General features: G+C 40.3%; 1 non-coding gene across 1 annotated transcript; it reads right to left on the reverse strand.

The window, feature by feature from the left end:
* Positions 1-27,707: 27,707 nt before the first annotated feature.
* Positions 27,708-27,837, reverse strand: LOC120101330 (small nucleolar RNA SNORA17). The gene has a single exon (XR_015679479.1). It is a non-coding gene; the product is annotated as a small nucleolar RNA SNORA17 (small nucleolar RNA).
* Positions 27,838-72,089: the final 44,252 nt, after the last annotated feature.

Here is a 72,089-nt window from a genome sequence, read left to right on the forward strand (position 1 = left end):
GAAAACCCAGGAGTTCTTCACTGCAATGCTCCCTCTCTCTGCCCACTCATGCTCATTTAGACACTATTCATATGCAAAACTTCATTCATATATGTTTAAATTCATCTTTATTCATACTATAGTGAACACTGTCAATCATAAACTAATTATTCCATATTATATCTCTTCCACAGATCTGCGAATTTGCTAAGCAAGCTTTCTGCTTCTTGACTCATGAGTTCCATGAGTAGGAGATCTGTTAAATTCTTCTGGAGAACTTGAGGTCTGATTTATCATTTGTCCAAGTTATATCTCTCAAAACACTATGCGTTTTCCAATGAGTTCTATCCAAAGATTTTTCTGAAGTCCATGATATGCTGTTTATTCTCTTGTGCCAACTAGGTTTATGTTGACTTGACACACAAACTATAGTTATCTGAAAGGAGGAAACCTCAACTGAGGAAATTCCTCCATCAAGTTTTATTATATAGCTTTCTTAATTAGTGATTGATTGGGCAGGACCCAACTCATGGTGGGTGGCTCTATCCCTGAGCTGGTGGTCCTGGGTTTTAAAAGAAAGCAGGCTGAGCAAGCCATGAGGAGCAAGCCAGCAGGCAGCACCCGTCTATTGGCTCTATATCAGCTTCTGTCTCCAGGCTCCTGATCATTTGAGCTCCTTTCCCGACTTCCTTCCATAGTGAACAGCAAAATGGAAGTGTCAGCAAAATAAGCTTTTGCCTCCTCAGCGTGCTCTTTGGTCATGTTGTTCAGTCACAGCAAAAGAAACTCTAAGACAGCTCTCTTCTTAGCATTTCTCTGAAATCACTTGACTCTTGCCTTCATGGTGAAGAAGAACAGCAAATCCTAGGTGTGAGTAATAGAACAGATCCATTTTGTCACTAAAATGTGTAATGACAAACAGCTTTGGTGTTGTTATGTCTGTGTGAATGCCACTTTTATATACTCTCCACTACGGTAGCATCACCTGTACAAGGTCTTTAATCTCAATAATAAAATGACTACAACAGCCCCCAGTTCTGAAGCTCACATCATCCAGAAGGAAACATGCAGTGGAGCCCAGTTCCTTGAGAAAGTCTTGGATGCTCCCCAGCGCCAAGGAAAGCCAAACACTGCTTGTTTGGAATGATGCCACTTGAATTAAACAGTTCCTATGCACATAGGACTGTGAGTGGTGGCAGGGTCTATCTCTCTCAAAGCTCCTTGTAGGAGGGGAAATGTCCTCTATACTAAAGCAGACCTTAGTCTAAAAAATACAAGCACAAAGGGTCTATGGTCAGCAGAGACAGTCGTCGCACATTCAAGGTAATTCATCAAGGTAGTATGCATAGTCATGCATGGGTAGAATTTACAGTCTGCAAAGATTTTCTTATATGAGGCAAGAGATAAAACAGTCCAAAGGGGAGGGATGACACGGGGTCATTTTCACATTTTGTGGGCCAGTGTCTTGCAACTTTTTTTTGTCCAGCCTTCTTGATACAGTCCTATTTTTATAGTTTGTTGGAGAAAATGTATTGAAAAGTAGTGGATCTGTGACCATGTTTTCTTTTCTTTTACCATAAAAGCCCTCAGGGGCTGTATGTTTGTCTGAGCAAGCTGTCAGCCAATTAGAGTTTACTGCTGAGGAAGAAGCTGAGAAAGTTAATCCTGCTCCTTCAAGGCATAGTTAGAACGGAAATATGAATCTTAAGTAGTACACGTTATTTCATCAACTGAGAACCAAGAGATACTGACTAGGCAGGGAGAGGCAAGGACATTTTTAATGGGCTCATTTAAAGAGGAAACCACAGCATACCCAGAAGAAGTCATTCCTTCCTTTGGCCTGCGATGAAGGAAAAGAGAGAGCATCAATGAGTCGATACTGACATTTAAAACACCCTTCTTCAGTATGGTTCTACTGATAAGAATTGCTACAATTTAAAAATCAGTGCACCAGAAGCCAGGGACCCTCTATCCATATCCAATTCTGGTGACAATTCTCTTGCCTTGCCGGGTCTTCTGAACCTTCCTGTGTAGAGAGGTAATAATACCTACAGTAGGATGTTTAAAGTTGTGAGGATATATCTGCCGAGAAGGAAAATCGTTGGAAGCACAATAAGGCATCTTGCTCTAGTCCATGTGGTCCACTTCTGGGCCCTGGTCTTTAAGATGAGAAACCCAACACAAATGGTGGGGTTGATGGTGTTGTATGTGAACCCCACTGTATAAGTATTAGCCAAGGCAGTCTCCTTAGAGAGTACTCTTTAGTCTCCTTTTCCAGAACCTTCTGGTTTGCTTTGTCCAAGGTAGGAACAAATACATTAAAACAAACAAAAGAAAAATAAAACCACTACCCCCAAACAAACAAATAAGCAGATAACACCAACAACGAGCTCCCTAGATTATTTTGATAGTATTGATTGCATCCATTTGAAGCATTTTCAAGAAAGAAAACTGCTCTCGAGTGGAAGAAATGACTAAGTTTTGCCAACCAACCAGTCTTCTAGGTGCACATATTAGGCGCAGTCACAGAGTGAGAGGTTATAGAACTCTTATGTGAGGCTAATCTAATGCTGACACCTTTAAGAAAAAAAAAGTAAATTGTGTAAAGCCTCTTCTCTGGGATATGGCAGTCTAAGAAGAGTAGGTTAGTAATTCCTGGCGTATTTAAGACTGGGGAAATGATAAATGCTAAATGGTGTTAGTAGAAACCTATGTCTGCTGTGTAAGCATTCTATTAAAAACCGTGTCTTTATCAGAGAATAGGCCTCTCCAGACCTATCTTTTCTTTAGCCGCTCCTCTAAACAAATGAGAACCTCAGGACTGAATTTTTATTCTCTATTTTTCTTTTATTAAAAATAGATATTTTTCACATTTTATGATTATAGTTTTGCCTGCCCTGATTCCTCTGAGATTTGCTTTTATATCCCTTCTCCTCTGAATCCACACCCTTTCTATTTCTCCTCAGGAAAAAAAAAGAGGCATCTAAAAATAATAATAAAATAAGATAAAAGGAAAAGCAAGCAAATAGGAACAGGAAAAAAGTCAGAAGAAAAAAGACTCAAAGACTCAAAGAAAGGGCACAGGAAATAGATACACACACACACACAGAGAGAGAGAGAGAGAGAGAGAGAGAGAGAAAGAGAGAGAGAGAGAGAGAGAGAGAGAGAGAGAGAGAGAGAGAGTCATACACACAGGAATCCCATAAAATGAAAAACTAGAAGCCTTAATACCCATGAAAAGGACCTGGAATATTAAAAAATGTGCTGACAAGGCATTATTGTGTTGGCCATCTACTGCTAGGCCCAGGACCTGCCCTTAAGAGTGTCTCATATCTCCAGTGACGCTATATTGAAGAGCACTAATTTTTCATTTGCAAGTGGTCATCAATTAGAGCTATTGCCTAGGTTACAAATGGAAGTATGCGTCCGTATCGTATCACAACACTAGGACTCCACCTGGCACAGACCTGTGCAGGGATGTGTGGACTGTCACAGTTACCACCTGCCATGTGAATCAATCCTGCTATGTTCAGAAGCCTTCTTTTTGTTGGTGTTCTCCATCCCCTGTGGCTCTTACAACCTTTCTTCCTCTTCTTTGAAAGAGTTCTCTGAGTCCTGAGGGGAGGAATATGATGGAGACACTCCATTTAGGACTGAGTGTTCCAAGTTCTCTTGTTTTCTGCACACTGCACAGCTCTGGTTCTCTGTATGCTCTATATGCTACAGGAGGAAGCTTCTCTGATGATGGCCAAGCAATGCACTATTCTATAAATATATCAGAATATTGCTAGGAGTCATTTTATGGCTATGTACCATTTACATAACAGCAGGAGGTCACTGAACTATCTGGTATCAGGCTCTTGACCATTCAACAGAAGTGTTAAAGACGTTAAGGATAGTTTCCATCTCACAGAGTGGGCCTAGAATACAATCAGATACTAATTGTTTATCTTACAAACTTTTTGACACTATTGCACTAGCTCACCTTGCATGCAGATCATCATCATAGAACAGAGAATCTGTAGCTCGGTTGGTATTTATTGTTCTCCTTTGGCAATGGGCAGAATTCCTGCCTATAACGTGACCAGGAGTTCATAAGGGTGTAGGTCCAATAGCTCAATGAGATGTAACCAATTCCCTGAGGATTGGTTTGAAGGACTGCCATGCATGCTCTTCTGTCTATTCAGATTTTCAAAGCTGTATTCTATACAACTAAACATGTTCTAACTGTACTCTATGTTTTGTCTTCAAGTACAGCTTCACTTGATCATTTTACACCTTCCTGTGGCTATCCTTGGTTTAAAGGCCTGAGCAAAATTACTTTCAATTAATAAACAAACAAAGTCTTCTAGTAAAAAATCCTAATGTATTTCTAGTTGTTTTTAAGGAAGCTGAGCTGATGCTTTAGACTGAAGAGAACTGTTAAGTAGCTTACACTCCATGAGCCCAGGAAGATACAGATGGGAGATAGAGAGAAAGCCAGAAATTAGGAAAAACAATAAAATTATGTAATCTGATGAAACACTTGTAGCTTGTATCTTTAGAATTATGATGGCATGTTTGTATGTGGTTACATGTTTACAACTACAGGGTGATTCAACTCACTACTATCTTGTGGATTTTATGGTGAAATTGGGACAAAAAAAAAGAACCATAATCCATGCCTTTAAAAATATATTCAGACATTTTACACTCTAATTTAATTTATTGGGCTTACCAGTTTAATAATACTCAAATGTAGAATCACAAATCAAGGGGTAATTATACCGAAAAACAGGAATACCTAAATATGACTGGTTTGCAGAAACGGTAAATAAAGTTTCTGACAGTAACACATATCGAAAAGAGCTTAGTCACCACTCTCTCCCCTAATATGTGCCCTGTGTCTCAGGGAGCTGATCTCGTGCTTCTATCCTGAAATTCTTTCTTCCTATACCAGATAGGCAACAAGATTTTAAATAATAGGGAGAAAGTGAGGCCAGACAGTATCTGTTCCTTCCCCCTTTTCTGGCAACTCTAAGTAGGTCATGGCCTTTTACTGAAGACCACGTGGCCTGAGAACTGGTCTGTTCCTACAGCTCTGCACGTTCCTCTTGCTCTCAGCCCTTTTGGTTGGGGAATGGAAATGGTTCCTAGAGGCCTGTAGCCTGTATACAGCACAATGCCTGGCCACTTTCCCTAAACTGTCATTCGTTGTCATGTTACAAACATCCCCCTTTATAGCCTATTCCAACCATCCCCATCACAATGGAGCATGCACCATCAGACTTTCCCAGAAGTTGGTCATTTGGAGACTTTGAATAAAAGCTTAATTTCTTTACTAATGAACTTTGTCACCACTACTATGAAATAGCACCTGTCTAGTCTACTTTACAGACCTGTGAGAAGGTCTGATACATGTTAATTTTTATTCCTTACTCAAACCTTTGTACTTTTAGAAGGTGAGAGAATATTGTAATTGTGTGAAAACATTGTCTGGCCCTGTTACAGATAAGATGTTGTCTTTTTAGAACAGACTTCCTACACTGTACCCTTTGCAGTGGTCAAAAGTCAAGCAATATTCTAACATCAGTACAACTACTCTAAGAACAGTACTACTATGCATTGTGTACCTACTATGTGCACAATGAGGATTACATGCTCAGAGAAGCCAGGTCTCAGCATCAAGTATGAGAGATTTGTGAAACCTCAGACTTTTTCTTTCTAAATAACAGACAAAGCCCATCCTTCATGGCATCTCAGAATATCTGAACACAATAAGGAAAGCCCATTTATTCAAGTCAACAATGTAGGCGATAAGGCCTGTCTGGAACCTGGTACCTGCAAGCTCATTTGGCATAATAATGAATCTATGTGTGTACATTCAGTAAATTCTCGTTGGGTTTCCCTATAAGCTCGGACTAGGTACCTTACTATAGACTAGTCACTCACTGTGGAAACTGCAACTTGAAAACTAACAGGTTATTATCCTCACTAGTTAATCTGCTTTGCTCTTTGTTTTTTGAATCAATGTAAATCAGCAGGAGGGAGTCTTCATGTCCTTTCCTTACAAGAGAGAGAACACTTATAATTTCTGCTTCAAGACTCGTTTTGATGGTTTTCTCACACTCAAACAGAAAAAAGATGGGTAAGATAAAAGAGAAGAGTAAACTCCTAGTAGTTTATATTTCACATACTCTTTTATCTGTCTTTCTTTCTTTCTTTCTTTCTGTCTGTCTTTCTTTCTTTCTTTCTTTCTTTCTTTCTTTCTTTCTTTCTTTCTTTCTTTCTTTCTTTGGTTTTGTGGATAGCCACAAAGTTGCAGTCTACTCAAAAAAGGAATAGTCTTGCTTGTTGGCACATGGGCCATGAGAGTCTGCAACAGATGCCCAGGCCTCTTTCGGAAGGTTCTAGATTAACTCTTTTCAACAAAAGCATAAATTAATATAATCGATAAATTCAAACAACCTTGAGATTTAACTATCAATACCTAAGGTCAATCCACACAGAACATGACTGAACTACTGAGGAGCTTAGTAAGGAAATGCCAGGCACTACATGCACTGGTACCCAAGTGAGGCAGCATGAAATACAGACTTGTTACAAGGATACTTTGATTAGGATAGTAAGAATTCACCCAGTTTTACTAAGATTCTTTCAAGTTTGTTCCATCATTTGTTTTTATGTTTTATTAAGTGGAGTGTGGAAAGCCATGAATAAAATGTTATTATTTATGGCAAAAAAAAATGTTGTGTGTGGTCAATAAACTGAATCAGGGTTTCTCAGGCAGTGCCCCAGATTGAGTGAAATTCAATGATTTAATTGAGATCTTCAAATACAAACTAGAAATAGTATATAAAAAGGCTGTGGTCAAAAGCCTTATTAATCATAGAAGTGTTGACTTGCTGCAGGAATTAAATAAATTTGACTTTTATAGGGTGTCTCCCACAGCAATATCCTTCAAGGATAAAACATATTCCATGTTGTCTTAGCTCAGCCTGAGCCAACAAATGTGGTACAGATCAGCGCAGACTCAAGCTCTGCCTAAGACTAGCAACAGAGTGCGTATCCAAGTCACAGGTATTTAATATTAGCACAGCGATCAGCCGGGAGCACGCATTTCTGAACCTCCATCTCCAAAGCCATAAGCCTTGAACCTTCCTCCTCCCTGCAGAACCTGAGTGTCTGACATTTCTGTGATCAAACTGTAGATGAGGTCTCTGAATCGCATCATCACAGAGATAAGAAAATGGGAAGTTTAAGATTTTCAACCATGAATACATAGACTATAAATTATACATTATCTCCCTATTCTCCATCAGAGAAATGTGTTTGATTTTCTTCTAGCTCTCTCAGTTCTGTCTCATCAATGATAATGAAGAAATGTGGTAAAAGTTATAAAGTATGCATTTCAGCCTCTTGGAGAAACCGTCTACAGAAAACCAAACTAACTAGACCCCAAGTTCTTAGCACAATCATAGAAATTGATACATCAAAGATTATTGTTTGCCTCGTTTCCCGTTCTTCCTAATTGACAGGTGTAAGGGATGATTAGAAGAGAGGAGAAAGAACCTCTGTGCTTTTGGCCAAAGACTGTGGCAAAACCTTCTGAATATGTTCCCAAGAGTGTCTTATTCCACAAGACAGAGGCAATAGTCTTTGCCTTGTGGACCACATGAGGTTGTAATAAAATTCCAAAGAGATGCTCCTGTCGGTAAAAGTGCTTTGAATACTACAGAGGTTACACAAATGCCTCTTTTTATTTCTTCTTTATTATGTTGACAGCTGAAGTGCAGGTCACAGCAGGCACTGGGTAAAAGATGGACTGAAATGAAAGCTTATAGGAAGAAGGACCCTATGGTCACACGGTCCACACTTTCAGGTTCATATCTCTTTAAGTAGTGCACAAAATAGTCACATTATAAGACCTCTAGGACAGTGCATGATGTGGCACTGAATGTTCATCCTCAATTTGACTAGATTTAGAATCGCCCCAGGGACACATCTGTTAGTATGTCCATGAGATCATTTCCAGAAAGGATTCCCTGAGGAGGGAAGGAGTGCCCTGAATATGGGATGCGCTGCCTCCACCATGTATGTGGGTCCTAGAGAAAGGAGGCTGAGCTCCAACACCCATCCCCTTCAGCTTCCTGATTGCAAATGGAATGTGAGCAGGACCTTCGAAGTCACCAACTCCTCTACCGTGATAGAATGTCTTTGCACAAACCCTTCTTCTGTTCAGTCACTTGTCAAGCAGCGAAGAGTAGCTCACGCCCTGCAGCATAAGGAGGTAGCACTGGTCAGCTTATCTCTGTGCTGCCTCAGCCTTAGGGATTAATCCTCGCTTCTTTAGAGGGTCACAGAGTTCTGTGCTAACATCCGGACTCTGGAAATATCATTTTAAGACTGAGATGACGTTTAGAAAGTCTTCTCAGGACAAGACGGCAGAACTGAGCTTGGGAATCTGAGCTTAAACCCCAGTGATAGTGAAGACCGTGTGGAGTTCCTACACGTGGTCACTTTCAGCAATCCCTCTCTAAGAGCAGGCAATAATGGCTGAGGGCTAGGGTGTCATCAGAACATTACGTTTCCTTTAGTTGAACTATAAGGATATGGCCTGAACTGCATTCCTTTGGTCAGAAGTCATCTACTCAAGGGACACTGTGCTACAGACAGAGGATAATGAGGCAGACAGAGATCCTGCTCCTGTCAAATTTGTATTTTATGAAAGAAATTTGGAATATACGATATATCAGAGTTGAAGGGGCAGAGAATAATGGTATAGAGAGTGGAAAGGAAATTGTTGACAGACCATAACAGTTGGGTAGGGAGGCTACCTCTAAGGATGTCACTGTACACTGAGAAGGGGTTGGGCAAAATGGAGATCAGGGGAGAAATGTATCAAAAGATCGCAAAGATGTATGTGGAGCAGTCAGGAAAAAAAAATAGGAGAAAAAGCTGGCAAGCCCAGAGCCTCCTGACTGCAGATTTAGATATGAGGATTTATATTTGCCATCAACAAACGCCAGCATTTTGTGACTATTAGAGAGAGAGTTTCAGAAGGTCTATAAGATGGTTTTTATTGTTTGTTTGTTTGCTTTACCAAAACCGTTTGCAAAAGATTCGTGATTCATAGCTTTTGTTCCTTTGTGAGTGAAGCAGTATTGCCTGGTCTTAAGAGGCACCTGCCCCTGTTATGAGAACCAGTGCATGACCAGGAGATTTTGAAAGGAACTTGACTCCTAACCCACATGGCTCAGCATGAGGCACGCCTCACCTGGGGCTGTCAGCTCGGTTTGAAATGATGTGGATTTGAGTGTTTACTGATTGAGTTAGAAATAGTACTGGCCTTAAAAAGCAAATTGTGATACCACAATTCCTATCTGTTGTAATACAGGAAACTTGGATGTTTCCAAAGTAAACCCCGTCTTATTCTCATTACAGCAGGATGTCTGTGGGCATAAAGCGGTTCCATGACAGGTGGGAAGCTGTACATTTACTCGGGAAATTTTACAACAGCCTAAGAGGAGGTTCTGGGCATTGATTTGATATTTTTGTATGATTTAGAGGCCGCATAGAAACTAGAGGGCTAAAAAGAATAGTGTAATATTCACTTTACAGTCTAATAGACACCCAGTCAGCATACTGCCCTCTCTATACTGTCTGTCTGTCTTTGAGGGATTACTTCCTTGAGCCCTCAGGAAATGAGTGAGTTTGTTCCCTGAGTCTGTTTTATAGAAGGGATGTTGCAGCATGTTAAGACACGATCCACGTGAGATTGAATAAGTAAATACTGAAAATGTGTTAGTAAAAATTCTAAACGTGCACACATATTCATGCGAAGAACAAACAAAAAGGTTATAACATTTATGTTCTAAAATCCCCTAATGATGTTCCTTTATGAGAATGTATACATATAAAAATACGCTAACAAGAAAAACATGTAAGTGTGGATGTTGAAGAGGACTTGAACTGATAATTCACTGTGAAAATCAGCGTGAGTCTAATCTCTACTAATGACAAAAAGGATGGTTGAAAAATCTACTTTTGTATTTACAGCTAGAAATGTCTTCAGAGCGAAGAAACACAAATCCCATTGACTGAAATAGCAGAAAGAAATGTGAGTCAGGCAGCAGGTAAAGGCTTGAGCACGCTCCCTGAGGGCCCAGACACACAAGCCTCAGACACTAGCTGAACTTGGTAGGAGTTCTCTGGTAAATGGAGCAAGACCTGGTAGGAGCTGTTTTGTAATGAAGTAAGAGTGCAGAAGATTGGGAGGGGGCAAGTGTTAACATTTGTTTAGTGACCTTCAATTTAGGGAGAGTAACTCACATGCACATTAGTCATCTGGACCTGTGAATATTATGAGGAAAAAAAACAGAGAGAGAGAGAGAGAGAGAGAGAGAGAGAGAGAGAGAGAGAGAGAGAGAATACCAAAACGATGCCATGTGCTACAGAAAGAAGAAAACAAAGAAAAGTCCTGCTGATCCCCATCCACAACCCTGTCTGCTCTCACAAAGCCCACAGATGTTCTCCTTCTGAATTTCATCTTTACTTCCCTTGGTGACCCTTTCCCTCATACTGATTTTGTTTTTAACTTTCTTTGACTACCCGTCTCGGCCCTCTGACTTTCTTGTAACTAACACCACATCCCTGTCGTTGTGGCATCCACTTGAAGATTATTGCTTTGCACGGGCGTCTGAGAACTTCCTCTTTCCTGACCCTGACAGCTTCCACTCAGCACTGTATATTTAGAAAAGGGAGGAAGGGCAGAGGTGCCCACACAGAAACATCTGGCTGGTGCCCATTTCTCCACATTCACTTGGAATCATTTTCCTTGGACTGTCCTGGCTATTAGAGTGAGTCTAATGTTGCTCTTCAATGAAAACCATCTTTATATGTGGGGGGGGGATCACATTTATATTTACATAAAGCCTTCTTATCTGGGACCTGAATGTTTATGCCTAAGTAGCCAAGAAGTCATAGGGCAGGCAGAAGACAATTACCTACCCAGAGTGGAACTTGGGGCTGTAAGTCAATAGGGCTCCTTTTATAACACGGCACCACACCATGCTCCTATGAAGGGAGGAATTTTCTTTGGGTTGAGTGTCTGTTTCCTGTTCTGATAATTAGCACCTGCTCCAAATTTGGATGTGAATGCTGCGTGCAAGTCCAGCATCTGGCATCCCGAGTCAAAACGAGGCTAGAAGACTCCATATGTGATCAGAAACCCGGGAAACTTTCTGGCTGAGGTTTTCATTAGGCAAATGAAAGCTTTAGGGTTTCATCTTACTTCAAAGACAAGATCCTTCCAGCGGTATATCCTGTTGTGCTGGCCGTGAGGATATTATATTAACAGCCATGAGGCCCAGAGCTGCAGAATGGAATGGAAAGCATTGACTTCCTTGCCGTAGAATATGAATAGTAAGGCGGCCCTTGTGATTTTTTTTTATGAAATTTAAGAGATGATTAAAGTATTCTTAAAGTTCTCAGAAAGTTTTCCAAAATATGTTCCCAACTTTGTGATGGGGGTCGCTACTTCAGGACTCAGGGAGCCTGGGATCCAGGATTTAAGCAGAAGCACAGGTCGACTCATTTGCCTAAGCAGCTTCTCCATTACAATCCTTCCATCCTCTCTGTGCTCGTCCTGTGCCAGCTCCTCTCTCTCAAGCAGACTGGTGTGATGGAAGAATGTCACGTGTACCAAGTGCTTGCTAGTCCCAGGAAGCTAGATGAAGCCAGAGGCCCATGATGGACCGTCGCCCATTTTTCTAAGATTCTTCCCAAGCCTTTCTTGTTCTCTGCTGATTCCTGTGAATCCACATTCCCAAGCCTTCCTCCTCCGGATATCATTTAGATTTGGCCAGGCGAGGGTAATAGCACACCATTTGTCTTCTTGTAGTGTGTAGCAATCTCTGAGCCTTCTTTGTTGCTTGGAGTTTCAGGGACACTTTCTCAGTGTCAGTCACTCTCATACTTTCTGTTCCATGGGTTGTCCTTGACCTGAAGCTACAGTTAATCCAGTTTCTCTCTCTTTCAAAAATGTGGGTGAGTGTAGCTGGACCCACATCCAATGTTTTCTTTATCCTTCTATTTTCTTTATCCTTCCATTGGTTTCTCTGTTATCCTCTCATCTATGTGACAAGTTTCTTACTCTGAGTTGTTTTTTTTTTTTTCTGTTTTAACTCTCCAAACTGTCTTTTGCTTTCCTTTTTGAATATTGACTGTGGTAACAAGTGGCCTCCAACCCAAACTACAAAGTTAGGAAGGAGTCGCTATATCACAAAGTAATAACATGGGATTGCAAAGCCATGAAAAGTTAGAGGCGTGTATACAGCGCTGTATGTGTGTGTGCGCGCGCGTGTGTTTGTGTGTGTGTGTGCACGCGTGTGTTTGTGTGTGTGTGTGTGTGTGTGTGTGTGTTTCATAATTAAATAATAGAAAATAGTAAATTTTGGAGGTAAACTATGAGCTTTATATTTCTTTTTCTTGGAATTTATGTTTATTGTTTCTTCTGGTACACAAGCATTCACTTCCTTTGCCTATAGACACAGTTATTCATGATTGGAAAACTAAGTACAGTAGATTTTCCTTATCCTTTGTTAGACTCTATGACTAAGTATAATATATTCACTACCCAGGAATTTCTCACATTTCTCTTTCAGTTTCATGTCGTCTTCTACTAAGTACTTCTCCTCCTCCTCCTTCTCTCCCTCCTTTCTCTCTGTGAACCCCTGAGTCTTGTTGCTGCTACCTATACGTGCTCAGAAACACGATATCATCACATATTTCCAAAGTCACTATTCCTTCCTCCCTCACACCTCTTTTATTTTTATTACATAACAATATTGAATCTACATTTTCTCTCCAGCTACCCTGCCCAAGAGAAAGGAGTCCCCATTGAAAAGACATACGTAGACTGTCAGTTTTCCTCAACTATTGGCCTGCCTCCATTTCCAAAGAGTTGCTCGAGTCTATTCAAGATCAGCCTGTCATTTGTCCTGACTTTTGTCACCTCTTCAACTGTCAGCTCTCTCTCTTTCAACTTCAGACTCCTAAGAAGCGCACAAACCACCTAAGAATGTTCTCCCTGAGCCTGCCTCACACATCTCTGGTCATTCATGTCTCTAATCTTCCTAGCCTCCTCATCTCCCCTTCACTTCCTAGGCTGACCCAACCACACTTCTGCCTTTATCAGTCTACTTCCTTCCATCTGACTCCAGCCATCTCCTCATAGCTTCATTCCCTGACACGTACTGTTGGAGGACCCCTCCGCTGCGTCTCACATGGTTGTAGCTTCTTCCCCTAGGATGCTTCCATTGTCTGTTTATCTTTGGAGACCAAGTTTCTCTCTGTAACTCAGGATGGCCTCACACTTATAAACTGTCCCCTTCAGCATTTCAGCAGAACCACCATGCTTGGCTCTCCCATAGATTTAGCACCTCAGTGTTTTAAAAAGTTTCAACTTACAAATCTGGCTACTTATTGTCCTGTCTCCTCACAGGCACCAGCTTCTTGCCTTTTCCTTAAATGTTGCAGTTCATTAGGATTCTAACTTGGCCCCTTCCTATTATCACTGGACACATTCTCGCTGGAAAGATCTCATTTATCCTTCAAGCTTTCAAACACTACTTAAATGTTAATATTCCCAAATGTATATTTACAGCACAGACTCTCCAGATGTTTAGCATCATTATCATAAAGCCTGCTAGCCATCTCCAACACATTTCTAGAAAGAACTGACCTCATTGCTTTCCCTTCTAAAGTATCAACTTTGGAACATCTGAACCCCATGTATGTAGAAGATGAGAGTTTCCATAGTTCTTTTCCCTGATGGTTAATCTTCAGTATCAACCCAATGGAATTTGCAATCACCATGTAAATAAACCTCTAAGAACATGTATGAAGGATTATCTATATTAGATTAATCAAGGTGGAATGACTAATCCTACATGTGGGAAGTGAAATTCCAATGGCTGGAGTCACAGACTTAAGCTCCTGCCATCATCCCTTCCTCGCTATGACTCAAAGTAACTAGTACACTCTCCCTCCCCAATTCTCAAATATATCTATTCTGACGGCTCCATGTTCCTCATCTAAGGCATTTCCTCAGTTCGTACTGCACTCTGGTTCCACTCCACCAGTTCCGAGATTTCCCTTCTGTGCAGGGTCTTGTTTTAGTCTTAAGCTTCCTTTACTCTTGTTCTCTTTCTTTTTCCTTCTTCTTTCTTTCTCCATATTGTCTTCTAAGTATGTAGGTTCATATATATAGCATGCTTCTCATCACCAAAATCCTTGCATGACTATTCTATTTCTCTGACCTATTGTCTGTTCACTTATTAATACCCAGTTAACCTTTGGTTAATTTGATTAATTTGATTTCTACCACAACCTTTCCTCACAGTGCCACTGCTGCTTCATTATCTACCAATAGTATTTGTCTTGCTCTGATCATAGGCACTTGGCGGTGCTGCTCTATGAGCTAGTGAGTACAAGTCATTCTCCACTGAGTACACCATTTACAGCAAAGGTTTAGTATTTAGTCTTCACGGTAGAGAATGAGCACACATAAACGCTTGGAGGAAGAGCTGCTACAACGGAATCGGATGGATCATGGTGAACATGTCTTAGAAGATGAACACTGCAATTCCTGTCTGCTTGATTTTGTCATGAGGATCATCCAATGAGTTATACCTAAAAGGACTCGGAGGACTAGGGCATTTGGTAGAACGAGTAAAGTGCTCATTGAGCAAGTGTAAGGGCAAGATTTCAAACCCCAGAACCCACAAATAAGTGGTAGTACGCATATATAATCTTAGTGGAATGATGTCAATAATGGATGTGGAGACAGGAAAATGGCCAAGCGCAAGCTATAACTAGTGTGTGCAGCTGTGAACAACAAAGAATTCCTATTTCAGATAAGAATGTAAGGACAGAAGTTATCCCCTAATCTCCACATGCACACCATGGCATGCATGTGCCACACATATGTATGCATGTGCCTGTGCACACCAGAGACAGACAGACAGATAGACAGATAGGTGTACAAAAGAACAATAGGAAAGGCCTGCATAGGTGTTATTGTTTGCACCTCTAATGTGAGGATTTATTTTTCTGTGATACACTGATCTTGGCTTAAGATCCTCTCTGTTATATCTGGTTACTGTGAGGATGGTGTTTCTTCTCCATCACCTACAGATTTGTCAGTGTCTTTTCAAACATTTCTTCCTTTCTTCTTAGATGAGAGGCACCGGAAGAGGAGCAAGCGCACAAAACTGATCAGAACTGAAATGTGCATGATTACTCTGGGCCACGTAGAAGGTTAGGTTGTGTTTAGTTTCTAAACTAATGAAATTTCATCTACAGAGTTTCCTGGATAAATATACAAATCAAAGGTAAAAAGCAGACTATCTTTCAGTGTAATAGCTGTTTAGAACTGTGTTTTTCTTATCACCTGTCTCTTTGGTAGAAGACAGAAAGACAGAGCAACACTACAAACATAAGCCAGCACTTGGCGCTATCAGAGAACTTAGAAATGCCAATTTCAGGGGACAATAGACTGTCACATTGGTGGTTTTATATAAACTTCATACAGTTGGCAAATTTGACTATAGAGAGTCATTTAAAAGAAGATACAATGGAAAAGTCATTTTCAAAAGAAAACTATTGGCACAAACAGAAAGGCTCTTAACCAAAACAAAACCGCAGGTGATGCTGGGCTGGATAGCCACCACCAGGTTGGGTACTGGTCCTTCTACGGGCACTTTCCATTTGAAAGAGTTTTGCCACATATTAGCAACTGTTATTTCCTTTTCCTTTGTAGCTGGAGATCCACTGTCTCCTGCAAATGACAGTTATAAAGAAGCTATCAACACAGTGCAATCTGTCTAAATTGTTTTATCAAATGACCTCCCACTCTTTCCCAGAGTGACACTGTTTTAAAGCCTCTATAAATGCTTCTGCATTACATGGAGTTTTCTTTCTCATATTTGTGCTTATCTTTGTTGCACATAATAATGAAAATACCATAATACTGGTGTTCTGTGGCATATATTTATTTAAGTAGATACCTTTATACATGTATTTCTGTGTATTTATGTACGCATATGTAAGAGACAACTTCATAGCTGTTTTAATAATGAGATAGACTCTCAGATTTTCTTGGTACTACATGAAAGTGCTTCTGAAAAGTCAACCTTAGGAATGAATAACAGCCCAGAGGAGACCCTGGAGAAAAGGCCGTTATATTGTTGGGGCAGGAGCCTGTATAGGAGAAAAGAGATGCCGGGCCCCTCCCTCTCCTCCTGGAGACACAGATGAAGGAGGCCAGCCTCTGATCCACGGGGACAGACACTGAGTCAGATTCTTTAGTGATTAAAAGGCACAGGGTACAAAAAAGGACTAAGGTATGGGCTGAGAATCAAGACAGATTATAAAAGAATGCACAGAGAATAGGAGACTCTGCTAGCAAAGACGATGGAATTTTTTTTCCCCTCTTCTCTTGAAAAGGAGCCATAGAAAAAAACCAGAATAGAAGTGCTTTTATCTAAAAAGAAAGAAATGAATACAGGTAATTTCTGGGTCATCAGAATAACTCAGCAGCCAAACCCATCCCCACCCACCCTGAGAAACAGGAGCTAATGACCTTGAGAGTCTCCTTTTAATCCGCAGAAGGTGGAGAGGCCCCATCTGGACTGAGGATAAACGGGGGTCCCGTTCTCTTCAAAAGCATCCCTAACTTGAGAGTGGTCCTGAGAGCTCTAAGGATGGGCCAGTTTCCCTTCGGATCCTTGGGAGCCGCTTAAGGATTGCAACATGTTTTTGGAGTTTTGAAGGTGCAGGAGAAAGTCAGCCAAGCTTCTTGGGCTTGTGTTTCCTCACCTGCAATACAAATTAGGAAGCCTGTTGCTTTCACTGAAGATCTCAAAGGCTTTTCCAGCTGTTTTAACATATCGGAAACATCCTTTATAAATCCCGAAGGCCTCTGTTTAAAATAGAAGTTCTGACCTCAGATTCCTTTCTGTCAGTATCAAACTCAGCACTCTTACAAACAACTCCAAAAAAGAAATCTCCTCAGTAGGCCAAAAAACATGTGTCCAAGAGGTTAAATGGCAAACCGGGTGTGAATTATTTAGCTGTCTTATAAACAAACACTGGCTCGGACTGAACCCTGTACAGATTCCGGGGAGGCTTAAGTCTGATTTCCTGAGCCTTCTTAATGCTCTCTCTAGGACCCCCAGGGCTGAGTACTACAAAGGGATGGGGCTAAGTACCTCCCTTCCCCCCTCAATAGTCCTGACAGGAGGCCCTGCTCTTTGTCTGGATTTGACTGACTTTGAGTGACACTGGAATGCTGCGACTTGCCCAGCCTGAAGGGCAGTGCCACAAAGGCTAAAGGACAATAAAGATTTTTTTTTTGAAAGACGAAAATGGCCTGGGAAGAAAATAACCAAGTTCTCTTCCAACGCTGGAGAGTATTCTTCATGACAGCTAGCAAGAGGCAGAGCAATCAATCTCAGATGTTTTATGCATCTCCATACTCTTTCCAGCCATGAGACTCACCAAACCTATTGTTGTGCAAATCCATGGCTCAAACTGAGGTCCTCTCTATAAAGTTGTGTCTACTGAAGGCCAGGTCAAGGGAGAAATCCAAGCTCTGCACCCAGGAGGCATTAAGGGCACCCAAGGGTTCAGAGCAAGCTATTTCCTTTTGCCGCCTGTGTGCAGCAGATCCTCAGCAGACTTGGCTGTGATCTTTGCTTCTCTCCCACTTCGCCTTGGCCATCTGCCTGGTCCCCTGCTGCTCTCATCTGGAGGAACCACACAGCTCAGCAAGGAGCTCTTCTTCCTGTGCCCATCACAGCACTTTGAGAGGAAGAATACCAAGAAAAGAAAAGGAAGTCCTTGTCGCTGTGCCAAATCCATTCCAGTAAGGGCTTCTGACTTTTACGAAAGGAAATCCTGCCACCCAAATGAGAAGGGAAAGATATAAACACAGCCCACCCTCACACGGGCAGTGCCAGAGTCTTTACAGTACCTTGAAACCCCCTCCACTCCCAAAAAACCCACCATGGACCTGGCCTCTGACGGCTGCTGATTGGTTTTGCAGATACCAATTTGGAGCTGGTTCACTGTTTAGTGATTCATGGTGACTCCTTGTTGGATGTTACTTAGGGACATCCTCCTGCCAAGATGAAAATATTCAACCACGCAAGACTCTGTGTGACAGTTATTACTCATTCTGGAATTACTGTTCTATCTGATAATTATGTAACAGGATAAGATGTATGAAGACAGTGGTCCTGATGTGTAAACAGGTAGATCCTTCTGGTAATTATACCTGTTTATCAGAGACCTGCTGTTTTATTGATATTTATTCTTTGTAATTGGGTCAATATTTCTCGCTTGTGTTGAGAAACAAGCATCAAAATTCCACTCACCTGTGACACCATTTTGATGTGGAATGCAGCTATTGTTAATTAACTTTCAGGGACTCAAATAAAAAATATATTTGTGACAAATATGTTCTGTCACCTACAACCTAAGCCTCAAGAGCTCGAGAGTCCATTACACGCTGGCCTATTCTCAGCCAGTGCCCTATCAATGATAACTTTAATTATTATTATATATCAAGGTAGGCTTATCAAAGACCTATCAGAGGGAAAATGGAGGTTTTGTTGAAGTACAGATTCTTAGAATCTATACAAAGTAAACCCTGAGATGACCTGCTTCTGGAACCAACACTTTAAATCTATTTTGTAAGTATGTGAAGGTGAGACTTCATGCTTTAATGGAATAAATAAGTTTTACTCCTTTGGGAAATAAAGATAGCTACTTCCAAGTTTAGAGTCAATGCTCAATAAACACTGGTTGATTGGCTAAGTATTGACTAAAGAAAGTAAGGGCAAAGATTAGTTTATAACAGTGACTCATAATTCTTGGTTTGAGTCATTTATTAAATAATTTAAAATGTAGATACAGTATAGCAACTTTTGTGTGACTTTGGTCATTTTCTCCTTAGAATTTTTTTTATAGCTTTAGATTTTATGGTTAAAAAATAAGACATCATTTGCACCTGGAAAACAAAACGACTTCTCTTACTTTATTTAGACAGTAATGTGGTTAACTTGGCCATTAGTTCTTAGCACATCTACATCATATCTTGGGAATGCTTCAAAAATAAGGATGAATTGTAAATTAAAAGTCTGTAGAAATTTCCTTTCTGAGAAATTGGGGTCAGAAATACAAACCATCAAAAGTTGTAAGTGCTGGCAAAAAAACAAACAAACAAACAAACAAAAAAACAAATGTTTAAATTAAGGATTTTTCTATGTATTTCTATTTTGTCCCTGTCTCCAGTACTTGGCCAAACCTGTTATGATGCAACCCTTGAGATTCACAGTCAGGCAATTTCATAAAGTTCTTACCAATTTATAGAAAACCAGAATTTGACATTCAAAGACTGAAGGCATATATAGTCAACCCCTTCAAAACATAACTGTTCTTAAACATAGATGTTTATGACAGTCAAATCTGTATACTCCTGTACTCATGAACTACTTGGTGCTTATAAAGCCATCATGGTATAAGAGACACTAGACAACTGTATTTTAGTTTAAATTCTGTCCCAGCTGTGTATCTTTCATAAATTCATCCATCATTTGTCTAAATTCTTTTGTTCAGTACTTCTGAGGTGAATGAAGGTCTCCTTCAACCCAAATATCATCCACATGCTGAAACCTTTAGTGTGTGATTACTATGGCAATGTTGCATGTAAGTTAGGGTTTAATCTGTAACTATGAGTACCATTTTTAGATGTTGAGATGACATTCTGGTTCTTAATATTTCACAAGTAGGATATATGGAGTTTTTGACATGTGTGCTCCCAACTCCTAAATTATACCAAACTATAAGAGATTGAAGATATTTAATTTAATGAAACTATTAAAGATTGGGACTTTCAAACATTTCATTCCTTAGTGTGGGGTTTTGAGATGGGGCTTAACATCCCTTCAAAATTAAGAGAAAACAAGCAGAATTGAACAGAGAAATCACGAGCTACAATAAAGCCTCAACATCTAGTCTATCCTGTCTTAAAGGGCATTTTAAAGATGTAGGCAAGACTGGGAGTTGTGTTGAGTTCAATTAACAGAGTTTGAGTGTGTCTTTCTCTATTGATCTCTATTTGGATTCAAGAAAACCTAGGAAGTGTCAACTTGGGCAAGGCAGATCATCAGAGTCTATGCAAGCCCTGCCTAAGGCTATTACCTTGTGCCCCTCAACTGGGAGCCCTCTCTTTATTTGTGTGGGAACTCACTATAGCCCCAGGATGAATACTGGGCTGGGTATAAAAAAGAATTCCTATTGAAAGTAAAGCAGAATAGACAACAATTCTCAAGAGGCAGTTTGTGGTCAGGTTGTTCCTAAGAAAAGAAAGTCAGGAATTGAATTTTAGTTGCATAGTATGAGAAACTGGTTCTTCAAGATCACTTTCAATATATGTGTGTGTGTGTGTGTGTGTGTGTGTGTGTGTGTGTGTGTGTGTGTGTGTGTATTGGTCTGATCTTCTACATAGCATCTTCAGGATAGAGAGCATCTCAGGAGCTAAGTCCATGAACAGACAAGTATTTCACAGTGAGTCCTTTAGGCATTTACCTATTTATTTGTAAGTGTGAGTCCACAGAATCACCATTAGTTTTGGGATCAGAAATGGTTCAAAATCCCAGTTATGACCCCAAAGTGTGTACTGTGTGTGTATGTGTGTTGTGTGTGTATGTGAGTGTGTGTGTGTATGTGTATGTGTCTATATGTGTGTGTGTGAGTGTGTGTGTGTATGTGTATGTGTCTGTATGTGTGTGTGTGTCTGTATGTGTGTATGTGTCTGTGTGTGTGTGTGTGTGCGTGCACGCACGCGCATTCCCAAAGACATGGACATGTCCATATAACACAAACTTTATAAATAAGAATCTTGTAATTTATAAACTGTCTATAGAAATTAGAGAAAAATAATATCATTATAGAATAGAATGATATACAGTGGAAACAATACTTCCTTAGGAAATAAGTTTTTATTCCTTTTATAATACATTTCTTTTCATTTAATGAGTTCATGCATACATGCTGGCCTCTGTTAACTGAGAGACACCATATAGCCTAGTTTGAGAAGACCACACTTTGTAGAAGAAAATGTTTATATTCAATTTAGGAGTGTTTCATTACAGCATCACCTTTATGATGGTATGAAGGAAGTACCAAGGGAACAGGGAATAGTGAGAGTGTCTCTACCAATAAGCAAGACAGGTTTCCAATACCAATATCATCCTTGAGTTGATAATTCCAGGTGAAGAGAAGCATCAGTCAGAGGAGAAGTAATGATGGATTTTTTGCATATTGTGATGGTTTGAATGAGAATAGTCCTCATTGGCTCTTATGTTTGCATGCTTAGTCACCAGGGACTAGAACTGTTAGAGATTGAGAACTGTAGCTTTGTTGGAGAAGTGTGGACTTGCTGACAAAGGTATGAAAATGGTAGTGGGATTCAAGGTCTCAAAAGCTCAAGCCAGGCCCAGTCTCTTCTCTTCTCTTCTCTTCTCTTCTCTTCTCTTCTCTTCTCTTCTCTTCTCTTCTCTTCTCTTCTCTTCTCTTCTCTTCTCCTCTCCTCTCCTCTCCTCTCCTCTCTTCTCTTCTCTTCCTCTCTCTCTCTCTCTCTCTCTCTCTCTCTCTCTCTCTCTCTCTCTCTCTCTCTCCCTCTTCTCAACTACTGCTGCACTGCTGTATCACCCTGCCTGCCTACTTTCCACCATGATAATCATGAACTAACCCTTTGCTTCTGTAAACAAGCCCCAAATTAAATGCTTTTTTTATAACTTGTCTTGGTCACGGTGTCACTCACTGAAGTAGAATAGTGACGAAGACATAAGTCTCCTTGTGTCCTTGGCAGTTTGGGTTTGCTTATTAATAAAATCAACCAGTTGGCTTTTAGCCAATTCTTATATCTCATGCAGTTTACTAATATAATTTAGGCAAGTTAAGCAGATTTCTTTTTCTGATTCTTCTATGCGTCAATCAAAACACCACATTTTCGCTTCACAGTTTCCTCTCTATCTCTGCTGATAGATATTAATCTTTTCTTCTCTATTAACAACTGGAGTGCCAGAATGCTCCATTCTCCATTCAATATGACCTCACCTAAATGGATACTCATTCCCCAAGTAATATTTTGTTGAACCTTTTTTGCAAATAATATCTGTGTCCTTGGAAGTATAAAGTTCTTCCACTTTTAGAGATCTCTTCCAACATGAATAGGTTAACACCATCAGCTGAGTTTTTATATGATCTTACAGAATGGATTCCTGGGATGACCCTGACCTAACCTCAGTTCACAGATTCTAAACTTGGATTGCTGTCGCTACCTCTTTGCTTAGTTCTCGGTCCTCCCAGAAAATGCTAAATGGTCAGACTACCATCTGGACAGAGACTGGGGGAAAATGAGAGCAAGCTAGAATCTCCCAGCACCTCAGCACCTATGTGTCCCACTGGGGCGTTCATACACTCAAAACTGTTCTTTCGCTTGTACACTCCAAATCTCTCTTGCTTAGCTCACTTTGGCCAACCATAAAGGTACAGGGCTTCAGAAATGTGGTCGAATCTCACCCTATGGGTCCTCCAAAGAACACCACCCCAGCAACTGATGCACAAAGGTTCTTCACTCCCTGGTCCATGGTTACCTTCCTATGACTGAATTTAGAATAGAACAGAACGTGGCACATGACACTATTGGGAACTAGGATAAACACACTTAAAACCCTAATGCTGGCATTTGCAATATAAGAGAGAATAGAAGACTTGATCTTTCAAAGGTACCAACTACGAAATAGGCTTATGATGTAAACATCTCAGCAATCACACCAAAGATTAAATTATATAAGCTGTGTAAACACCAGATCCTAGTAAATACCCAAAACTGTTAGCTTACCTGAATACCTATGATTATGTTGAGTGAGTGTCATGCATTTAATAATGAAAGGTAAACAAAAGACCAAAATTGGAGATAAAATTACTGAGAGGTGAGAAAGAACTAGCAAAATATTTCATGAACTGAATGGTGAGTGCCCAGCTATGGTTTTCATGAAATAACTATAAACTTCCAAATGCCAATTCTAAAATGCCTGCCTTCAGGAAAGACTTTGGTGGCAACACGCTCAAAGAAATGGTGCAGGGCTCGTTAAAATATCAAACTTTCTCCCACGTGCTTCAGGTTCATGTGAGCTCTGTGGTATAAATATTCATCTCAGCAATGAAGACAATGAGCTCCTTCAAACCATAAGAAAACCATCGTCAGAAAACAAACCCTTTCAAGAGTGAAATATCACTGGTTTTGGAGTGGACTTGAGGCTTCATAGGAGACACCAAGGTTTGCTGAAGGCTAACCTAGGGAGATAGCTCAATCAATGAATGTGCTTATTGTAAGTAGGAGGATCTGAGGTTGCTCTTCAGAGTGCATTAAGAGAGGAAGAAAGAGAAAGAAAGAAAGAAAGAAAGAAAGAAAGAAAGAAAGAAAGAAAGGAAGAAAGGAAGAAAGAGAGAGAGGAATGGAGGGAGGGAGGGAGGGAGGGAGAGAGAGAGAGAGAGAGAGAGAGAGAGAGAGAGAGAGAGAGAGAGAGAGAAAGGTGAGGGAAGGGAAGGGAAGGGAAGAGAAGGAAGGAAGGAAGGAAGGAAGGAAGGAAGGAAGGAAGGAAGGAAGGAAGGAAAGCAAGCTGGACTGGATGATATGAACTTGTCATCTCAGCACCAGGAAGGTGAAGACAGGTAGGTCTTTGAGATTCACTGACCAACAATTTTAAACTATCTGGCCAGCTCCATGGCAGTGAGAGAGAAAAAATGAAAACTTAGGTGGTATCTAGTCTTCACATGCACTCAGAAATGACACACTTCATGACCACAGATACATATCTGGACTCAACTACACACACATTTATACAGACACATACTTAAGCACACACACCACACACACGTGTACAAACACAAAGAGAGAGAAAGAGTAAGAGAGAAAAGAAAGAGACAGAGATACAGAGACAGAGAAGTAATTGATAAGCACATGTTCATTGCAAGTGTTACCAAAGATTTTTCCAAAACAAATCAAACTGAGACATAGAACCACGTGACAAAATATAGGGGTGCACTCAGATTATAGGGGTGCAGAACTGGTTGTCTTCCTTTGTACTCTAAGAGCCTGGACTCACTCTCAAATTCCCGATACTTCAGGAATTACTCAACCAATGACTTGGAATGCACTAGTTGCTTCTGACATGTAATGGGCTCTTTGTCCCTTCCTAGCAACTTAACTCTGATTCCCCAGGAGGCATACTAGTCATGGTGTTCTACTAAGACAGCTACAGTGAGTTTTCTGTTCTTGACAGAACCTCTGAGGGTCAAGACAACAGAGGAGGTGAGGGTCCTCCTTCCTTCTCCTGGTCTCATGTTTTTCCACATCAGTATAAGCTGGGATAGCCCTCTGTGGCTGTCTCCAACTTGTATTGCTTATGGTACTAGACCTGTTCTGTATGTCCAATAGCATCTCTCCTAGGGGAAAGACAAGCTCTACTTTCCAATGTACATTTCATTTGTCTTTGTTTTCCACTTGATGCAAAGTATATGTTTCACTTTGGCCACTCCATGTCCTAAGTAAGAACTTGACATTAGGATGGAGATGAACCATTTCCATCTGACTTTCTCAGTAATAACCCCATGACAATTTGTCAGAAGTATTCTTTATGTTGCCATTGAGTGATTCGACTTGAGACTGAGATATCAAGGGCATTGCCAAATAACAGTGTGTGTGTGTGTGTGTGTGTGTGTGTGTGTGTGTGTGTATACATGTACACGTACACATGCACATGCACACACACGTGTATACACACACACACACACACACACACACACACACACACACACACACACAAGGGAAGAAATGGAAACATGAAAGAAGGGGAAAGAAAATATCAAAGGAAGACTAACATTAAAATTCCCTTCCCTCAGCAGGTCCTCTTATTTTAATTAAACCTAGTAAACTTCAGCCAATTCTAATAAACCTTCCTAAAAGCTTTCAACCTAACTGTGTCTATTGAAAAAATGGCTACATTCTATATTAAGGATGACACACAATGGAATCAGTATGTTCTCCAGGGTCAGAGAACTGACTTCCCAAGAGTTAGTAGAGGACTTAGAGAGTTTCAGACCATCTCCTGTGATGGAATTCAGCCTTTTATAACTAAAGTTACTTGTCCCTCAATAGCAAAAGAGTTACCACACATGCAAAAGATTAAAAGATATCTTGGTAGTTTCTGTCTAAATCCAGGGCTGCAAGGAGGCATGGGATGGGAGAGAAAGTGCATGGATCCATTCTGAAATGCAGTAAGTCACCTTTCCGTTTCATCAGCCCTCATCCTTAGACAAGCTCCCACCCTTGACTGTCCCTTAATTTAAAGCAAAACTTTACCATTGGAGTCCTTATTCCTTAAGAAAGTTTAGCCCAGTCAGCCTTTACATGTGTCAGAGCGCGCTTGAAGGTGTTATAGGTACATTGTCTCTGAGTACCATTACATTTCTCTCTCCGTGTTAACGGAACAAAGAGACTTCTGTGAGAATAGGATTCTACCTCAGCTATCTGTAGTATGTCTTCCGATATGATGTCAAATGAATGCTAAGCCAGCCTTGCCCATGTTCCTACTCGGTGTCACTGTGTCATCCAGTACTTGTCATCCTCTCATCTCAGAGAGCTTTACATGAACTAATTCAGACAGGAGACATGACTATGCTGTGAAAGGCTAAGGCTGTCAAAGAGCTAAACCTCCATAATATATGACCACCATTCACAAGACCATGCGATCGTGGCAACTGGTAAGCGTTAGCATCTGGAAGCCTAAACTGAACTATGTGCCCAATGAAAATTGCATTCATGACCAAATGGGCATTTTTATGTAATGTGATAAGCTTCTTTGAGTAAGACAGTAAAAATTAACTAATTCGTGTTGGCATGAATATTTGATTGTAATGTTTTCTTCTTCACTTTCTATTGGTGGATTTCATATCATTCACCCTAATCCCATTCATCTCCCCTCAAACTTGCCTTCCATATTTACATACCTTCTTTTGTGGAAGCTGTAATATGTCATGGTGTTTCTCACACTCTTTTGTTCAAATGTCTTTGCTAGCAAATGTTCATTGCAATGACTCATTGGTCTGTATGAGGACTCTGGCTTTTGCTACTCTGTCAGTACTGGAACCTCACTGGGATTCCTCTCCGACATCCTGTGGCTGTCCCATGTAGTTTTAAGTCTGTGGAATCAGCCCCTTCATGCTCTCTAGCAGTTCATCAATGGGGTAGATGTTTGGGATGTGATCATTCAAAGCCCTGGGCCTGGGCCTGGGCCAGGCACAGATCTCAGCTAATCAGCCCACAGTTCTCTTACTCTCATGCCCTTGGGGCCAGCTCACCAACAACCTCCACAACTAGGGCAAGCTCTTTACCCTGAGGCCTAGGTGAGGTGCAGGGTCCGCTCTCCTGGATACTAAGGTAGGTAAGGAAAAGAACCAATTCTCCCACTCTCACGACCCCAGAGCCAGCTTTCCCACTTGCCATCAGTGACAAGGGGCAAGGGTGGAGGATGATATCTTCAGTGCCCATGCTGCTCCAAGGTAGGCAGACAAGCTGTGGGGACACACAGCCTCTGGGCCCATTTACCTAAGTTTAACACCTCCCCCTCCCTGCCTCCACCATCAGGGTCCACTCTACTGTGATGCCTAGGTGAGGTGCAGGGCCTGCTCTCCCAAGTGCTTCAACAGATGAGGGGCAGGGCCAGCTCTCTTGCTATCATGACCCCTTTGAAGTTAACTGTCTAGCCTCCTGGTGGTAGCAAGAACAAAATGGAAGGGAAGGAATTTCTCCCTAGCCAATGACACTGCACAGCGGACAAGAGGCAGGGCTGGTTCTCCCACCATCCTCATATTCAGGGACAGCTCTACTATGCTGCCCAGTGAGGTACAGGGCCTGCTATCCTGAGTATTGGAGGAGGTGAGGGGCAGGGCCTGCTCTCTGGCCTGATGACTTTCATGGTCACTTCTCCTGCCTGCCCTAGGTGGCAAGGGTGAGCGGGGTCATCTCTCGCTAACCCACGTTAACGCATAGCAGACAATTATCAGGGCCAGCTCAGCAGCACCCCGGCACGAGAGTGAGCGCTAATGTGCTGCCCAGACAAGGTGCATGTCTGCTCTTCTGAGTGCTGCAGCTCCTGAGGAGGAGGCAGCTCTCCTGCTCTCGTGATCCCAGAGTCAGGTGGCCTGCCTGCTGCAGGGCCTGAAGGGTAAGGGGGGCATGGGAGGGTATCTCCCTCACGTGCACCACCACTAGGGAAATAAGTGGTAGGGCCGAGTTTCCCAGGATTGTACGTATCAGGCCTATGCAGTGCCAGACTGGTGGTCATCTCAGGCTAGTTCCCTGTTTGTGGGCCCATGGCATGAGTCTGGTGGTCACTTGCTTCTTGCCAGACTCACCCGTGTTTCCCCATGCCAGGGTTGTTTGTCTTGGGTTCACGCTCAGCTAGGCTTGTGTGAACCCAGATGAGGTTCTTTTGGTCTCCAGCTTATGCTCCATTGTGGAAACCTGTCTGGATCTGCTAGACTGGTGGTCATCTCAGGTTAGTTCCCTGTCTGAGAGCCCTAGCCCCAAATTGGTGGCCATCTCAGACTCCCATTTAGGCTGCTAATCATTCCTCTGTTTGCAGGTCAGAACATTGAACATAGACATAGCCTCTGTCCTTTCTGCCGCTTACTGACACGCATGGGAAAGAGCAGCCACACCTGCAATGCCTCTGTAGCAAATGGTTACAATCTTTGTGCTCAACTAAAATAGGATTGGTTCGGTTTTCTATTTAATTCCATTAAGTGAGCAGGATGAAGCTAAGTACTGTTTAGTTAATGTCTTTTTCCACATTAAAAAATAATCTGAGGCTACAGAAATGGCTCAGCCTTTAAGAGTGCTTGCTGCTCTTTCAGACTCTATGAGCTCTTTCCCCAGCACCCACCTCTAGTGGCTCACAAGCACCTGTAACTCCAGCTCCAAGACACTGAAAGCCCTTTTCTGGCCTCCCTCCACAGACACCTGTCTGTCAATGCGCGCGCACACACACACACACACACACACACACACACACACACACACTCACACACACACTTTCAATATATTTTATAATGTTTAAGTGGTAATACTGATATGTTTGAATATATATATGTATATATATATAAAATACTTCAAATTTTGAAATATATACTAGGTCTTACATTATTCTGTCATTCTTCCAATTTTGTTATAAAATTATGAACAAATACCCATTCGTTTTTAATGCCCTGTGTTCTAATTTTTAAATAAAGGCATTCAAGCAGATCACCTCTAACTTATTTTTACCTCATATTTTAGGATTAATATTTCTGAATTCAGTTTTAATAATCATTCATATAATTCTGAGAAAGAAATCGTTGCGTTAAACCCCCCTTGGAAAATTTAATTGAAATAGTGACTTAATTTTCACATTTCCAAGGACAATTTCCAGGTCTGAAACCAATGTTGTTTATTTTACTAATAAGAAATCTGATTGTTCTGTGTTATATTTTCAATTAACCACATAAGAAAGAATCTTATTTTTTATTTATTGATGGCTTGGTTCTTGTGGATCTCTCCCACCTAAGTTTCAACACAATAGGAGCCATTGCTGGTGGGACTGCAGCATACCAGCCCCTGCAGAACAGCACCAGCTGTTCACAAATGTCTATAAGGAGAGGGAACGGGTGAAATGTGTGAGTGAACAATCTGGAGTATCTTATATCTCAGTGTATGAAATCCAAACCCTATCTAACTCTTTATCCTTTTGTAAAGTTGTTAATTACAGAACTGATCCGAGAGAACTCTGAGTTTCAGTTATACAGATTTTGTTTCAAAATAACAAAATAACTGAGAGTCTCTGGGCTTGATGACTCTGTCATCAGCTTAGGCCTCCACACTTACTTTCATAGGTATACCCTGTGGCTACACAGATATGCATGTGTGTGTGTGTGTGTGTGTGTGTGTGTGTGTGTGTGTGTGTGTGTGTGCATGTGCACATATCACATACACATGTAGAGGAGGCAGATTCTAAAAAGGAAAAGGATTTTTTTTTTATTCGCAAAAGTCTTCACACATGTAGCCCTCAAACAGTTGGCTTACTGTCATTTTACAGAAACAGATCTTAATAGAACTCCAATATTAATACGTTTATATGTACACGAATTAAGATATGCATAATGCTTCGTCCTATTTAAATCTATGGTACATTTAAATAACAGTGGAGGCAATACCAATTTCTTAGATGAATTTGAAGGTTTATCTACAAAATGTAGTCCATTGAACTGGTTCTTTTAAAGGATATTAATGTGTGAAGTACCTTATTAAAGAATTCCTTTTTGATCCCATTCCTTTGAAGCCATTACAAAAGAAGCAGATCTTAGCAGCTGTTAGCCATTATCAAGTCAGTGGCTTTTCATGTCAGAGACGTAAACATTATTAAACATTAACCAGATCTTTGACAGTAGAACATGGCGATGTGCAACAATGCCATTGTCTCAATCTAGTTTCATAATAAATTAATGATAAGGTCTCATCATAACAGGGGAAACATTTAAGACCCCTCTGGTTTCTTACAGTTTTGGGGAGATGAATGAATCCTGCAACTCTCAAATGCTTGGCCACTCTTAGCACTGCCTGCATCAAGAATATTCGAAAGATGAGCTGTTAAACTATGATTTTTTTTTGACATGCTTAACGTACATGCACATGTGTAATGTGTGAGAAAACTCTCCTATAAAAATTGGCATCAGATTCTTTTATCCGGCTATTTTAAGTGATACACAATACACAAATAAGATCATCCAAATTGAAAGAAAGCAAAGATAAAATTCAAAATATAATCATTTAAAGCTAAAAAAAATGGGGGAAGAGAAATGGAAAATCCACTGAGTACATTTCCTGCTTTGTGAAGAGCTATCATCTTGTTTTCAAACACCCAACAAGCACCAGCTCTGTAAGCCTGTTCAACTGAAACCATCCTTTGTACTTGACTCTGTACAGTGTTTCCTTAGAATGTTATGGGCCAGGAACAATAAAGGACTTCATAGACATTTCCCCACCGCTATCTTTGCCCTGAATATTTTTATCTCTCCCAGCAACACGCCAAAGAGACTGCACATGGATATACTAACAAAGTTATGACCTTGCAGTTGTCTTCTGTGTGTAGCAGACTGTGTACTATGTGTCCAGATGTTTGGTGATCAAATTGCTTTGGAAATACAAGACCGTCCATACAGAAAGTGAACACTTACATATTACTGTGGGGTGGAATTGGTGATGATATTTTCCTCTGTCAGCTCCTCTACCAACAGTTTTAATTTTTCTGGTCAATTATGACAATAGATCCCCTACTCACCGCTTTTGCAGTTCTCTGGCAAGTTGGTGATGAAACCTTGTCAGACTCTGTCAGACTGTGGTGCTTGCTCTGTCAGTTACGAGGATTGGAGCAGACAGCTCAAACAAGGCTAAGTATACCTAGCAACCAGACCCTGACTTCTCTAATAAAAGAAACTAGGGCTCCCTTTGAACAGTGCTGATCCTTCAGGGTCACAGCTAGGGTAAGGCATATTCAAGACAGCCCTTAGCATATTGTAGGACAAGAAATAAGGAAGGACTCAAGAACTCACACATTTATGTACCCACATGCATACACATGCAGGTGAACACACACACTCACATACACACATATACACTCATACACATACATACACACACACTCACACACATACACACACACATACACACACATACCCATACACACACACTCACACACTCACATACCCACACACATACACATACACACACACTCACACACTCACATACACACATATACACACATATACACACACTCAAACAAATACACACACACTCACATACACACACACATACACACATACATACATACACACTCACACACTCACACACATACACACACACATACATACACACTCACATATATACACACACATATACACACACATACACACACATACGTACACACACACTCACACATACATACACATACACACACACTCATACACACATACACACACACTCACACACACATACACACACACTCACACACACACACACATACACACACTGGCAAGCCATAGCACATAACACTCAGTTATGTACAGTGATGAGAGTGTCAGAGGAACACATGGCCAACTAGAAGAGATTTCAATGTCAAAGCTAGAATTACGTGAGCAATAAGATCACCTAGTATTGGGTTGCAACATAAAAAGTTACTAAATACCCATAAACATAGGTCATTCCATAAGTGAATTAAACTTAAAAGAACTTCTCTGAAGAAGTCAACATAATTTACATATGTAATATCCTTTGTATGGACGGTGGCTCCCCGTCCCTAAGTAGGCTGCGAAATAGTCATTTTTTTTTTAACTGAAAGGCAAGATGACAAAGAGTGACTTTTTAGTGGTGAAATCTGAGCAGCACATCTCCAGTCTGTGGACGGAGATAGGACCCACAGCACCATACATCAACGGTAACTCGCAGTTTCGTGTGGCAAGCGCAGCCAAATAAGTCATTGGCGTACTCTAGATATGAGGAGAATCAGACCAGTGCATGAAGATGATGTCTTTATGCAGGAAGGCAGGTACAGGATAGAATGAGGCCTGTCATTGGTAGAGAAAAAAGGATGGGCGGGAACAAAGTTTTAGAAAGAGGAGAAGGATCTGGAGAGAGCAGAAGGAGCTGGGAGAACATGGCGGCAGATGTTAAGATTCTTCTCTGCTCATAGATACAGGTTGTTACGACTGTTTTTAAGGAATGAGTGTTTACAGGATTTTGTGCTGTCTAGATGGGCAGATTATATCTTATCAATTGGATCAGTTGGTTACTGTGTGGTGTGTTCTTTCACGTGGCAACTTAAATAAGTTCAAGAGAAGGTGTGGTGGCTGGAGGCAGCGTGGAGCTCCTGAGATAAAGATATCCCTCAGTACCATACAGCCCCACGAGTGCTGGTGTAGCACTGGATAAAAGGTTTAGCCACTTTTTAATATTTACCGCAGCACGTACAAATTGGTAGATGTTTTGTACCATAATGGACCAGGAGTCTCAATACCCACGGAAACGACATCCAAGGACCCTCTGGAAACACAGTGGCAGCATGAGGGAGGATGCTGTGCATCCGGACTTGAAACACAGAAAGGACAGGATGCTGAAACTACAGAAATACAAATAAAGTGGAAGTGTTATATGGCAGTAACTACTCAGTACTGAGTCATTACTTATGGTAAAATGTAGGAGTAATTGGGTAGATGAGAGATTAATAAAATGTACACTACATAGAGGCCTCTGCACTATTTGCATATATGTGCAAATATATACATATATATGCTATTTTATTTATTTACATTGCAAAATGTTAGCCCCTATCCCAGTTTCCCCTCAGCAAACCTCCTATTCCACTCCCCCTCCCCACTGCTTCTATGAGGGAGCTTCCCCAACCACCCACCCACCCACTCCCACCTCACTGCTCTAGAATTTCCCTATCTGGGGGCATAGAGCCTTTACAGGACCAAGGGTCTCCCCTCCCAGCGATGCTAGATAAGGCCATCATCTGCTACATAGGCAGCTGGAGCCATGGGTCCCCCCATGTGTACTCTTCGGTCACTGGGAGCTCTAGCGGTTCTGGCTGGTGGATCTTATTCTTCCTCCTATGGGGTTGCAAACCCCTTCAGCTCCTTCCGTCTTCACCTAAATCCTCCATTGGGGTCCCTGTGCTCAGTCTGATGGTTGGCATCCACATCTGGATCAATAAGGCTCTGGCACAGTCTCTCAGTAGACAGCCATACCAGGCTCCTGTCAGTAAGCGCTTCTTGGCATCAGCAATAGTGTCTGGGTTACTAAACAGTGTCTGCAGATGGTATGGCTGTGTAGGAGGGGCAGTCTCTGGATGGCCTTCCCTTCAGTCTCTGCTCCACTCTTTGTCCCTGCATTTTCTTTAGACAGGAGCAATTCTGGGTTCATTTTTTTTTTTGAGATGCCACCCACCCATCTCAAAAATATTAACCCAGAATTGTATAACAGTTTTAACTATTCTAAAAGTCTAAAACTATTCTAAGATTAAAGGTTCTTCATTCACACATTTAGTTATTTTGATACGGAATCTTACTACGTAGCCCCGGCCAGCTTGGACGTTGCTATGCAGACCAGGCTGTCTAAAATTGCAACGGTCCACCTGCCTCTGGCTCTTGAGCACTGAGATGAAAGACTACCCTGCCTGGCTGGATCACTGGAAAGTAACTTTACTTCACTCAAGTTCACATCCAGCTCAAAAGTTTATTTCAAAGTGGATCACGTGGATCTATGTTCTTGTTTAAAAGACTTCTAGCAATTTGACCAGCTCTCTGAGTAACAATTACAATCTTCACAGAGACGTCTTAGATCAGGATTCTACAGCCCAGGTCCCTATTCCCTGGACCCTCAAACCTTACCATGATGTTTTCCCTATTGCTTTTTGCTGCCCTGTCATACTGGCTTCCTTACTACTCCAGAAACCCAGCAGCTGTCTCCCTTCACTAGGCCCTTTCTTTGTTGATTCCTCTCTCTAGAGCACTCTCATCTCAGAAGAGGGCAAATCAAACTCCTTCACTCTCTGTAGGGTTTTACTCAGGAGCAAGCCTCAAGTGTCATTCCTGTGTGAGGCCATGCACAGGACACATGTGAGACTGTCTTGGTTTTCCCAGAACTCAAAACTGGATTCTTAATCTACCCCTCTGGTCTACCATGCCTATGATATTATAATTGCAGTCGCTTTGAAGTCAGCCAAGAACTGTGAACATGGTAATAATACAAAAGTCTTTGCTGGGTGCGATGGATAATAAAATGAAAATAAAATGAATAGGCAGAGTTCCAAAATCTTAAACTACTTTAGTGACTTCGAGCTTCTTAAAAATGTAATAAAAGAGATCCAGACCTAGAGCAGCGAGCTACTAATCTCAGCCGAGACCTAATCTCAGCTACTCCAGAAACGGGAACATGAGGATTGCAGGTTTAAGATGATCTTAGACATCTTAGGAAGACTCAGTCTATAATGAAAAACTAAACAGAGGAGGTCTGGAGACAATGCTTACTGGTAGACTGCTGCCTATCATGGGATAGCCCCAAAGTTCAGTTACTAAAAGCACGAAAAGGGAAAAGGAGAAGGCAAAGGATGGGGAACACAAAGAGGGAGAGGAGGAGGAAGTGAGGAGAATGCCTACAGGGTTAGCACTGCACAGAACTGAAGGGAAAGGAGTGATCAAGAACTACTCTTGGTGGCTTGTTTCAAGGTGGAGTGTAGGAAACTTTCCAGCAACATTTCCTTTGTGGGAAGAAGGTGATGGAGCTCTCCCCCAGGCGAGAATTAATCTAAAGCATTTTCTTTGGCTTAATAAACAACTTTCTGTCACTCTGCTTCCTGGTCTGGTAAGTAACCAACATCAGTAAAACTAATTACTACCATAATAAACAGCCAGCAATCATTGTCTGTAGTCTGGACGCCCGGCAACAGCACAAACACACGGAAGATTTTATGACACTGGTGCAAACAGTGCTTCAATCAAGCAAAACTAAAATCTACATGGAGGATGTCGGAAATCTCCTTTCAGAACCATCATTCTCTCTAGCTCACAAGAGGTAGCCACTTGCAATGTTAGCAAATCTAAATTCAAATCATTCCATAGAGGACCTGGCTTACAGGTAGATTCTCAAGATTGGTGACAACTGTAATTTGGTAAGAGTTTTCTGGGCACTAGTCATCCTAAGTACTTTATATATACATCCTTGTCCAATTTCAAGATGAATACAAATGTGTATGAGAAAGAAGGAGGGAAAGGAGGTGCAGGAAGTTAAGTCACTGAACCCAAACTGTGCAGCCTGGAAGGGGGGAGTGGGGTGGAGATACTCCATTTCATTTACTCTGGCTGTGGAGTCTACACCCTGTGTGAGCATATTGCTGACTCCTTATGCTTAGCGACTCAGAATGTCTGCCTCAGAATGTGTGTCTCTGTAAGATACTGAAATTCCCTAGGCAGTATTAATAAAGGGTGGTGCCTTCAGGAAGCAATTAGATGAAGGGGGTTTTACACCCATGAATGAGATTTGCACCTCTGCGACAGAGTCTCCCATGAACCGGTTTGTTCCACCCCATGTTGGATATGGTTAGAAAGAGTTTATCATGACGCAGACAATGAATCTGCCTGTGCCTTGACCATATAGTTCCCAGTGGCCAAAAGTGTGCATAGTAAATCTCTACTCTTTGTAAGTTACCTGGCCTATGATAACTAAAAGAGCAGCCCAAACAGTTTTCAAAAAGCAATCCTTTCTGAAGTCTACCGTGCATATCACCGATAGAATAGGCTGCCTAAGCAGCAAAATTTTATTCTCTTTGAGGTAGAAGAGTGAATCTTGGTGAACCGTTTAAAAGTTGTGCCCTGGGCACAGCACAGAAAGTTTCTAAGGCTCTTGTTCAGGTAAAATAATATCTATTTCTCAGAAACTGTCACCTAAGAAGAAAGCAACAGTTCATGGCACAGTACTTTGAACATTGTGGAGCATAAGACAAATATTAGTTTTTAACATGTCTTTATGATTTTACTGCTTGGATGAGTTTGTATGTGACTCTGATTGTTTTCTAAAATAGGGAAAGCAACAATGGGACTAGAACTTTACTGGTTCATATTTTCTTCACCCACACATATAGTTGGCATTTATGATCTGATCAGATAAGTGTGACTGCTATAAACTTTGATGTTTGAAAGGAGCCCGATGACGTCAATATGACAACTAGCGCCAGTGTTAGAAAAAGTTACTTCACACTGTTTGTGGACAGCAGGCCCAGTGAGACATAAGGAAAGTCAATAAAGCAAGGGATAAACACAATCCCAAGCCTTCAGAAACGAGGGAAAGAAAACGAGCCAGAGTGGCTTGTTTAATTAAACATTTCTGATACATAATTTAAACTCAAGCCGAGATCTTAATAAAATTATAAAAGGAAAGATTCTTTGAAATAGAAACAAAAGATAATTATAAGGTAGCTCAATGAAATGAAAGAAAATTAGCTGAATTATGGAACCCCAGGAAGGAGGCCAACAATTCCATAATATTAAATGTGGCAATATTAGGAACAAAGGCTTCCTGGTGCTTAGCAAGTGTGAGATCAGTCTGATCTCTCAGGCAACTTTGTGATGTGGATCAACGCCGTTTAGCAGTTGAAGCTTTCACCTATTTAGTTCATTTCTGATATCTTATCCTGATAAAAATTTCCTTTCTTTCAAATGTATAGAATAATTTTTACCAGATTATCCATTTGTTCAGTGAAATAGTATAATTTTATTTTTTTAAGTGGATCTTTTTTGTTTTTAAAGAGGACCCTAATATCTACATAGTTTTTCTGGGTATAAATGTAATTCTTTTCATTAAAAATGTGTTGGAAAAGTCCATCAAGCTATAAAAAGAAAGAAAAATCACTAGAAGGACACATATCAAAATGTTAAAGGTTACTAGGTCTGAGCATAAATATTGACAGGGAATTTACTTGTTGCTGTTAGTTTTAATATCAGAAAAGTAGTTGATTATTACAAAATATCCCATCTGTTCTTTCTGTGGCTTTTCAGAAGCTTCCTTCTCTGCAAAAAGTAACCTGAGCAACCCAAGTGTAATTAAGACATTTTCCTTCCAATTATAATTAAATAAATACATCGAGAAATCAATACCAAGTCTCTCTCTCTCACACACACACACACACACACACACACACACACACACACACACACACACACACACACACAGAGAAAGAGAGCGAGAGACAGAGACAGAGACAGAGAGACAGAGAGATAGACAGAGACAGAGACAGAGAGAAACCACTTAAATGCCCCCTTGTGACCCAGGTTACACAAGGACAGAATATAAAAGGCCCCGTGCTCTGATGGTAACAAAAGCACACAGTGCTCCCTCCCCCCAGTGACTCAGCTCTGGCATTAGTTGCTCTGTCTACCTCAGTTTCTTCTGTCAACTGAAGTTTATAATCTTGCCAACTGCCTCAGATTACAGGAAGCATCGAATGAGTCTGCGTATTTGAGATCTCAGAAACGCATGGTCGGTGAAGAGGCAAAAGGCATTAACAACTATTACAAAGTCCTAGTGTGTAATACACACACACACACACACACACACACACACACACACACACACACACACAGAGTTTTTTGTGTGTGAAATCTTATTTTGCAGTTTCTCGGTGGACTTTTAATCCTTACTTCACCATGGACTCCTTGAAGTGAAGTCATAACTCATGCTTACTTACGGCTTTTATATCACACCACACGGCCCTGCCAAGACAAGGACTTTGGTACAGTATTAATTGAATTCATCAGTAATCTCATGGAAGGTATAGGAAAGCCTTCAGCTCAGATATTTTACAGAGAAAACTGAAATAGATATCAAAACATGAGTCCTCACAGTAGAGTGCAGACTGTAGGTGTTGTCTAGAATTAGAAATAACAAAACACAGAGGTTATGGGGCAGAGTGGGGAGGGGCCGTCAAGTAGCCATGTTTTGGAAGCAGGACAATGCTGATCTCAGCTTCTACCCGTTTAGTAACAGATCGGGTTGCTATTTATTTATTATTTCCCTTTACAATTTGGTGTTTATTTTACCTAATTATGCTTTACGACATGGATTAAGAGCTTGAAATCTGTTCTAAACAAGTGTCTTGCGTTTGTGTATAAACAATCCTGCTTTGTTATCTCCCCTGGGGATTTCCCTGGGTCCAGTCCAAAAAGCCCTAAGTCCCTATCTGGAAGACCTCTTCTGTTCCCCACTTTTCCTGCCCAGTTTCTCTGTGATTTGGCCACACAGGGGAATGAGGCATTCAGAGAGCCTGAAGAGCTCAACAACAAACTTAGACCCACAAAAGCATTCTACTTACTGACTTAGTGTTACAAACACTGTCCTGAATTAATCTACACTTGAATCTCTCAACTTGCCACTGAATGATTCATGGTTATTTAATTTTATTCCTTATCAAAACATTTACAGGCATAATCTTTTAAGTATTGTGAGTATATCACTGGGCTTATTTAAAGCTCTTCAATTCTGTTCAGTTCATTCAACTTTGCCAACAAAAAGATTCACAAAAAAAAAAAAATTGATGTATTCTTCTCCAACTTGAGATTAGACAATCTGTGTAAATGAGAATGTCATCCGATATGACCAAATGGCTTCCTTGCTGCATTTGGTATTTGGGACTCAGAAATGTCCAAACAAGTTGGTTGAAATTTACTTTTATAAAGACAAAGGGGTCATGAGAGAGGCCTTGCTTTCCAGCTCTTGACTCTTGAATGGCAAAGTCTGAGGCAGGAAGTGTTCATTCTCTGCACCATGGTAACAGTGTCCTCCCATTTTAACATGGACGTTTATATGAACTGACAGCATTTGGAGATAGCTGAGAGAGGCTGACTTATCAGGATTTAAACTGTCCTTGTGTAGCCCGTAACCAAATAGAAGTAGAACCAGGAGATCCTAAAATTTCCATCTGTTCCACATGGACAGATTGTCAAAGGTAGTGCCGGCGCCAACAGCTACATTGCCATCCAGTTTCACAGAGGAAATTCCCTCATCCCATATGATATTTCTGAAAGTGATGTCATGGTAAAAGATACAGTTCCATCCCTAAAATGCAAATTTTCATACAAAGAAAAGCAAGGGCTTTCGCTGCGTCTTGAATCAAATCGTACACGATCCAACTCAAGTCGATCAAGGCGATGTTCAGGGAGCCAGCTTTGCTGATTTCCTTTCAGAAAGATGGACGTTGGAAGGGAGCATCTTTAACCTAAAGCACTAAGCAGTACCTTATTAATTTCTTTGAAATCCATGCCAGTCTTTTTTCATGACTTCTTGACTTACAGAAGAAAAAAGAAAATCCCAGCAATCTGGAGAACAGTTGTTCCTAAGGGAAAGGGACTCAGTGTTATGAGCATGTACAAAATAATAGTCTGCTTCAGCCATAGACAGCGGGGTTCTCCCTCCCTGGAAGAACGGTTTTACATTCATTTTTAAGTTATGTAAGTTTCACACATCTTTTTCTTTCCTTGTGTCTTTTTTTTTAACAGCAAAAACTGGTCAAACAAAGCAACAAAAATACATTTTCTTCCTGGAAAATATGAACAAATGTCAAAAAAAAAAAAAAAAAGGCAAGCACTTAAGTTACAAGGGCCCCCAGGCAAATGTAACTTCCTGCTGGGTTTATACTGCTATCATAAACACCACACCACGGGAGATCACTAACAGTACCCCTGACCAAGCCAATCGTGTCTTTCTGGAATTTAAGGCATAATTGCCTTAATGAACCCATCCAGCCCTGGAAAAGTTTCCAGTGCATCACCATGCGCCCAAGGAAATTGTGTCCCCATTATAATGGTATTCCGTATTGAGTCATGGGGTATTATGCATTGTTTTATCATTTTAAGGGGTAGCGAGCATCAGAAAATGATGGATTCTTGTAACTGAGCAGTTATCTGGACAGAACGTGAAGGTTGCTTTCCTATTTTTCTTAGGCCGTCAAATGAGTCCGGTAAAATAGTGTTGGTAACACCAGCTCAGGAATTAAGGATGCTGTTTGATGTGCTTAAATGTAGACAGGGAACTGGTCAACAAAGGAAGAAAGCTGCTAAGCAAATCTGTCCACATACACATGCCAGTGGGGAAAGGGCTTCCAAAAATCAACCTTCTAATATGTTGGCACTGTTGACTTTTCTAAGTCCCTGGCTAGTAAGCCTCCCTCTCTTGCTTTTTCTGCAACACTATTCCTGTAACCCAATATTTTCCTAGGTCAGGAAGTCCTTTAAATGCCCCTTTCTTAGTTTCCCTAGAATCCTGTACTCCAAGGGATACAGAAAGAGAATAATTAAGCAGTCATAAATCATTATGAATGTGCCAAATAAATGCTATCCAAATTCCTACAAGGGGAAACTTAGTTTCTTCTTTATGGTTTGTGCTGTTATTTTTTTTTCTCTTGATACACATTTGCAATAGCAATTTAAAGATGCAATTCCTCAAAGTTCTCATATGAGTAAGACTTATAATCGAAAGCCCTATGAGTATGACTATTAATTAAATGATCTGTATGTATATTTTGGGGTTGCATGTTAGTCCTTTGTAGATCTTGATTGATTTCATGCCTCTACCATGTACTGTGTTAGCTTTGGTTATTCATTAGAACAAAGGCTATTTCATAATACAAATCATTTAAGTGAGTAATATGACTAACTAACTTTATACTCAGGGATCAAACAGCTCTATTTGTGTGAGGTCAAGGTTTTCTTCCTCCATTTTAACCCCTTTGTCTTGACATATGATCTCAGCATTCAAGTTCAAAGGTCCTTGTCTGTGTGTAGCCTCTACTCCGTGGCAGAATGACTGACTGAATCACAAGCAATAAATAAATATATTAACTCACAATTCTGGGTCCTGGAAAGGTAGATCCAGCTTCTTAGGTCTCACTCTCCTTAGAGAGGATCTCCTCACATTCTTGTGTCATGAAAGAATCTAGCACTTGACTTTTTGAGAGACACATTCAAACTCTACCAGAGCCTAAATGGAAGAAATGTTCAACATGAGGTCAACAACTTCTATACATATTTAGGAACCCAATCTTCCTTAACGGATCAACCTGCCTCAATCAGATTCCGTCTTCGTACCCAATAGTCTCTTGACTTTTGCTCCTTGGAGGAAAGGTATTTTTCTCTACATAATTAGGAAACATTTCCTTCTGTCTCCCTAATGATAGATTTCTTCTTGAAGAGCTTTGCGTCTTTCAAGAGTTTACGCACCAGAATGGAAAGAAATGTCATTTTCACCCTGCTAGCTTCTTTCCTGGAGGTACCCTGCTTTGAGTCTGTGTTTGCTCCTACTTGAGAACTGTCTGGGTTCTCAACATCGGGAATCCCAGCAAGCGCTTGCCCCTACTTCACTTCTCACGCCCTCCATTTTCTTTATCACTCACTTAATGTATCAGAAAAGTTATTCCATTCTAAATGTGACTCCAACACCATTCACAACAATGTGTAAGATATTCAGCAAAACTATAATCTGAACTTGAAACAGATTAATAGTCACAAAAAAAGTTGCAAAGCAAGCAAGCTCCCAACCATGAAAGATAAACCATTTTAAAGCCAGAAAACAGCATTACACATTTTATTTTTTTTCTGTTGTGTGTATTTTATGTTTTATAGTTAGGATGGTTTGTGAAATTATTGCAGGTAGTGGGGAAGACAAATCGAAAAGCTAAATTATCATTATTTCTTTTCTTAAATCTCAAAAGACACCAAGTCACCATATTCCGTCGTCTTATTTAGCTTCTTCCATAAATGACCATTATGGTCTCGACATTATGGAAATCACCAAAATCAGTTTCAGTCACAGTTTTTTAAGCTTTTCCAACCAACACTCAGTTTTTGCCTGAGACATTTTTGAGCAATTTTCAGGATATAGGTAAATATGTAAAATAGTTACACAAATCAAATACTTATTAGTAATTAATAATTAAGAAATTAACTTTAAACAAAATATTTGATGTATATTTACTTTATCATTTACTAAAAATGGATACAAATACAAACACTGGTGACATATATATATATATATATATATGCTTGTTTATTTTTACATGAAGAATTTGATCTTAACTAAATATTTAATATCGTGGAACCTCGAATATCTTTAACACTTTCCAAATTCAGCCAAACTTTTGGTTTTATAGATGTCGATTCTGAGAACGTGGATCATTTTGTATGAACAAATAGTGCAGGATAGCAGATGTATTGTTGGAGACATTTCAGAAATTGCTGGAAGTTCTGGCTTGATCCCAAATCAAGATTCATTTAATAATTTTAATGACATTCAAGTCAGCAAATGCAAACAGCTATTTTTAGCATTAAATATTGTAACCTAGCCCACAGATATAATAATTTGGTACTTATAAACTGAGAATTGACAGTAGGAAAAACATTAAAAGTTTGTGTTTTTAATTAACCATTAAACATTTTATAAAATCAGAAAGATGTATGGAGAGTCAAAAACACTGCAATTCATAACACAGTCAGTGCTCGTCTGACTGAAGGGGTTTCAGACAGCATTCATTCTCTGGTGCTACAGAGAATGCATGGTACCAAGTATCACATTTTCGGAACCAAGGCCACAGGATAGCGCGCACCTCTGGCCCATTTTGCATTAAGTTCTGAATTAGCTCTTGGTAGTTGCTCGTTGAGGAAACACTTCCCACTGCCAAACCTTTCATGCCTTCCACATTCAGTTGCAATGTGCAGTTCAAGATGTTGGGGTTTACACTGTGGGTGGTGCAGGCTTGAAACCCTTGTCTTGAACATGAACACATTTTTGCTTAGCAGGCATTCCCCCTCCCCAGTTTTCTCCTGAGCACTGTTTCCCCATACTAAGAAGACACCAGTTTAAACCTGCTATTTGCTCCTCCTGACAAATGCTGATCAAGCAACATGACTGATTCCTGCCTTCTGAATGTCCCAATCCTACAGAAAAGGAAGCATTATCGCTTAAGGAATGGAAAGGCAGAGAAATCAAAACAGCGAATTGGTCTGTGAGATGAGACTCTGGAAGCCTTTCAGATAACCAGTCCCTCCATGCTGAAGGCATGAATATTCTCAGATAGAGATTAACAGGGTGATAAAATCCAGGCCTCAGCGATGGATCAGATACAGGCTCTATACTCTGTCACTGTACATCTACGTGATTCCTTAGCCCCATTCTGTTGAGAGATGTCTGTTACTTTTCAAATATTTATAAATGCCACTTGTTCTTACTAAAGTGAAATGACTTGCGACGCCTCATTTTAACTGTGGCAGATAACATCCATGTTCGTCATAGACAATAACTGGCCAGTAAAATGCAAAGCACTTTTGGACTAGTGTATGCAAATGGTAACATTGCTCTGTGTTCTAGCTTTGGGTATCGGAATTCTTGGAAATCACAAAGTTTCATTGGCAAACACAGGCCTGTATATTATGATTCAGAAAGTTCTGTGGAAAAATGCACCATTCCTGCCTCAAAAGAAAATTATGGACACAAAAGATAGCAAAACTTTGAGAGACAGAAGTAGTCTCTGCTATCCTGAGGTAAAGAAATAGAATCTACAATTCTCTGACCCGAATAATTGTGTGCTCTGTAGAAAATGCTGTAATTTTTCTCTGCTTATGATAATGATTTAAATAATTTTGGAAACATCATTGTCAGTTCATCTTTTAGAGGAAGGCTTTTCATATTGATTCTCTTAATTATTTTTCTCAAGCGTCACAACACAGCTAAATTAATGGTCTCTCAGGGAAATCTGATTGAGAATTTAGTAATTTTTAGATTGATTTGGAGATTCAAGGGATAATAGTTTTATCTGGCTTATTTAGTTAAACAGTCAATTAAAGGGAAAATGTCTCTAATAAATCTTTAAGTTTAGTCTGATGTACTATTTGATGTTTTGTTTTTTAAATTTATGAAATTAACTCACTGACCAACTGTGGTTAGTGAGAAGGGGTATTTCTTTTCTCTAATGCAAAAGTCTATTTTTCTCTTTAAACTACTTTCCTGCTATTCTAAGATGACCAAGATTTCCTTGAACTAAATATGTTTTCCTCATGCTAAAGTAATTCTGGTGTGTTTCAGCACTCTGTGTTTCAGAAAGATAAAAATCAATTGTTTTCATTCATCTTCAGGAGTCCATTGATTCAAATACTTGAATCAAACATCCTTTTATTTTGAATATCCTGACATTTCTATTAATAGCATAACTCTAAAATGTTAGAAGAGAAACAAAGAGTAAATAGGCCCAAACTTAAAATTCTTCTTTTTCATAATCATTTAAGTCATATTAGCCCAATATTAAGTTATCACAAACCTAACTTTATTTTGTTATTAATCAAATAAGAGGAAGTGAAAAGAGAGAGGGACTGGAGAGACAGGAGAGAGAGAGGACAAAGGACAGGGACACAGAGAAAGATAGACAGACAGACAGACAGACATGGTGAGACAGAGAGACAGAGAGTAAGAGACTATCATTTAGTCCAGATCTGACAATGTCTTCATCACAGAACCATAACATTATATATGAAGCTTAACTGTAATTCATGTTAGAACCAAAGATAAAATTATGTGGTACTAGGGAATACAAAGGAAAGAACCAATAAAACCAATCTAATGGGATAAAACATCATAAATATCCTAACACATTCCTTCATTAAACTGTTGAGTTACCTATGCCTACAGATTTCTTTGGTGAGGTCAACCTCACTATTTCTAAGGACACTTAGTTTTCTATGAGGTTTGTTCTCGCACATTTGTAATGGGTTGTCTGTAGCAGATTAATTCTCAGATAATACAAGTTCAGGACAGCCCAGGCAAAGATTTATTAAGCATTATAGACTGGTATGTACATGAACCAGAGTGGTGGTTGGAAATCTAGTGTGCAGTATAGCAGTATTTAGTGACTATAATAGGATTTGGGCAATAGGATATCATCATGATAGTTGCAAGGAAGGAACCATTACTGCCTGCATACATTATTTCTGAATTCAACTCTTATAATGCAAAACAGTGGTATTTGTTTCCTTGAGGATGAGTGAAAATTTTGGAATGAACCTTATGCCTTAGCCTCCTGCGTCCAATGCTGCAGAGGCAGACCTCTTAGATTCCTATCCTGAAATGTTTTCCCATTTCACACTGAGGCACCAAAAAGTAGGTGCTCTATTGTGTTCTATTACTGGAAAAACCTACAGGCATTCATCTTTGATTACAGAAGGTGATGTGTGAGAGTTTAGGGGGAACTGGTTTCTGAGAAATGAAACCAGCTTAGCCTTTGTAAGGTGGATGGCTCCCTACAGATAGCCTAGTGCATTATTTAGAGTTTCCAGCCTCTCTCTGCAGGTGACCATGCTTAAACTTGGGCAGGAAGATAAACCTAGCTGGCAGAAGTCAGGTTTCACAGACTGACCCCCTCTCTAGAGAAACAGATCGCACTACCTACAGACAAACCAAAATATTGTTGAACATTCCTATTTGGCATCTTAAAATTAGATTTTTAACTTCATAGATGAAACCGAAGAAACTTTATTTTTTCTGATCTGACCAAGTCTTTGGGGAAAGAAATCATGGCGTGCTGTGAGCTGTGCTGTACCATCAGAAACACACATTTCTACAACACCATGGATATCAGGTGGAGCTCAGGGACTGGTCAGAGTTTTCTTGTATCTTCAAATAGATTCTCTATTTCGGGATAAATTCAATGGCGATGGCAATCACCAGTTAAGCCAATAAACAGCCATTTTACACCATTTGAGGGTCTTGCGTCATAGCTTCTCTTTTCAGAAACCAAGCTCTAGTCAAGGGCAAAGTGGGGAACAAGAATGAGGACAATGATGCGTGGATATTTTAAAAAAATAATTTAAGGATTTATTTATTTTGCTTCATGTGTATGAAGGCATTGCCTGCATAAATGTTGTGTGCCACATGCCCACGAAAGTCAAAAGACATTACTGACTCTTCTGAAGCCTGAGTTCCAAATGGCTGTGACTCGCCATATTGATGCTGGGAACTGAATTCATGTTGTCTACAAGACCAACCAGGACTCTTAACCACTGAGCCATCTTTCTAGCCATCAAAAATGTTTGTATAAAGAATAATCATCTCAATTAGCAATATTGTTTCATATTGTCTCTCTTATAAAAATTTTTTCCATAGCTATATTGTAGTTCTTTTATATTTTTGAGGTAACCAACTATCCAGCAAAACCAAACTGGAGAAAGATGGCTGACTCTGACTCACAGTTTGAAGGAATAATCTATCGTGGTAAAGCCACGGTGAAAGGAAGGTGAAGTAGTTGATTACATTTCATCTTCGGTGAGAAATAACAGGGAAGAAAGAGAAACAGAGAGGGAATGAGAGAGAGAAAGAAAGAGAGGAAGAGGATGACACCCAGCTTGCCTTTCATTTAATCCAGAACCTCAGTTAATGAGATTTAGGGTGAATCACACCAGCTCCACTAACCCAGCTGAGAAAAATCTTTCACAGATATGCCCACGGTCTTCTCTCCTAGGTGCTTCTAGGTCACAATACATTTCAATTCAATTATGAGCAGTTACTTTGTCATCAACCAGAAATGATGCCTACCTTAACCACCTATATGCTGCTAGAGATCTCCAGATCAATAAAACCCAATCATATAAGGAATCTGTTCACATAATTCAGATAGCAAAAATTTAAATGAAAAAAAAAATGGCAAGTTAGAGACACCAAAGGAGTCTCTGATATGATTCCAGCCTAAGGGTGAAGGCTGAAAAACCAAGGGAGTCCATGAAGAATGAAACTGAAGGATGATGAACACAAGATGCATGGCCAGCTTTTTACTTCATTTTGACAGAAAAAAGAAATAATGTTTAACCAGATATCTGAGAAGCCCATGGTCTGGTCGGCTTAACATAAAATGTTGGTTATCATAAGTTCATACTTTACCGTCTTGACATCTGTACACAGTTTAAGTCATTTTCCAAATAAACCATATACCCAAATAAGACAAAAATCACTATCATAAATGCGCCTAACAGGATATATATTTTATATACACTGCATGCCCAAGGCACTGTAGCCCTGTACTCACATAGTAACTAATGTTCTGATTGTCAACCTTTAACCTCTGTAACTCCTCACTTAAGTACTAAGATGTAAAATCAACAATGCAGACACTGTGATTTAAAGTCACTGCATATTATATTATGTTGTTTGAAAGTAAGTCAGGAAAGAAAATGATGTTTTACACACACACACACACACACACACACACACACACACACACACACACATATATATATATATATATATATATTCAATATACATCCACAAAAACGATTCAAACACAAATGAGAAAATATTCTTGGTAATCATAGTTCTCAATTTGTGTAACTGGTCATGGGATCATAGCTGGCATTTATAACTACTTGTCTCTACTCATTCTATAATATTGTCATTTTGTCTTTAGCAATTATCTTAGCTGCTTGCAGGATTCTACCTGTCTAGGTGACCAACCTGTTTATTCCTGAAGCATCTTTATCATTTGTAGTTCTTATTTGTGTTGGGTTGTAATTTTCTCTAGACCTTAATTACTGGAGACAGTAATACCATGAGGTACTGGAAATGTCTATAGAGTAATTTTAATCCAGCAAAATGACTGCTCTAGCAAGAAATTACATCCAAAGATCTTCTAGGCCTCTGTGATCTGGCTGGAATACAGACAGGCCCTTAGCACACACCTTTAATCCCTCTGACTGGAATACAGACATCTTTAATCCCTTTGGCTGGAATGCAGACACATCCTTAGTACATACCTTTACTCCCAAACAATGGAGGTAAAGCTAGTTTGTAGAAGGAAGCAGCCATGTTTAAAAGTGATGTCTAATTGAGGAGCAGACAACTAGACTAATCAGAGAAAGATTTGACAGAGTGAATCAGAGATAGGACCCTCCCAACTCTCAGGAGAACAGCACAGGAAAGAGAGGCTCCTCAAGAGCAGTGCAAAGAGAAAGAGAAGAGAGTTGACTCGGTTCAATCAGTGGAGTGCAGTGCAATGAAGTTCAATTCACTCGAAGTAGTTGAGTTGAGTTCAGTCAGTCAATGCAGTGGAGTTGAATTCATTTGGTTCAATGCAGGTCAGCAGAGGCATCAGAAGCCACAGAATATGAAGGAGCCAAAGACTGGAACAAATTGCCAGAGTTAGTTTTGGGCCAAGAAGAACAATTCTGTGAGAGGCTGAGAGAGACCAGATTGAATCAGTCAGCTTGTAGAAGAATTTGAACAAGAACAACTGGTTGTTGAACCAGCAGCAAGAATACAGAAAAAAATAAAGGGGTTGGGGGTAAGCTTATTCAGAAGAAAACCTTCAAGATGAAAATCATATCTGAAGAATAAAATTTACATTTACAAATATCTTTTGTATTCTAGAAATACATCCTTACCTACACCGTGAAGTAGTGTCTACAGCTGTTCATTGGTACCCTGGGTTGATTATCCCAGTCAATACTGTGCTCCTTTCTTGACCTGTTGACTCAGAAATATGAAAAGTCCAAAGAGATCTTCCTTTGCAATCACAACCTCCAGGCTATTAGATTAAGGTCATGAAATATGCAAGAAAGGTTTTACAAATGGCCATTAGCATGCCACTCATTTATATTCTATATCTTGATTCCTAGATTAGTTAATTCTGACTATGACAGATAAGCATAAATATTTGTCAATATTCAGAATTATTTCCTTCTGGAGAATCTTACCTCAGATTTACAAGTTATGAGCAGTTAGCTTACTCGATATCTGAGTCTTGAAATAGTTATCATTTTTCTCACTGAGCTATCTAACTAAGAAGTAGTATAAATCACATGGTGGTATTTGTTACATGTGACAAAATCTTGATTAATGTTCCATTTGATTTTGTAACAACTCATATGACACATGAGCAGCTGTGTTCTGGCTATGAATTAGACATGATACATGTAACAAAGTTCCATGAATCTGATGGTTAGAAGAGAAAAACATTTTTCAGTGAAGAGTTTTAGAGAACTAATGGGTCGAAGTAAACTCATTTAATCTATAAAAAGAAGACTGTCTTTACTGTTTTGCTCTTTCAATATGAAGAAATATAAAAAGTTGATACTGGGAATCGGTTGCTAAAAATAAAGAAAAATCAGAAGATGTGCAAAGATTCTTGTTCTCTCTCTTTCTTTCCTAACATCTTCCTTCCTTTTATTCTTTTACTCTGCTTCCTGTTATCCTTCTCCTCTTCTCCCCCATTCTTTATTATATATAGAAGAAGAAGGCCTTGCACAAAAGCACAGTGAGATGACAGCCTTCTACAAGCAAAGGAAAAGGACCTCAGAATAAAACCTGCTTTCCTGACTCTTTGACTCTAATCTTCAGTATTAGTTGGCTACAGGGAATAAATTCTGAGTGTTAAATGCACTTTCTGTTTTGTTAAGGTAGTTGTTGTTGGCACACCAACATATCTCACATTTTTCAGCAATTATAAACTCCTCTTTCACATTAAATTTCTTTTCAAGATAGAATGAGAATCTAAGAATGAATCCCACAAACAGCAGGAATCTTCTAAATGGGAACCCTAGGCCAGGCAAATTAGATACACACATGTACAGTTATCAGAGTCCTAATTACTTCAAATAATTAATTATGCATAGTAATGTTGAGAACTATGCTAAGATGTGCAAGAGGTCAATGAATCACACATTGCCTTTTATTCATGACCCCGAATACCCTAGTGTGCCCTCCCCTTAGCAATTTGTGTTTCCAGTGGGCCTTCCATGTCATTAAATTGAATAATTAATTTCAAAAGCTCATTAAACTTTATCTGTCCACAACAATGTCACCTCACACTCCTTGACACTTTTACAAGCACAGTTCTGACTTGCGTAATACCAAATATCCTATCTTTCCTCCCTCTCCTTGTAGGACTTTCTATTGGATAATCTTCATCACATGAACCTAATTGCCGGAGTTCTTCTATCTACTTTTTTGGATTCTCTTCTCAAAGTTCCTCAAACAGTCTAAGCAACCATTAATAAGAAGATAACACATTGTTTCCTTTCCATCCACTCTGGTGTCTGAGAGCTCAGTTCATTTTCTATGTCTCTCCCATTTTTCTTCACAGTCATCTGATTCCAAACCCAATACTGTAAGCAGTACATGTGAAACTGTGCAAAAGAAGTTTTAGAATATTTTCCTCATCACAAGCTTTTACCTATGATTGTCCTCCTGGTGCTGCCCTTTATATATCTATTAATTCACTATGTTTTTCAGTAATCTTTCCTCACTAGATTTAATCTAGCATTACTGCTGGCCAGAAATAGTCTTGCAAGACTCAAGCAGCCTACTCAGTAAATCCCATCAGTTTAGCTCTATTCACTATAACCCATGTCTCTTCTGTAACTGGGGTAACTTTACAAAATGTCTATTTATATGCTCCTAATTCCTAAACTATTTTAAAATGTCCTTTCCATTTATTCTAAAGTAAAAATAATCTTAATTTTTTGACTTTCTTATTTTTATCCTCTCTATATGTATTTGTGCAATTTTCCATTTGTCTATCTTGCTAGGTAGATTTAAAATATATACTTCTGTGGTGTAGACTCAGAGCTACACTTTTGAGGTTTAATATGCCCCATAGTCCTGTGAGTTAAAAGGTTTGGTGGTAGGGGAGAAGCTTTGAAGACTTGGGACTAACAGAAAGTCCTTGGACCACCAGGCATTTACCTGTAATGGGATCATGGGTCTGTTGTGTCATTTCGTCTCTCTCTTCCTGGTTTTTGGAAAAGACTAGTTCCACCATAGACTTTTGCCAAATCCTACTTTCCAAAGCAATTAGAATTAAACAAACATGGCCTGTAATATTCAGATCTGTGAGCTAACATATTTTGGCCTATGAACTAAAAGTTTCTTTTTATAAGTTAACTGCTTCTGGTATGTTGTCAAGGAACTGCAGAGCTGACCATGGGAAACTGAGAAAGTTGACAGACACAAGCTCTGGGTCACTCTTATTATTATACATGAATATGTGGAGGAATCTTTAGAATTGATTAAGGTAGTTGTTCTCAACCTGTGGGTTGCGACCCCTTTGACAAACCTCTATATCTAGAAATATTTACATTACAATTCATAAAAGTAGCAACAAAAGGAGCCACAACATGAGGAACTGTATTAAAAGATCACAGTATTAGGAAAGTTGAGAGCCACTGGTTTAATGGAAGAGTGTCAAAGAGCTTGGTGGATGAGAATGGAGATATCTTAGATACTCTTCAGTGGGAACACCAGAATATTGGTGAAAATTTGGATACTACTATACTGATGAAATTGGTTTTCTGTTGAAAATTATATAAAACACCCCCCATAGATCCTGTCAAAGATTTTGACTACATTCAATCCATATCATGATACCCTATGAGTGGCTTTTTTTGTCAATATTCTTTTTTTATTAATCATATTTTTTGTTTTTTGGTTACCTCTCCACAACCAACCCCATCCCATTCCTCCTTTTCCCCCTCTCCTTTGCCTCTCTGAGGATGCACTCCTACCTCACCTCTCTAGCATCCCCCTATGCTGGGGTATCAAACCTCTACAGGACCAAGGTCCTCCCCTTCCTTTAATGTCAGATAAGTCCATTCTCTGCTACATATATATCTGGAACCATGGATCCTCCATGTACCCTCTTTGGTTGATGGTTTAGACTCTGGGAGCTCAGGGTAATCTGGTTAAGTTGATTTTGTTCTTAATATGGGGTTACGACCCCATTCAGCTCCTTCTATTCGGGTCCCCGGGTTCAGTCTGATGGTTGGCTATGAGTATCTGCATCTGTATTTGCCCAGTGATGATAGAACTCTCAGGGAATAACCTGTTCCCTGAGTGGCTAGTCTTAAAGAGAATGGACTAGTTTATCGGGAAGCTGACATTTCTAGTCTGTGAATCATTCAGGCTACAGCATGGATATTCCTGACTGCTTTTAGCAAATCTTACAATGAAAATCAGGAGTAGAAAAAAGTAGGCAGAAAATTTGGGGAAAAAATTTCAGCTTCAAGAGAAAAGGAGTATAAAAGCCTGTAAATATGACATCCATTGGACCAGTGATTCCCTCCCTGAGTCACTTGAAGTGATTATTGATATTACAAAGAGAAGCAAAACAATTTGACATCACACAGTAAGAAAGATGCCTCAAAATCATCTCAGCACTCCAATGTGATGTCCCCACAAGTTTATTGAAGTAAAAAATGCTCTGCCTATACCTAAGACTGTTGAGTCTTAGGTGGTAAATTGATCGCCTCAAGTATTCCATTTTATCCATGGGAAACACTCCTACCTTCTGCTCCTATATGTACTCCACATACATCGGTCTCATTTTGTTTCAGTGACTCACACTTTTCACATAGAATAGCTCTACTGTGAATCTAGACACTACTTCCAGGAAGCAGACCATTACAATCTCAGAAAGGATTTCCCTCATCACCGATACTTCACGTTGAAAGCATGGGACGCATGCTATATGTGTTCTCTCAGTTCAAGAGTCTCAACTGTCTTAGTTAAGGTTTCTATTACCGCGACAGAATACCCTGACTAAAAGGCAAGTTGGGGAGCCACTTCCACATTGCTGCTCATTATTGAAGGAAGTCAGGAAAGGAACTGAAATGGGGCAGAATCCTGGAGGCAGGAGCTGATGCAGAGGCCATGGAGGATGCTGCTTATGGCTCATTCCACATGGCTTGCTCAGCGTGCTTTCTTATAGAACCCAGGGCTACCAGCCCAGGGATGGCACACACACATGGGCTGGGCCCCAACCCCACCAACCTGTTGATCACTAATAGGGAAAATGCCTTACACCTGGATCTCATGGAGGCATTTTCTTAACTGAGCAAGATTTCTTTCCTCTCTAATGACTCTAGTTTGTGTCAAGTTCACACACAAAATCAGCCAATAAAACTGATTACTTGTAAACTTGACACATAAACACATTGTTATTGAGCCACAACCCTTCCTTTCTTACTCATCCCCAAGATTTTACATTAAAAAAAAATAACTTATATAACTTTGGAAGCCCCACAGTCTTTACAAATTTAAACACATTAAAATTTCAGTCCCTTTAAAATAGCCAATCTCTCTAAAAGTCCAAAATCTCTTTTAAAATGTCAATGTATTTCAACTGTGGGTGTCTGTTTTGTTCCAAATTAAGTTAAATATTTTCTTCAAGAAGGAAGAACCAAGGCACAGTGACAATCTGAAACAAGCAAAACTGAACGCTAACAGTGTAAGTAACCTAATTCTAATATCTGGGATTCGTACATACTCTTCTGGGCTCCTCCAAAGGGCTTGTTCCAGCTTTACTCTGTTGAACACACAGTATCTCTTCTAGTCTCCAGATGGGTCCATTCCATTGCTGCTTCTGTTTTTGGTGGTCATACAGTGGTACCCACATTTCAAAAATGATGGGGTGTCTGCTGTAACTGGGCTGCACTTTCACCAATAGCCTCTCATAGGCTCTCTCTTTAAGGTGTCAAGCCTCAAATTCTTTACATGACCCCTTCAGTCCTGGGCCTTGAACTGCCATTGAGGCTGCATTTTCACCAATGGCCTCTCACAGTATCAAGCCTCAGCTGCTCTCCATGATCCCTTTATGCCTTCAAAATCAGTACCACCTGGGTGAATCTTACACATCACCAAGTCCAGCCACAGCACCAGGTACAACCTTGGCTGCCGCTGGAACACAGCTTCTCTGTGCTCTCAGAAAACATTTCCCAGAAGACTTCACCTCAAAGATGCTGATCTCTTCTTAATCACTGATAATTTTTTTTTTAGCTCCAGCTGCCAAGCATCAATTGTCCCAGTAACACAAAGGTTTCACCTTGGCAGTTCTGGTATCTTGTTAGTCACAGCTGATTCTTCAGCTACAGCTAAAGAATCCTACATCAAAATAGCAAACAGCTCTTACAGAGTCTTTAAATTTCCCTCTGAAATTTCACAAGCCAGGCCTCCATTTTCTGCACTCCTCTTAATATTCTTTTCTTCCAAGCTCCTACCGAACATCCCATTTAGTTCTCAATGGTTCTCGCCCAAAGTTCCAAAGTCCTGTCAGAACAATACCCCCACTACATTGGTACCAATTTCTATCTTAGTTTCCATTGATGTGAAGAGACAGCATGACCAATGCAATTCTTATAAAGAAAAACATTTAAGTGGGGCTGGCTTGCAATTTCTGAGGTTTAGTCCATTATCAGCATGGTAGGAAGCATGGCAGAGCGCAGACAGACCTGGTGCTGGAGGAACTGAGAGTTCTACATTTGGGCCAAAGGCAGCCAGGAGGAGAATGAATTCCACACTAGGGAGAGCTTGAGTTTAGGAGACCTCGAAGCCTGTCCCAACAGTTCCTCCAACAATGCCACAACTACTCCAGAAAGTCCACACCTCCTTTTAGTGCTGTTCCCTATGGGACAAGCATTCAAACACATGAATCTATGGAGGCCATACCTATTGAAATCACCATACCACTCCTCCAAGCAAAATATAATCTTCACTAAAGAAAATATCGTCAGTAAATCAAGGATAGTACACTAAACAATACATGATAGAGCTAACTGAAGAAAAATAAATTAAGTGTTACTAGAGAGAGAGAGAGAGAGAGAGTGTGTGTATGTGTGTGCACGTGTGCACGTACGTGCATGCTTTGAATAACATCTACTGTTGGTTAAGACCAAGAACAGAAATATGATGGAGTCTTCCTGTCTTCAGAAGCTTAACCTTGAATTTGAGATGAGCATAAAAGAAAGCTAACATGGACGCAAGAAATGAACACCACACATTTGGCCATGAGACTGACTACATTGGGAATTTTAAAACATTTTATAAAACAATTCAAGTGTGATGGTTACAGCGTGAAAGACGTAGCAATGCCTGAAAAAGAAGCACCTTGATGAGCTGCTTGGCCAGCAAGGGAAGACGCTAAACAATTTAAATTAGTAAGTCCTAGGTTTCTAGAGGAAGTCTGTACTGAGCAATACTCCAGAGGCTGATGAGCTCTGGCGATTACGATCAGAGGCTATAATTTTGAAGCAGTCTTAATTGGGGAAAATGCATTATGGGAAAATTGAAATTTTAGTCACTGATTTCAATAAAAAGCCAGACTATTAAATGATGAGTACTAATAGTTGTAGATTTAAAATAAAAAAGCTGTATTCTGCAATGTGTAAGAAGATTCATGTGGACTGGGATATAGGGTGGAAGGTGTAAGAATTCAATGAACTAGTATAAAAATGTAAGCAGCTTACAATGTTGTAGTCTTGGACAGTTGCACAGCTCTCAGTGGGGTCTTTGGAATTACAAGCACATAAAACAGGATATGTGCTCTTCTCTTTAGTAATCTGAGCTGTTGTGTGGTTTCCAAATCCTACCTTTCATAGTTAGATTTTTCTACAAAAAGACAGATGATCACAATATGAATGCTTCACTCCTTCTTTAAAAGGGGAACAAGAATACCCTTGGCAGGGAATAAGGAGGCAAAGATTAAAACAGACACAGAAGGAACACCCATTCAGAGCCTGCCCCACATGTGGCCCATGCATATACAGCCATCCAATTAGATAAGATGGATGAAGCAAAGAAGGGCAGGCCAACAGGAGCCGGATGTAGATCTCTCCCAAGAGACACAGCCAGAATACAGCAAACACAGAGGCGTATGCCAGCAGCAAACCACTGAACTGAGAATGGGACCCCCGTTGAAGGAATCAGAGAAAGAACTGGAAGAGCTTGAAGGGGCTCGAGACCCCATATGTGCAACAATGCCAAGCAACCAGAGCTTCCAGGGACTAAGCCACTACCTAAAGACTATACATGGACTGACCCTGGACTCTGACCCCATAGGTAGCAATGAATATCCTAGTAAGAGCACCAGTGGAAGGGGAAAGCCCTGGGTCCTGCTAAGACTGAACCCCCAGTGAACTAGACTATGGGGGGAGGGCGGCAATGGGGGGAGGGTTGGGAGGGGAACACCCATAAGGAAGGGGAGGGGTGAGGGGGATGTTTGCCCGGAAACCGGGAAAGGGAATAACACTTGAAATGTATATAAGAAATACTCTTCAACTGGGAAGATGATTCAGTTCTAGAGTGCTTGCCTTAAATGGTAGAGAAATGAGTTTAAACTCTAAAACCTATGACTACAAAACATAGAATGACAGATATGGAAACAAGCAACCATAATCCTATCAGGAAATAGAAACAGATGATGGATCCCCGGGACTTCATGGTCAGCCCACCTCGGCTACTGGGCAGTCTACAAGTCACTGACTGAGAAACCCTTTGTCAATGCAAAAGTATTTTTGAATAATTACTGGGCCCTTTAGTTTGTCCCAGGAGTTTAGGACAAAGGTTGGCTGATTTTATCATAGAAGATTTTGCTGAAATGAGCAGATACAGTTATGAGAATCTGTACAGGAAGATATCGGGCTTCCAAAAGAAAGATTTTAGGCTGTAAACTGGAGTTAAGTCTTGACCAAAAGAAAATGGACCATCAAAGAGAGAGAGAGAGAGAGAGAGAGAGAGAGAGAGAGAGAGAGAGAGAGAGACAGAGAGAGCGATGGTTAATTTTCATTGCCAATTTATCTAGATTTAGGGTCACCATGGAAATTACTTCTAGGTATGACTATGGTTGTGTTTCCAGAAAACTTTAACTAAGTTAAAAATCTACCTTGAATATAGTCACTATCCATCAACCTATGGTCTAGAACTCTGGACTGAGTAAAAGGAGGAAAGAAAGTAAACACCAGCATTCATTCCTTCTGCTCTCTGAACTGTGCAAATTCCTTCCCCTATAATTCTGCAACTCAGCACAGAGGTTAATCCTGGAAGACTGAACCACAGCAGGAGCTAAAGTGACGAGATGGAGTTGGGACCTACCAGCCTTGAAGTCTCATAGAGACTTTGTTCATCAAAGACTAGTCCCAAGTGCTCTGCACATGGTGCCACTGACACTGAGGAGTACCAGTGTTGGAAACATGCTTACGTAGAGCATGTTGGTCTTCAGTAAAATGTCTCTTCATCTAGAGCTGTATCCCAAAATCTTTAAAGTAACTTATTGCCACAGAGATTACATCACTCAACAAGCTGTTAATGAGGAAACAAACTATTGAGATCTCTTTAAAAGCTATAGGATTTAACAGAATTAGAGAGTGTAGGTGTCTGGATATGCTAATGTTTTTACATGTCTTAAGAATTTAATTTTTTTAATGAATTCCTGGGAACTGCGTATGATCCCCAGATGCTATATTCATAGGTGCCAGCTCTAAATGAGTATTTCAAACAGAATCATGTATCTTTTGTTGCCAGAAATAATGTAGGATTGTTCTACAAACTACTCACTTTACTGGCAAATAAACAGAGACTTAGAAAACCTGTATATTATCTCAGAGTTGGCATTATCAAAATCTCCTAATCTCTTGAGAAATTTTATTTCCACCTTGACAATGCTTTTATTAAATTGTATTCACTAAAACTTGGATATCCCAAATCATAGTTTGAAAAAGCGTCAAAGTCTGAGGGTATGTTTAGTTTTCTGGACCCCTAAAACTATTTGACCATATATAATGGTAGCTACAGTACCTAGGAAAATTTCACAGAGCCCATGCAACACTTGGGTACATCATTTCTACCCTTTTTGCTATGATTTAAATACGGTGTGTCCTAGCACAAGGCATGTTGAGGTTTGATTCTCTAGAGAACCAAGAGCTTTGAAGTGGTTCGGTCAGTAAGAGGTGTTTTGAGTCTTCAGGAGGAATTGATGTATGGCTCATAAGACTATATTTTTCCCACGAGTCTACCACTAGGCCACTTTTACAGATCCTACAACACTGTTATTCACCCCCTCCCATCATTCCTCAGCCACAGAGCCTCTGTCAGATGCCTGTGGCATGTTGCTTGAAATTTCCAGCCACCAGAATTGTGAACCAAATAACCGTTTTTTTCCTTCACATTTGGGTATTTTGGTATAACAACCCCAAATGCGCTGAGACAGTGCTGTAGCTGGATTCTCACTGATTTCAACAGAACTGTCTTCATGGAACATGTGATGCTATAGAATGCTAACTTGGCTTGTCGTTCTTTTAGCTCCTAGTGGAGATCCGTATCTAAGACTTTGCTAGAAAACACGTAAGGTATTACATAGGAATTCTGAAGGTCTTATAGGGATCTGATCTGAAGAACTATAGCGAAACTCAAGTTCTTTGAAGGAATGCTTCTATGAATTTGATTCCGAGGCTGCTCGCAGCCACAGATCTTCAGGCTTGTGACATTCATGCGTGAGATCATGAGCGATGCAGTCACAGAATTGATCCATTTTGGAAATTCTTAACCTTGATCTGTACAGAATATTTCTCCACGTTTTTAAGCCATGCTATTATCACCCCATGTGCCCTATTTCTATTTCCACTTTAATGTGCCTTGAGCTCCTTAGATAAAAGGATTATCAGAAGTACAAAGTGTTGTATTATTACTAAAAGCACACGGCCTTATCTCTCAGTTCATCAGTGACGATTTGGTCCGGTGACTAACTGAGGTCTGATGTTTTTGAAGTGTGCTACCAATATGTTTCTGAGGACTTTCAGAAATGCTGGGCAACAAATACAGAGTTCCTTTCGGACTTTAAATGTCCAAGTGCTGTATACTAAAATTGTATGTTCTCCAAGGACCTTTTGAATGTACCCTTTACGCCTACGGGAAACTTTTATCCTGAGATGGCTAGAAAGAATGAAGTCCCTAGTAATCTTTCTTTGTAGTGGTGTAATAAAGAGAAGACACTGTTTACTCAAAGAGGTTGGTAATCTCATTCATTACTGCCATCAAGTAGTGTCACAAACTAAGAGAGTGGTTAAAAAAAATAGTTCATGAGCCTTTGATTATTTTTCTCCTTAAGTTTTCCTATCCTTATCAAGACCAAGTGGTAAGGGACGTTAGACTGATAGACTATCGGGGTGGGCTAGAGAGATTGCTCAGCGGTTAAGAGCAGCGGCTGATCTTCCAGGGGACCCAGGTTTTGTTCCTAGCACTCCGTGGTGGCTCACTACCACCCATAACTGCAGTTCTAGGGCATCAGAAGCCCTCTTCTGGCCCTTGGAGGCACTACCGACACATTATTTGCATACATACGTGTGGCAAAATAGCTCTCTATACAAAGTAAAATTGTTTTAAATGATAAAGTCTTAAAAATCCACTTGGTGACTTGATTCATTTTTGTTGGCCTCATAATGCTGCCCAAAATAAATTCACTAGGGATACCAGAATGCCCTTGGCTTCCAACTTCGTAGATTTAAACTTGACTCAGAATTTCTGTATTCATGTTCTCTTTCAGGTACCACGGAAGTTCAAACCTCCCACATATGGTCTTCCCTTTGTGCTGCGACCATCAAATAAACCTCAGTCTCTGATCAATCTTGCCCTTACCCCACAGACGCGCTCATATGACCCAGGCATTTTATAACTGGTTTATTGTAGACGCCCTGTCTGTAAGTTCGTCCAAGGCTATTCTGACTTTGTGTAGGTAAATACAGCCCTGGGGAAGCTGCCAGCACTCAGTAAAACTTGAGATTTGGATCACAGGCCCTGAGAACTAGCTCAGCCAGTGCACTGGCGAATTGGACATAGTCTTCGTCCCTATCACACAAATTCTCAACATCCCAAGATAAGTTCCATCACCCGTCATCTGATCTGAGAAAACCTGGCAGCCACACAGATGCTGGAGCCTAGGGTTAATGTACTCGGAGGTGGCAGAAGCATCCATGGGTTTCAGTAATCCTGCTGTCTTCCTCTCTGCTGTGCTATTTTCGACCTTGAAAACTGTCTCAACTCACAGCCATGTTTCATTAGAGAAGACCTCGCCTGTAAAAGAAAGAAAAATGTCAGGAGATCTCAGTTCAGATGTTGACCCTGATTTCCTTTTCCTGGGGTTCAGAGCACAGACTTTCATGCACTCTCTGGCCCTCTCAGGGACAGTATCATTCTAAGCCATCAGGGTGGTCAGGGGACAGAGGACAGTATCCTGCCCCTGCACTGTTGTGTGATGCAGCAGATGGGGTCAGGTGACCCCACTTGAGGCTAAGGCTGCAAAAGATAATAGAAGGAGACACGAGCAAGCAAGAAGATAACATTTCAAATAAAATTTACCATCGCATTATACTCTCACGCTGTACCAAAGGCTAGAGGCTGGAATTCCACCGCCTAAGTCTAGCAGGTATGATGTGTGGTCCTGTGCCAGTGCTCCACTCTGATCCTGAGTCTTACCTCTGCCATCAGTGGTGTTCCTGACACTTACCTGAGAGGAAAGAAGTGAGGTACATGAAAGATAGATTCCTACCCTAGAATGAGCTTTTCATCAACCAGCAGATAAGTGGTCTAATTATTTTGTCATGCACGGCAAATTGTCCTGCAATAGAAACATTTTAAGAAATTGAATGTCCCAAGATGTGGAACAAACAATGCTTCAGATATAGTGTCTTGGTCATGTGAGGAATGACAGCTTCTGGCTCAGCTGCAGCTGCCGGAGCCAAAGGAAAGCTACAGACCTGGGATCCTGAGACCAATCCAGCCAGTGTCTCCCGGGTCTGCCTTTTCTTCCAGGAGCAGCAATCCTCGGCTCTGATAAGTCAAGGCCTGACAAGGGCAACACCACACTGATCAAAAGAAAAAGTACGGTGAAGGCAGCAGACAACTGAGGAAAAACACGCCAATGATTATTATGGGGTAGCATGTAGATAGAATCCAGAAACACATGCAGGCTCTAGAAAATGTCGGACATAAGCAAAGTGCTCACCCCAAAGGTGCTGAGAGCCAAGAGAGTCCCAACACAGAGGGGTTTGTTACTCAAAGAGAGGGCTTGGTGCCCCTCAGCCTGACCTGCTACCCCAAGGACTGGCTGTGGTAAAGGAAATCTTTTTTTTTTTTAAGGCTCAAATTTCAAAGCTTCCTACTTCCCTTTTATGCTAACTTGGGTGGAGGCTCAAGCTACATGATTTTTGTTCTTTTATTTATTCCCTTTAGGAAATAAGTGAAAACTCCTTCTTTGTGGTGAAAAAAAATGCAACTAGCATGGTCTAAAAATGGATTGGTATTTTCTTTCTATGAACAAGAAACTTTTCAGTTTCATTCCTTACATTCCAGAAGGAAGGGGAAAGGGAGAAAGGAAAGAGAATTTCTACTTTGAAAGTAGAAAGAACAATCTAGGAAAGTAGGTTGTGGATGGGGTGCAAAACCTTACTATATGCTTGGTTTCCATGGTCAACACATCCTCCTTTTACTCATTAATGGTTCCTTGGAGAAAAATTATCCCAATGAAAGCATTAGGAAAATTCTTGTATTATTACTATCCTCTTTGTACTCACCTGTGAATGTGAACACACACACACACACACACACACACACACACACACAGAGGCATGCACGCATGCACGCACATGCACATGTGCACATTCACATACACATGTTCACATGTACACACATATGCGCACACACATATGCACATTCACACATACACACATGCGCACACATAGCGCATGAGCACACACACATACACATGCACACATACACATGCATGCACACACATGCATATGTGTACATACACACATGCACACACATACACACACATACCACATGAGCACACACACACAAACACAATACCCATGCTATAATTTGAAGCATGATTATTATAGTTAATTCCTGGAAACCAATTCATTCAAAACTCCTCCAGCAGTGCCACCTACAATGACAAAAGACTCTTTGCTTTTTGTTTCACTAATAAGATTCCTATCAAAATTGCCAAAGCTGTCTTATTTCAGCATCTATGATGCCCCTGGAAGGTGAGGTTATAGCTTCCACCCCAGTTTTCTTATCAAGGTAACACCTGCCTTTACCCCATTTCTGCCCCCAAAGCCCAAACTTAGTATTTACACAGACAAAGCAGGGTGATCTTTGCTCTGTGATGTAACCCTATTAGCCTCTCCTAGGAACAACCACAAACACTTCTTCCCACAGACTTCTTAAATTTTTGGTTTTTATCTAATTCTAGTAGAAATCTTGACATTTGTTTAAAACCATACTATTTTCTTGGGATTCCAGAAAAAAAATTGAATTTGAGGTTTATTTGCCAACTGAAGAATTAGGAAAGCCTGCCTTAATTCCCCTTAGTATCTCTAAGGCTCAAGGACTCTTTCCCCGGGAAGTGCTTCAAGAGGTCTATGCAATTCTGAGCAGAGAGAGGGATGTGGGACTTGGGTCCACCCTCTTTCAGCACAAGCATGTCAATCAAACTCAAAACAAAAGAATTCTGTATCACTTTAACATTAGTGCAAAAATCAATCTCAGTTGAAGAGTGCCATGTCTAACTTATCCAATAAGTGTTTGAGTCTATAAATGTTCTAATTAGAGCAATTCATTAAATGTTATTCTTGAAAGCTTATTGAATAAAATGATTTTAATATAAAACATCCCTTGCAGTTTCCTTCTCCACACAGTGCTCTGTCTCTTCCCTGGCAGCCGCGAAGGGTACTTTCATAAAGAACAGTTTCTAACAGGGCCCTTGCAGGAGGTCTGGGAAACCTTTATTACCTGGAGAGCTCTATTTATGCCTTTCTAGTGGTTGCCTAACCCCCCTATTTCCTAAACTTGTCTGGTCTTTAAATTAATCCCTTAAAAGTCCCAATGCTTGGATCATGGCAGTGAGGAACAACTTCCACAGTCTGGGATCTCAAAGTCTGTCTCCTCTCCAGTCTCTCTTCCTCCACTAAAATGTCCTGAGTAAGCTGGGGACAGCACTACACCTGCAATCCCAGCATTCCCGGAGCTGAGACAGGAGAATCAGAAGTTTGAAGTCAGCACACAGCAAGTTCCAGGGCCTCTTAGGCTACATAGAAAGGCATTGTCTCAAAGCAGCAGCAACAAAATTTCTGTCATCTGGGCAGGCACTTACCACCTGCATAAGCAGATGTGTAGTTTGAAGCTAATCCAATTTAAACTTCAGGGCTTCTCATGTGTTTAAGCTTTTACATGCTGTTTCTAATTTTGTTTTCCTTTCCCTATAAAGACCTCTTCACAAAAATGTGATCTTTCCAGGTCACATGTCAAACACATTGACTCTCTGACTTTTGAGCCACACCCATCTTCTTTCTCATTCTTAACACTTAAATTCCCTCTTAAAGACAAAAATCAGCTACTGCTTCTTTGGTTCTACTCACAGCCGGTAGGGCCTTTTGACATTTTATTCTACAAGCTTTTATACTTCTGGGTTTGTTTGTTTTTTTTTTTTATATTTTTTTTTTTTTTTTTTTTTTTTTTTTAGTTCTTTTTTTCGGAGCTGGGGACCGAACCCAGGGCCTTGTGCTTCCTAGGTAAGCGCTCTACCACTGAGCTAAATCCCCAACCCCTTTTTTATATTTTTAAAACAGTATTAAATATTTTGTGTGTTTCCATGGCCACAAGGGCTCACTTGGGGCATGTAGAGTACAACACACACACACACACACACACACACACACACACACAGAGAGAGAGAGAGAGAGAGAGAGAGAGAGACTATCCATTAGCATATCAAACCTCCTCACTCCAAGAATGTGCATAAGTTGTATATTTTTATATACTGTTCACCTTGCCTCTGATCTATGTAGATAAACACCTCTTGGTGTTGAAGTCTAATTCATGGCCGTTGATGAACCATTAACATGTATAGAATCCTAAACTACTTAAACTTTTCAATATACACTAGGAGTCATCTAAGAGAGGTAAATAGAAAAGACAAAAATTTAACAGGCTCAGTGTCTATACCAGACAGACACATTACAGACCATTCCTATAATTCCAAAATATTTGCAAAATTCTCCCCACAAACTGATTCCAGCATACCTGTCACTTCATCCATGGTTGCCCATGTGGCCACCAAGGAATCAACAGAAGTTTCCACTCACACTGTATTTCAAAACAGTACCTTCTGCAAAGCAGGCCCATCCTGGAAAAATCCCATCCCGCTGACTCAATTCGGATACAGTCTCCATACGTTGAGAACTAAGGCATTGGGCCCACTGAGACCCATTTGTAGGACAAGTGCTTTGGGGATTTCTAATTGGGAGAGTACAAATGGAGGTGCTGAAATCCCTTTCATGGGGGTTAACGGATCACACAGAGAATTCACAGAGCTCTGAGAAACATTGTATTCATAGGGTAAGTTCCTGAATATAAGATTTATTTTTATTTCCAGATTGTTGGATAAGCAATACGTTGGCAGTACCCTGAGCTTTCATTCATCTTCCCATGTCTCTGCACATTCAGGTATGGAGAATTCCATTGAACTTTGGGATTCATAGACAGATTTGGCTTTCTGGGGCTTAAAGCTCCACACCAGTTTCCCTTTGCCAATAAAACTCTTGAGGTAAAACCAAAGAGGAGCCATGCATGGAGGATCAGTGTCACTGTGTCACAAACACTGTGATGTCAATGATAATGGAGGAGTTTCCATGGGTCCCAGACTGTAGTGATCTATAACATAGCAGAGTCCATGCAGTTCTGCTGCTGTTTAACCCACAGTTTAGAAGATGATAATGGAAAAAATAAGGATTTCACAGTTGCAGCATGTACTCAGGTTATAGTTTTGTTTTCTGATTTTTTTTATTTTGTTTGTGTCTGTGTCTATGTATGTGTTTATGGTATGGGTGTGTATGTATGTGCTGGTACCATACCATATGGTATGTTATGTGTGTGTATATGTATGTGCTGTGTATTCTCCAGTATGTTATGTGGTATGTGGTGTGTCTGATGTGTGGTGTGTGTGTGTGTGTGTGTGTGTGTGTGTGTGTGTGTGTGTGTGTGGTGTACTGCTTCTATATCCAGCCAATTAGAATCTCTTTATTGCACATGCTCAAACAAGCACACAGAAGGGAGAGAAGAACATTCGGTGTCCTGTTTTGTCATGCTACTCTTTATTTCTTTAAGACAGTGTCTTTCAGTGACCTTGGAGTTAGGGTGGTAGCCTGCAAACTACAGGGGTTTGCTGTCTTCACCCCACTATCACCATGGCAGGTTTGTACACTGTGGTTGCAAGGCACATGTGCCCACACTCGACTTTTCACAAGGCAGCTGGGATTTGAACTCCGGTCCTCACATTTGTGTACTTCCAAAACGTTGCTTATCGAGCTCTCTTGAAATAATGACTCTCGTACCCAAGGACTTGCCCTGTGAGTACAGTGTATCTCAGAGTTCTGTGAACTCCCTATAAGATCCATTTACCCCCAAGGAAGAGATTTCATCATCTCAACTTGGACCCAGACAATTAGATGTCTCTTTATTCAAAAAACAGTCTCCCTAGACCCCTCATTTTCTTTTGTGCTCAAGTGTCTTTTAAGAGGACTGCAGAGGTACACTTCTTGGAAAACAAAAACAAATAACAACAACAAAAAAGTCTATCTCCTGTCCTTGCAAACCTTCTCTCCAACTAAAACTTATTTTCTACAGACACACTAAGGTTCCACGATTTTTTTAGAACTAAAGTTCCAAAGCCACCCTTACTTTAAACCCTGTCTCTGACAATTCCTAACTATGTGAATCAACTCCCCTGTTCATGTATCATGCCCCTAATATGTAGACCATCAATAGTAGCTGAACTCAGCCATACCTTTTTGTTGTATTGTTACCCAATTTATATAGACACGGGATCTCGTCATGTTGACCTGAAGTCTCTTCAAACACCCAAGCTCAAGAAATCCTCAGACCTCTACTTCATTAACAAAGGCCTAACTGTGATGCCCCATACCATGCATCTTTCACCTTGATTATGATTTCAAAATATATCACCTAATTTAAATGATGTTAATATAATAAAACAGAACAATAACTATGGAGGAAAGAAATGACGTTTTAAAATGTGGGGTTCATGGTCAGGATTTATTGTGTGGGTAAACTCAAACGAGTAAAATAACTAAGCTAATTAAAAATTTCTTCAATTACAAACCCAAACCACACTGTTAAGTAAAAATTGTGACATAAAAAATACAATCACTGATCTTTATGTTAAGCCTTTGTATGCTAACTGGTATATACTTTTATCTGCAATATCAACTTTCTCAGGTTGTAGAATCTGGGAATTTAGTTACATATTATTTTATATTCTTCTCTGAAATTATGCCTTGGATAGAGTTAAGATTTTAAGTCAGTAGACTTCAGTTAAAATAGATTGTTCTTTGTGGTATTAGAGAACCTACTCAGTCCGTTGAGGCCCTGATGAACAGACTGGTACCCCTTTGTGGTGAATGACTTTCCAGGACATGGCCTTTGACACTAAATGATTACCACAGCCTTCCTGGTTTTCCAGCCTCTTAGCCAGTCCTTCAAACAGTATCAGTTCCTGAAATCATACTAACCAAATCTAAAGTCAATCTTAGTCTCTGTCTCTATCTCTGTCACACACAGTGTCTCTGTCAGCCTCTCTGTATTTCTGTTTCTCTTTCTGTTTCTCTCTCCCTCCCCCTCTCCTCTTCCCTGTCTGTCTCTCTGTCTCTGTCTCTGTCTCTGTCTCTGTCTCTCTCTGTCTCTCTCTGTTTCTCTGTCTCTCTCTCTCTCTCTCTCATTTTTGGTTCTGTTACTCTGAGGAGGCTTAACAACTTGACAAACCATTTCCCTTCACAATTTTGGGAGCAGTTAGACTTGCCACTGAATAAAGAAGCACATATCACTCTGAATTTTAAAATCTCTATATTTCCATATTCACCTCCAGCATGATTTCGTTGATGATCTTTTTGCTTCATCTAGTTACTCTCGTTAGAAGCTGTCTGCAGTTCTTATCAGCTCAAAAATAAAATGAATGGATGAAAAAAATCAAAGCAAAGAGAAATGAATGGAAGTAGTCAGGAAGGCGCGATGGGAGGAGGTGGAAGGAAAACCCACAGTTCCCCTTCTGTCAGTCCTATTGTCACACCCTCCTCTGGAGCAGAGGCAGCTGCCTGTGAACCACTGACTGCTGGGTAGGTGAAATGTCATTTAAACCAATCTCCAAAGCAACAATCTGGGCCAGTTCATGGTGACATTACCCTTAGAACATGAAATAGTTAGAACCTTTGTCTTTTCCAACATGGGGAACTGCCTATAATTTTAAAACTTGAAAAAAATGCACTTCCAAACTCTATTACAAAGAAATGAATGAACTTTCATCTCTCTTACCCCAGTAAAGTAGCTGGGGAGCAGCAATAGCATTAGCCGGCCCGGACCAGGCCTGCTGTTGGGCACTCTGCTGTGCAAAGGGTGGGTGGCCCCTTGGATCACCATCAGCTTGGCTCATGCAGATACACTGCAAACATCTTTCCATTTTCTTATGTCTTAAGGGTTCACTTCTGTAGCAAAGTGGTCATCTTTCTGTCTTAGGAGTAGACAAGGTTGCGTAGGTTACTTTTTTAAAAAAGGTTTCCCCAAGAACCTTCCTAAAAGGAAGTGTAGTTGCAAATAACAAGACACCTAGATTTACTCTACTCCTCCATTGTTTGTATGCTATGTGCTATGCTGAGAATTAAATTTTAGGTGGTGATAGATAAGTTAAACTAAGGTCTTAGACATTCCATGTGTCCTGATTAGAGTCGATTATTAAATTAGCAGTCTAGAGTCATCTGAAAAGAAAGGCTTAATTAAGGAACTGCCTAGATTGAGTTGGTCAATGCCCATGCCCGTGAGAGATCGTCTTGTTCCTTTACACAGAAGAGCAAGCACCCTGTCAGCACCACCATGCTCATTGCTGCTTAATGTAAGGGAGCTTACTAAGCAAGAGCAGAAATGGGAGAGAGATAGAAACAGCAGGCAGAGTTTCTCCAAGAGTCCCACTTCCAGGTTCCTGCCTTGAGTTCCTGTCCTGACTTCTCTCAATGAAGCATCATGACTTGAAGTTGTAAAACGTGATACACCTTCTTTTCTCCAAGTTGCTCCTGGTCAGTGCATTAAGGCAGCAATAAAACTAGACCCCCAGTCTACTGACAATAAAGAATTTACAAAACAAAGCTATTATTTGTATACAGTTTTCCATCCATGCCAAACTTCTTGTTCTACAATGTCTATGTGGTTATCTGAAGTTACTGTGCCTTCTACTTTCAAATACAAGTTACCCTGTGTACCTGTGTTTCTGGTTAATACAATTTAATTACCAAAATTGCATTGCTTTTTTTTTTCAGTGACACTAGCTTCCACAATTTTGACAGGCTACCAAAACTTAATAATATTGGCATATGAAACCCTGATGGTAAAAAAAATGAAAATACCCACCTCTTTTTCTCTAATTTCCCTTTTATTTTCTTTAGAGATGCCATCAAAACACTCAATTTATGGTTTCTCTAGAAAAGTAAGTGGTTGTCAGATGGCATAAGTACCAGGCCAGGTGGGAAAGCGGCCTAGAGGTCAGACAAGCAAATTGACACAATTGAGAATACTGACTTTGTCAGGGTGAATGACAGTGCTGTTCTGTGCATAAAATCACAAATTTACCCAAATGCTAAGTCACTTGTCAAGGACTCATTTCACCATTGCTCTCTATTTTTTTTCCTCGTGTCATGTAAGATTCCTTGAAGCAACTAGAAAAACAGTCATAATCCGTTTGATTTTCTGCTTTCCTAGGAGGGAAAGTCTTGACGGATGATAAATAGCAACTGCTGACAATCACCGCTTCGGAGCTATCATGCTTTTACATTAAATACAAAAACAGAGTTGTAAAGTCACAAGGGATGGGACTTTTGACACGGACGAGCCGAATATATAATCCTCAGAACCACATCGCCGATGGGATCTGAACCACGGCAACAAAGCCTGCTGCTCTCAGAGTCTCGCAAAGTCAAACTACAGCTAACTTTGATATCTGCGTACTAATGCATGCCCCCCCCCCCCAATGCAGCCAGCTCTTATACAGAAGCCCTAGTCAATGTGCGTGCACAAGGAAAACAGCCATTTTTATCATACTGTCTCTTTTAATTAAGGGTAAAAGGATACCAGAAAACAAATAAAAAAAATACCATGAACCTAGTTAATTAGATGACAAAGGCAATTCCAAGGCACAGGGGTTTGACTCTCAGATGTTCATATCTCATTAAACCTGCAGGAGAGCTGAGCATATAGGACCCTTCAAAGGAAACCCGTAAATTATCCACGTGACTTATCAATAGGGGGGTGTCAAGTACAAAGGTCACTTCCTTTATAGTCAGGTCCACCCCTTCTTCCCCTGTTGACAAGTAATCACGGTGGCTCCAGATCATTCTTCCTCTGTGGCTAACTGCTTAGTGACATTCGCTTCGAGTTATCTAACCCATTTAACAACCCGGGATACTCTTGGGATCCAATTTCCACCTCAAATTATACATATTTTTGTACTTTGGATTAAATGACTGATCTTAATGGGAGGAATCTTATCTAATAAGGCTGGGGAATAGCAGTTACTTCAAATTTCATGCCATAGTGAATGATCCTAATATCAAATTAACAGGGTTCTACAGCACTGTGTTTATTTACCCAATTAGTAACACTCTGGCCTTTTGGCTTTTATATAAAGCTTATTTTCTTTTATTTGGCCTAATTCCCCCAAGGGAGGAAAATAAGATCGAGGTAGCCAAGGTTCACGAGGTCGTTCCTACCATCCAAGTCTCCTTTCTCCTTTTTCCTTTCTGTCGCCCACACACCAGCACATGTCCCTACCTGAAGAAAGGCAGACACAAAGGAAGAGAGGCGCTCTCACTGGACATGGTTGGATGAACCATGCTTCGATAAAAGCTGCTGTGTTATGCGGTATTTCTGCTTTGTATGATTTCTCTGCCTATGAGATTCAGTTACTGTCACTCTCCATTTATGCCTCTCAGTAATTGATTTGCTTCCAATGAGCAAAGGAGGTAACTGTTTATAAACTCGCTCTGAGAAAGAAGGAAAACCAATATTAAAGCTGATGAGGGACTGGGCCAGTAGCTCAAAGGTAGTGTGTTTTTCCTGTATGGGCCAAACCTTGGTTCAACCTCTAAGCACAAGAGAGGGAGGAGGAGGGAGACAGGGGCAAAGGATAACAAGAGTTATGATGAAAATTCCATTTAGCACTTCAAAAATATATTTTTTTGTTTTAGCCCTCAAATAACTCAGTTTTGGAGGTGGGGTTATCTGAATTTATTGATGTTTGGAAGCGTTTTGGATCACACAGCTGGGAATTATGTCAGAACGTGAATCTTTCTGGTCTAGAACCTGGCGATTCTTCTCAATCATTCTGCCATGCATTGTGAACTAATAATCTTCATTTCCTCATTTTTAAACTTCTTCGTGATATTTATTGAAAAGATGAAAAAATATAAACAACAAACAGATACACATATAACAATTAAATGAATAACGATATTTTAAAAATAGTTAAGATTTAAATTTACTTTCTCTTATGTCTTTACAAATGTAGATTTTGATAAAACTATATTATGAAGTACTGTTTAATTTTGATAGAAATATACATAGCATTAAATTCTCTAAAATTATGCATTTCGGGTAACATTTAGTTTTTATAGCAAACCCAGAATGAAGATTATTTTCCTCAATGCTAAAACCTGGGAAGACAAAATGTTAATTTGAATGGCATCAGGTCTACATGAGAAACAAGACAGATATATTAAGAACTATGAGACTCCCATTAGTTCAAGAGAATAAAAACGGCTAGAATTAATACTTGAAAGAGACTATAGGAGTCTAAGAAAGCTAAATTCGTGGAACTTCTAGGTAATACATTGTCATAAAAGAAAATCTATTAACTTACTAAAGTACTAGCTTATGAGCAAAATGAAACATACAGTTTGAGTCAGTGTCAGCAGGAAACAATGCTCCTCGTAGATTATAGTTGTTACTTCCTTAAAGCTTACTAGAAGCTGTACTACACACACATTCACTGTGTGTTCTTTGGGAAACACAGGAACACAGTGAGCAAGTGTACTCGGCCCCAGATGGGCCAAATTTCCTATTTTAGTATAAATCAAAAGTGACCTTCCTGTGAAAGAAAAGTCCTTTTCCTTACCTAACGTCAGCCTTTCAGGGCAGCTAGTGAAGACGATTTCTTCCGTGTATTCTTTTCACAGCATTGCCTGTCAGCCTGTTCTTCCTAAATTAATACGAGCATAGCAGGAATGCTAGGAATCAAACATCTCTCACCCTCTCTGTCTCCTAGAGATATAGGCAGGTGCAGAAGTTCATCTCTCCCGGTCCACTCTTAAGAAGGAATAACCTAATATGAAGTCTAGTATCAGGACGTAGTTGCCATGTAGCTGGACTTTATGAAGTCATTTTCCATATTGCCTCTTACCTCAATTCAGAACCAAGACACCAGCCTTTCTGATTGCATCTCATTGTAACTTTTGGGTGGAGGGAGATCTTAATTTTCCCACCATTATATGTCCCCGATGTCCAGTAAGTATCTGAAAGACTTATGACATTTTATTTTCAGCTGCTAGGGAAATGCAACAAAAGGTTTAAGCTCAGTCAAGTTATTAAGGATGCATCAGCCACATGTAGAAAGCTTGGAAGGCAACAATGGAACCCAGATAAACCCTCCCCTGAAGATAACGGACACACTACTGCTCTAACTTAGAAAGGTGGATTTGAGGCAGCCAGTGGCCTCTAAGTAGAGATCACCACATCTGCTGGCTTTAATTCTTTCCTTAAGGATGCTCCTCGGTAGTTATGGAGGAGAAAAAATGGGACCACTTAATCTGAATTACCCTGAGAACTCATAAGGAGAGAAGGTCAAAGGTTGAGACCTAAACAGACCAGTCAACTTCAAACGAAGAAGACATCTGTTCATCAGGTACATTTTGTGCCTTCAGTAATCCTGACCAGCTGTCTCAGAAACGTCGGTCACAATGGAGCTCGGTTGAGACTCTGGGCTCTTCACTAGTTCCGTGCAAACACATGACCAGAACAGGTAGGAGGCTCCCCTGCCAGCACTCCCCTTGCTCTGCCTTAGCAATTTTAATGCAGGAAACAACAACACTGAAAACATTGTTGTTTTGTCTCGCACAAGCTAGTAAAAGCATGGAGTCAGTGCGTGAAAACAACTTACAATATTTAACACTGCCTCCGGGACAAACAACATTTCGATGTTTTGTGTTTTCCAGCTGTCAGGAAGACAAAGTCCCACTCTGCTGTCTTATCACACTTGCTTTCAATGGCATTTGGAGCAAACTGTCCTTTGAAGAATCTAGGAAATGTTTATGTATTCCATTTACTAAGAAATAAAGCAAAGCTTTCATCCTGTGACAGATGGACAAGAAAGAAACCAGAGTCCAGTGATTCATCTTAAGACAATCTGTCCAAAATGTATAAGGCTGGACCTGGTCTCCTAGACCCCAGG

This window comes from Rattus norvegicus, chromosome 2 (assembly GCF_021556685.1).
Source record: "Rattus norvegicus strain SHRSP/BbbUtx chromosome 2, alternate assembly SHRSP_T2T, whole genome shotgun sequence".
Taxonomy (NCBI): Eukaryota; Metazoa; Chordata; class Mammalia; order Rodentia; family Muridae; genus Rattus; species Rattus norvegicus.